We start from the raw sequence: 72,089 nt of genomic DNA on the forward strand, positions 1-72,089 counted from the left end.
AAAAAGGTCAGCATGAGGGACAGCACGAGCAACACCATGAAGACCCACTTCAAAGGCAGCTACATTGGCATAAGGGGCAGCCCTACCCCCTAAAGGCACAGGAGAAGCCAACCCAGACCCAACAGAAATGGCAGCAAAAGGCATATTGGTCTGTCACTGTTACTGTTACTAAGGCGAAGTCTCTATCAGTAAACTCCCAACATACACACACTAGTCACAGGACGGCTAGGGCACCATGGCAGCGGACAACTAAGGCACCACTCCCAAAACTAGCAACCTATGACCCCTACAGTCAGCAACTAGAAGTAACCCACTTCGGATGAGTCATTACAAAATGATTGTTAAGCCAACTCTATTAAGAGATTTCTTCATAGCTACAATTGTTAGAGAGTAACAATGTTTGACCTGATTATTGAAGAAATTGTCTTTCCATATTCGGATCATTATTCTAGTTTATCTTCTTGATCCTTCTTGATCAGAATATTCTTTGTAGCTCCTCAAATGATCTGTCTATAATCAGATATCCTTCTTATTTCACATCTTTCTCATTCTTCTCATTGTTCCAATTTTTCCGTTGCTTATTCAATCCTTCACCTTTCATATATATGAAACTCAATGTCAAGTTGGCTTGAATACCCTTTCAAACAAATATTTAACATTCATTTAGTCATCTTGAATGAACCATTTAATCAACAAAAGTAATCTGCTAATAATCGGCTAACAATGGGCTGATCACTCGGTTAACATAGAACTTTCTTTGATAACCAACCAAACTCGGTAAATACTAACTCTCTTCATTGACTGACGTAACTGGGTTTATACTAACTTCCTTTGATGACCAACTAACCTATTGAAACAAATAAAATAGGTCCCTAGGGGTCCATTTGTTATCATGAAATCTGTTAAAAATGGTCATAGGTTATATTATGACTCCTTTCAACCCATATGAACAATTAAAATATGTCCCTAGCGGTCATAGGTTATCCTATGACCCCTTTTGATCCATTTGAACAAATTTAATAGATCCCTAGGGGGCCTAAGACCCCTAGGGACATATATTAGAATGAAATGCATCAAAATGTAGTGCCTGCCCCTAAGTCGCATTTCAGTCATCCTTGCCAAACTCTTTTAGGCCAATTTTATGTTTGATGATTAGTATTATTATTTTAGAGATTATCAGATGTTGTTTTACACTCAGTTTATTATATGATGAGATTACTTGGTACTCTATATTTCATGCATGTATGATGATTATTTAATGTTTTCAGTTATCAATGATGATTAGTTAGATGGTTTGTTATCACATGTGCTTTCTTATGGATACTTACCCCATACTGCATGTGTATGGTGTGCGTGTTTATTTTCTTTATGTATGGTATTTCTGATGTGGTTAAGGAAGGGAGTCGTAGTCACCTGCTGGTCGGGATCTATACGATACGCCACTTCCTGCCATTGTTTGTTTAGCTTAGAATATTGTGTATGTACATGCGTGGATTTTATGCAGATTGCAGGTACCAAGCATCGACTTCCCTGAATTGCCAGGATGAGCATACCCTATCACATTATCTCAATGGTAAGAGAGGGGAGATAAACTCTTAAGGCCAAATCTTAAACCCTTTAGCCAATTCTCCTAATTGATAATTAGGACAAGTATCTGAGTTAAGTACCCTCTGAATGCATCAAATGATGTAATTTAGTGATTATAACCCTTTTGTTTGATTTAGTATGTGTTCTTCTATGATGGGTTTCTGTATGTTGCTTTATGAGTCCTTGATGTGTTTTCTATTAATTAAGTCTAATTAAAAAGATTAATTAATGATTTAATTTAATGGAGAATTAATATGATATCTTTAATATTTAATTAATTGAGAAATTAATTAAATAAAAGAATTAAAATTGGAGATAAAAGTTTAAGGATAATTTAGAACATGATAATATTTATTTAATTTAATAATAATATGTTTAGAGTTCATTTTTAAATAAATACTAAATATTATTGTTATTTAAATTAATTAAATATTTTATCAATTAAGTTTCTTAAATAAATTAAAAGTTGAAAGATATTAAATTATTAAAATTTCTAGATCGCATGATGTGAGCTTGAGTTGAAAATAAAAGAAATAAATTAAAAGATAAAATAAGTGAAAACAATAATGTTATTTCAATTTCATAAAGTGTGCATGAGTTTAAAAGTAATAAAGATTAAAATAAAAGTTAAGTGGAATATTAAATAAAGTTATTTAATAATTCATTTAAGGTGCATTAAAAGATAAAGCAAAGAATTAATACAAGTTAATTTTAGAGTTAACCCAGTTGAGCAAGGAGTCCTCTCGGGTGAACGCACAATTAGTGCCCCGATTTGAGGAGAAAACTCCTTAGCACAACTTTGGGGGTTCATTTTTGAGGGACACGAATTTGGACGATGAATTTTGGGGAGACAGAAATTTTGGGAGACAACTTTTGGAAGCGAATTTTAGAAGGCGAATTTTAAGAAAGATTTTCAAAAGAAGGTTATTGAAGAGGAGCGGATTCTCTTATAGTTTTTTTTTGGGAATTGCATAATAGCATCAGGCTCAGGTAGGGTCTTGTGTTTTGATCATCGATTAATTATGCAATTTTCCTACTTCTTGTTTTTTTCGTGCTTGTAGATTCTCTGTGATGAAAGTTTAAACATTCCAATATTAAAAATTAACAGATGCTTTTCAATTAATCTTCTGTACACGTAGGGATTAGAAAAGAGATCAGAAAATCCCTAGTTTCTAAATCAAAAGAACATAGAATTTAATCGGGAAAGGGTTGAATCTAAGAATGAAATTCTAAATTTGAATGGGTGATAATATTTTCTCCATCAGAGTATAGATGAAACCAATTTTTTTAAAAAATATAAATAAATAAATTATATATTTAAGAAAATAAATTGTTTGATTTAATTATAAATTTTGTAAAATGAATAAATTTTAAAAAGAAGAGTTTGTTTGATATAATTTTACATATTTATAAATGTTATAAAATAAATAACATTATATATATATATATTTTAAAAAGATATGTTTAATATTAATAAATTGTGATTAACATATAATAAATTTTTTTTTTTTAAATATTAATAATAACAATAAATGGGGGGGGGGGGGTGGTCATTGACCCACACCCCTACCAACTACCACCGCGTGTCGCAGTGTGTACTGTTGCGGCAGCAGTACCGTTGCGACAGCATGTACTGCTGACGTAGCAATACCCTGCGTAGCAATTCCTGCGTTGCAAGAAGCTGCAGGCAACGATTATTAAATTGCTTTATTATTTTTGTTTTATAAAAAAAAAAAACTTAAACATCTGACGCCGATCCATATTTTATTTTTTTGGCATTCGATTTTTATTAAATTGAAAGTAGTTTTTAATAAGTTTTAAATTAATTTCATATTAATGTTATTGATAGATTTAAATGTTAAATTTTATTAATATTTATATAATGATTATAAATGTAATTTTATTTAAATAAAACATTAGGTAATTTAATTAAGAATGATGTTTAATAATAATAGAAGTTATTATTATTAAAGGTTAAATAATGGATTTTAATAAAATAATAGTTATTTTATTTAAATCATTATTGATTATTATTATTATTATTATTATTGACTTTTAATCTTGAGATTAATCTTATATTTATAAATAAATAATTGGGTTTAAGCATAAGGTAATAATGAGAAACTTCTACACTAGAAACGTACATTGAAACGTGAATTGAACTTTAACTTAAACCCTTGTGTGTTTTCTGAAAATATATCCAACTATGAACTGTACTGTACTGTTCTGTTTTCTTTATGCTATTATGGTTGGGGTTTTGGGGCTGATTAAGTTGACCAGTTTAGGTTGTTACCAGAGGCTCGGTGATTATGTGATTGTGGTATTATGATAATTTGTTCTTAATCATTTAAACCCAACTATGATGATGTGATTAGAGTGCTCTTTGATGGATGTTTTTACTATCTGTTATTGTTTTCCAGCTTCCTTGTGTGAAGCTGAGGTGTTTTAAAGTGATTTTTTTTTATGATGTCATGATGTGACATGTTTTGACTTGACCATTTTGGAGTCTTCGATCAGTATTGTGTTTTATTTTGAGATAGTTTTTCTGGTTGCTTGCTAAGAACCGATGGATATTGTGACTTATCATTGATGCCTTCAGTTGTTGATAGAGAACTGTTGTGATCATTATGATTATTATTTGATGCTTTCCAGTTTCTCGTGGAGAACTGATGTGACTATTGTGGTTTATCTTTTGATGCTATCCAGTCACTTGTATAGGACTGAGGTGATTTTGTGTTTTGTGATTTCATGAGCCTAGGGTAGGTTATCTATGTGTAGTGTCGGGAAGTGGGCTTGCAATGAGGGAGGGGAGACCTGAAGTGGCTCTGGGGATGAGTCATTGTAAGTTGTTTGTTTTAATAAGTGAAAACATCTCACCTAAATACTGACTTAAATGAACCTAATAAGATAACTGTATGTTCTCTCCCATGCCTTGAGTGCTAGTATAGACTAGGATGGGGTAGAGAGAATGCTTGGTTGCGACCTTGCATTCCATAGTATGCCTCGTCAGTACGAGAGGATACTAATGGCCGCAAGATTACTGGAGACCCGAGATTCCTGAGGGATTGCTCGGGTAACTTCCAATGTGATTCATGTGATGACAATTTCCCGCTTGCATAAGTAGGTTCCCTACGTGTCTTGTGGTGCCTCTGGGTCTAGATGTCTATCTATGTTGGAACCTTTGAGTTAGTGTACTTTTAGGATTTCCCAGACTTAGAGAGTACTTGTGTTTTGTGTTTTGATATCCTGTTTGGGACTTGAGAATATCTCCTCAGCGTGGTGGGAGTGGACCATTTAGGTTCCACGTGGTCGGGTGGTAGTGCTTTTACTCTTACCATTGAGATCCGTCTGTGGTCACCGTGGCTGGAGCTTTCTTGAGTGGCATTTACCTTCATTCTATTCATGGATTATTATGATGGATGGTTAGATTTTATGATAGATGTTTTATCATTATGGATGTATGGATGTATCATGTATGGTGAATGGTTTCATTTATTTTTACTGTACTTTGTATCATGGATTCGTGGAGGTTGATGCATTTCTATTTTTACATATGTATATTCTTTTAAGCCTTTCATACCCTGTGACATGTACAGTGGATGATTGAGCATTCCGAATTAATTTTGCCAAGAGGCATTCGGAACAAATGTATATTATATGGAAATTGGACTTTCTTATTATTCTTTCATGCGGATGTGGTAGTTCTTAGACTTAGAATTAATTAAAATTTAAAAAGTGACTCAACGTCTTGGGATCCAAGGAATGTAACCTGTTATGTATATGTGTTGATGATTACATGTTATTGCTTCCGCTACTATGTGTTTGATGTGTATGTTACACATTCTTACTTTTTTTTAAAAAATGTTTAGCAAACTTAGTAATACTTTAGGTTAATTCTTTTGGATCCCTTGGCGGGATGTTACACAAAATTTTGACCCATTCAAACAAATGAAATAAGTCCCTAGGGGTCCTAGGTTCCCTAAGGACAGATATTGTCATGAAATGCGTTGAAAGGGGTCATAGGTTATCCTATCACCCCTTTCGACCCATTCAAACAAATAAAATAGGTTCCTAGGGGTCATGGGACCCCTAAAGACATATTGTCATGAAATATGTCGAAAGGGGTAATAGGGTAACCTATGATCCCTTTCAACTCATTCAAATACATGATATAGGTTCCTTGGGGTCCTAGGACCTTTAGGAACATATGCTATCATTTAATGGGTCAAAAGGGGTCATAGTGTATCAACCCATTTAAACACATGATTTATATCCCTGGGGGTCCTAAGACCCCTACGAACATATGTTGTCATATAATGCATTGAAAAGGGTCATGGGGTACTCTATGACCCCTTTCAACTCATATGAACACATGATATATTTTCCTACGGGTCCTAGGGACATGCATGTCGTGTTTGAATTGGTAGAAAGGGGTCATAGGGCAGGCCATGACACATTCTGACCCATTACATAACAAAATGTGTTCATAGGGTTCCTAGAACCCCTAGGAACATACATGTTGTGTTCCACTAGGTCGAATGGGGTTAATGGATATCTTATTACCCCTTTCGACCCATTACATGACAAAATATGTTCTTGTGGGTCCTAAGACACCTAGGGACAAACATGTTGTGTTGAAATGGGTTGAAAGGGGTCACAGGATAACCTATGACTTATTTCAATCAAATACGTGACAACTTATGTTCCTATGGGTCCTAAGGCCCCTAGGGACATACATGTCGTGTTCCAATAGGTAAAAAGGGGTAATAGGGTATCCTATGACCTCTTTGGACCCATTACATAGAAACATATGATCCTAGGGTTCTTAAGACCCCTAGGGACATACCTCTTATATTCTAATGGGTAAAAATGGGTCATAAGGTATCCTATGACCTCTTTCGATACATTACACGATAACATATGTTCCTAGGGGTCTTAGGACCCTTATCATCATGTGTGTTGTATTCTAATGGGTCAAAATCTTATGACCCCTTTCAACCCATTATATGATAACATATGTTCCCAGGGGTCCTAAGACCCTAGGGACATACATGTTGTGTTCCAATGGGTCAAAAGGGGTCATTAGATACCTTATGACCCCTTTCGGCCCATTACATGACAACATACATTCCTAGGGGTCAGGAACATATGTTGTCATGTAATGGTTCGAAAATATCATAGGATACTCTATGACCCCTTCAACCCATTGGAACACATGTATGTCTATAAGGGTCTTAAGACCCCTAAGAACATATGTTGTCATACAATAGGTCGAAAGGGGTCATAGGATACTCTATAACCCCTTTTCACCAATTGAAACACAAAATGTATGTCCCTAGGCATCCTATGACCCCTACATAGATATATTGTTGTATAATGGGTCAAAAGGGGTCATCAGGTATCCCATGACCCCTTTGGACTCATTGGAACACATGTATGTCCCTAGGGGGACCCCTAGGAACATACATCATCATATAGTTTATTAACTTAGGTTACTAATATATATAATATATAATAATAATATATATCACATATAATTATATAAAAATATATAATAAGTACTAACTATATATAAAATAATTATATAATAAATTTTAGTAACTATATATAATAATTGGTCTTGCCCCCCAAATTATGCTATAATTATATTATACTAGGACAATATAACTTAAAAATTGGTTCCCCTTTGGGTTTGGTAAATAAAAATCAATATTTATCTTAAAAAATTGTCCCCACTCCCTTTACATTTGAATTGGTGCCATGATTTGGGCGCATAGATCGGCTACCCATTTTGAATCTAATACACGTTCTCAAATCGGATACTCATTCTCAAATCGAGTACCCGATAAAGCAAGGTATTGCATTTTTTGTCTAGTATTAGGATGGATGGGAAAAAAGTCAAAGTGGATTTTGAAACACTTTTAGACGTTTCAAAACTACATATTTTTCACATCGCCACTTTTTGGCAAACTCTGATCCTACACATATCATGTGTGTGTGTGTGTGTGTGCACTCATGCGTGCACATGCTTTTTGAAAAGCTAGAGAGGAGATAGTTCTAAAAAGGAAAATTTGGGATGTGGCCATTTTTTCTAATGATATGTATCTAACTTTATGTCATTTTGTCTTAAGCATCTTTTAAATATATATCGAAATTGTGTATTTGTTATATTTTCTTTGTATGTGAACTAAACTTTAAGTTATGACAATTTTCTCATGGTGCTTAACTATTTAAATTGGTTACAAATGCTCTCACTTTGAAAACTTTGCATTCTAGAGTACTTATCTATTTGTGTTGAAATTGTCCAATCCCTTTTCTTTTCTATATGTTATGTAATAGAATTAACTTTGTGTCATTTTATCTTTCCTTTATCCTATCCATAAATCACATTTGTATCATAGTCATATGCAAATGTTAGTTTTCGTTTGTCTTTTTGGTTAAAAAGATACCCAAAAAAGTATGAAATATATCACAACAGGGAGATGTAGCTTTAATATTCAAAGAAATATTAATCATTCAATGTAGATCTCTCTAATCATGCGTTGCTAGTTTGCCATCCATTTTGAACACAATGAATAATTTTTAGGGTTATTTTGGACGTACACAATTTGCAACTAACACAGAAAAAGGACGGCTTTAGATTGATTTTGATGGTGCATTCAAAGGAGAAGTCAGGGTTGTCGAGAGGTGTTTGTGGCCAAAGATTGGAAAGGGAACACATTAGCATGAAGCATGCAAAAACTTGTATCATGCACTGCTACTTAAGAAAAAGCTAATGCACCTCTCCTTGCATTATGGTTAGCATGAAGTTAGCCAAGAGAATGTTAAGCCTTGAGTTGCAAGTACTAGGGGACTCACAAATAAGATTATAAAGATTCAAGAATCAAAAGCTTTGAAAAAATAGTGTATGATTACGTACCTTTTGTCAAAGTTCACAAATTTCCAAATTTCCAAATTTCATGTCAAAAGAGAGGGAGATAGGGAAGGATATAGTTATTCTAATCTAGCAAATGGAAGCATATAATTATTATAATTTCCAATACGCTTATCAGGAAAGGAGATAGTTACATTAGCTAAAGATAGTGATGGCCCGTGTGGAGAGAAGGTGATCCTTGAGGATGGTACGAAGACTAGGTTAGAAGTAGGGGAATGATAGGTCATTAATTCCCCATCCCAAGTATGTGTGGTGGCATGCATGTAAAGAGTTGACTTCTGTCACCAAGAGGGCATCATTTACTCCCCTTTTGAACTTTGTCCCTTAAGATAATTATGCCACGTTCGCATCTCAATGGCTCTAAGCACAAAAGGTTTGAGTGTTTTTCAACAAAGGTGTAAATGCAAGCAAATTTTTCCCTTCACTTGGTGGTGAAATTGTGTGTGGCATTTTGGGGAGAATTGCAAAGGATAGTTATGATAACATTTTCCTTTTCAATGATAATGAGTTTCTACTACACAAAGTAATAACACTCGTTCTAGGTGAAGAATTTGTGCACAATATCGATACTAAACTAAGGTAGGCATAGCCTCTTTGTTCATGATGCGGTGCCCAGAACTCGATACCAAGGCTGAAACTTTCTGTCTCATGCAACAATGTGTTTGGGAATAGTAGAGCAAGTGGTCGGAGATCAAGTCATTCATTGTCGTTGCGAGATCAAGTGATGGATTTGTGGTTCCCAATGGAGTATAGCTTCATGTTAGTGAATTCATTCCTCCTCTCAAACCCTTTTTCCTCTAATATGTCAATGAGGGAAAAGAAGATACGACGAGTCGTGATCCAAATTGGTTTTAGTGGCATCAAAGATTTTCTTCAAATAGCTTGATGAGAAGTCATCACCTCTACCCAGTTAAATCTAGATGGGAGGTAGGAGGAATTGCAACAAAGGCAAGGACAATTTTCTGGATCCAAGAATGTCAAAAAGCAACTGGTCATGACGAAACCTATCAATGGCACTAATTAGCTCTTGTGGAGGAAACTGACAACTAGTTTTTTTGAGCTCAAACCCTTGTTTCATCACAATTTTGTCAGGTCTTTAGTTGAGAATGGTGTTGTGGGTTTGTAATAATTTATCAACATAGAAAGCCACAAGCTTTTTTGTTGAGCATTTGTAATATATATGAGCATTCATGCGCACAGTTGCGGGGTGGGGGATGTTGACTATATTGTTTATCATGAACCCTACATAGTAGATTGTCAAAGGGCTTTCTATTTTATACAAGTATTTTGGGATTGGATAGAAGGGTTGGCATGGAACATTCTTTTTGAAAGCTATAAAATAGAAAAAAAGTATTGGCCAAGGATGAAAGATAGAGGGCTAACTCAAGGCTCAACTCTTTCTGTAGATAACCCAAAAATTATTTAGTCAACAAAATAAATGGTTAGAGTGAGTGAGGTAATTCAAAAGCTAGACACTTAACTATAGCGAGAATATTTATGTAACAGAACCCCTAATGGTTAACAGTCACAAAGCTCACTATCATTGAAACCCTTCAACTTAAAATCCTAATTGATCACTAAGTGCAATGTTATTTGTTCCTAAATTAAACTTGTTAAACAATAGGGATATGCTAGCAATGGCTTTAAGAATATATGGACAATGGAAATTCTAGATTAAGGAAGGTAAGGAATTCAATGGGATTTTTCTTTGTTAGGGTTTGTGTCTCTGTACGGCTTTCCTTCTAAGTCTTTTTGGTTTTGTCATACCACACTTACTACAAAATTTTTGTGGCCTTTATTATGGCTTCGGCCAACTTCATCCCAATAGTTGATGCCGGTGTTGGAGTTGTTGATGTGGATGCCAATGGATCCTCTGAGAAAATGACCTTGCAAGTTCATTCTGAAGGTGTTTTGCGAGGTGATTGCTCCCTTGACATTATTCTTAATTTTCAAGATTTTGATAAAACATGTGTGGCTAGAACAACATGGCCTAATAGGATATCTTGTGGGTTGTACTCCTTTTGAAAGCATGCTCAAAGAGTGGGTCGCCAAGGCCTAGACTCCGCATGGAGTACGGTTGGAAAGCATTCAAAGCCTTACCAAGGGCATTTTTCTGTTTTTTTCCCATGGTCCTTGGTTGGTTAGGCCTTCCCTCTTAATTTTCTAGACGTGGTCTAAAGATTTTGTAGTCTCGAATGATAAGAAACTTTCAAGTCACTGTTTGGGTTGAGTTTGCAGGTCTCATTGTGCCTTGTTGGACCTTCATGCAAGCTATTGCTCAAACCCTTGGCAAGGTGGTTTGCATGGAGTCACCTAAGTTTTATAATGCTCGTCCTTAAAGGAGGATTCATGTAGAAGTCAACCTTTCATGAGATCTCAAGGAAACTATTGAAATCCAAGTTGGTAGCACCACATTCTCTCATAAGGTGGTGTATTTAAATTTACCCCAACACCTGCTACATGTGCCAATATGTTGAGCACAAAATCAAGGATTGCATGTTGGTTGAGCGCAACAAATAGCCTCCCAAGGAGGTTTGGTTAGTTGCAGCTCAATAAAAAAATGGACAGTGGTTACCCACAAGGGTAAAACCTTAACGACTCCCAAGCAAACTCCGATTGTTGCAGCCCAAGCATCTTTTGACTTCGATTTGGCGATGTCCAGTGTGGTTCCCATTTTTATAACTGCTCCTTTGCCAATTCAAACCCTGCTCCATAAGGGAATGTCGAAGCTTCTACAAGTTCTCCTCGACCCGCTTGGGTCTGCACGCTGCAGGATGCTTCCATGATTGCGACTTGGTTTCTTTGTCGCAATTGTAGTCTAGATGGACAGTCCGAGGATACCAATGGTGGCGAGAAACGAAGATTCATCTCACCCTTACAAATCCACGATGACTTTCTTGCATAATAGTTTCTCCTCCCTTGGGGACGTGGATGACATGCAAGAGTTTTTGTCATGAATTTTCTTTCATGGAATGTTCGGGGTCTCACGAACCTCCCCAGGAAATACCTTGTTCATGACTCTAGATAATGGTTGGGTCACCTTGATATTCTATCTTCAAGAAGTTAAAATTTGTGGGTTTCTTCTTAATTCAGCATGTCATTTCTTCCCAACATAAAGTTGGTTGAGGTGGTGTAGTTACTCTTCTTTCCCCTCATTTCATTTCTTCTGTTATTTCGCATGGTTATGATCCCATGTAGAGAATAGTTTGGCTTTTTCTGTGGAAAGATCTTACCTTTGGCATTGGATGGCAAATCAACTGCCACCCGCCACTTGGGTCATGTGTGGGGATTTTAATGTGGTTGAGTCAGCTTCTGACAAAGATGGGATTTTTCCTTTTCACTAGAGAGTTGGGGAAAGAGAAGCTTGGTTCTATGTGTAATAAGTTGGGCCCTTTTTATCCCAATGCTTACCGCCATCATCCTGGTGGGGTTTGGCATACCTGGTCCAACTTTCACGCTGACTCTGACCAAATTCATAAGCGGCTTGATCGAGCCATGTTGTCAGCTCAATCTTTTTTCACTTTTTCTTGATATTGTGCATTGCATGTCATTCCCCTTTCGGATGTGACTTTGTCAAACTACTATCCCATTTTCTTTTCCATTATCTGGCAAATTGTTTAATTGCACCCTTCCAAAACGCAATTATTTTCTGAACAATCACTCCATCATGACCCCACAAAGCTCATATTATGTTTGGAATTTGAAGCCTCGACCCCACACTCAAGTTGGGTGGATTTAATGGTGGAATGATGTCATCACCTGTATGGTGAGGTTTCTTTGGATTTACGGCAAGCAACTTGCCATGTACTATCAAAGATCTTATGAAGCCACTACCAAAGAGCTTTGTACTACTTCTGAAGCCCTGGCCATGAATTTGTTTGATACTAGCCTTTAGCTTTGGCTTGCCAATGTTCGGCATCAGAAACAAATTGCTAAGAGTTATGTAGCACAGGGAGCTCAGATCAAGGCTTACCTGAACTGGCTCAAGGTGGGGGACCAGGTCTCCAAAGAGTTCTTTCTAGCTCTTTAGGTCTGTCATACCATTGTCTGACTCAAGACAATCAAGGAAGGTCAACAAACTCTATGAGCTTCCTGATATTCTCCAGGATTTTGTTCACCATTATGTCGGTGTTCACTATTCAGGACCCTTCCAAGGCTAGGGATCGACCTTTGCAAACTTGCATCTCTGTGGTGCCCAACAAGCTTCAAGAGGAATAGCATGCCTTTTGCGAGAGAATGCTCACCATCAATGAAATCAAGGAATTCATCTTTTCCATGGTGGATGGCAAAGCCCCTAGGTGTGATGGGTTCCACTATGTATTTTATAAGACCTTTTGGGAATCCATTGGTCTTGAACTGCATAAAGTATACCTTGAAGCTTTATATTCTAAAACATTGGGCAATCTTATCAACAAAAGGAAACATCAAATTCATACCTAAGGCTGGAGACCTTGAAAATATATGTTCCAATCTAGGTACAATTTGGATAACATGATTGCAGTTTGGGAAGGAATAGAATGGGCTCATCAAATTAAACAACAAGCTCTCTTCCTCAAAATTGATTTTGTCAAGGCCTACAATAGGATTGAATGGTCTTTCATCCTCGTCCTGCTTAAAGCCCTTGGGTTTGGTCATGTTTTCCTCCAAACAATTCAAATGCTTTTTGGGGATGCCTCAACTTCATCGCCATTAATAATAAAGAATCCTTTGTTTTTGGTTTGTTCAGATCCATTTGCCAAGGTTTTCCTCTTGCTCTAGCACTTTATGTTCTTGCATATGAAGGTTTTGGATGTTTGCTTGCCAATGTTATCTCCATTGGTTTGGTTCGTGGTATTTCTTTGTCAGATTCTTCATCCCAATTGATCAATGGGCACTTTGTCGATGATTCCTTCCTCACACTCATTGAGGAGGAAGAAAATGTTGCCAATGCCTTACAGTGTTTGGACACCTTTTTCCTGGCCTCTAGCTCGGTTATTCAAGAGCATAAAACTCTCTTCTACAGGCAATCTTTTTTTCCAGATCGTCCTTGGTTTGACCAATATAAGTGGAAGATCCAGCATGGAAAGATTTTCTACTTCTTTGGCATTCCTTTTGCTTTCCAAGCTTCCCTAGTTGAGCTTTTGAATTTTGTGATTACAAAAATTGAGAAGAAGTTGGAATACTAGATTACCAAGCCTCTTTCCCTGGCTGGTAAATTCCATATTTACTCCAAAGTGTTGGCAACTACCCATATCTATTACTCCTCTTGCTAGGTTCCCTCTAAGGTTTCTTACTTGAAGTTGGAATGTCTTCTAAAGGATTTTCTTTGGGCTTCGGATTTCAAGCACCAGGGCTTTCACAAAGTAGCATGGGAATATTGTTGTCTTTCCAAAGAGTCAGGAGGCCTCGGTCTCCTATCCAACCAAAAGCAGGGCATTGCCCTTTGTGCCAAATGTGTCATATGTGCCCTCACTAGCAATGAGGCTTGGAAGATTCTCCTCAGACATTGTATTTCTTTGGGGTATCTAGTCAATAGACTGGCTTGGAAGGGGATTGGCTTTCAAAACCCTCTTATTACTCCTAAACCTATGCAAATTATAGGCACTTTTGTGGTGAATAGTATTTGGAAATCCTAGGAAGCCCGTACACCTTGGCTTCACTGGGTAAGATATGGCTTCAGAGATGGTCTTTCTATGAACCAACACAACATTTGGTGGTCCCCCTTGTTTACTATTGAAGGAATCTCACTGGCTAAAGTTCAAGGGGCCAATGCTCTATGTTTTTTCAAATGTGCAATCTGGACTCCTAAAGATCTTTTTTTCCAGAGCCACCATGAGTATTCACTCATGGGAGGACATACAAGTCCAATTTTGGCTTGGTCGTGCAAATCGGTAGACATTTGATCTTCTATACGTTTTTGTGCCAGTTTGTCCTCATATGCTTCACATGCTAGAGATTCAAACAGTCAAACCATGGTGGAAGGATTGGAAGTGGTACCCTACCACTCTTATGACTAGCTACAAACTCAAATTGGGTTATTAGTGGCTAGTTCCTCAATTGCCTATGGTTGGTGTGCTTAATCAACAATGGCATTTGTAGTCTTCTCACAAGAACTAGAGCCTTAAATTTTGCACCGTTTGAAATTCTATCACTGAGTCAAAGATTGCACACTTTGCCTAGTGTGTTCTTTTCCAGAATTTGTCTTTGGGTCCCTAGCTCAAGCATTTGGGAGTTCCATACCCTAGGTGCCCATTCTGTAGGCAACCTGAAACTTTTCTTCACATTTTCTAATTTTGTACAAGGGCCTAGCAATATTGGTTTTGGATTCATGATTTTTTTAAACCCTTTCGGACAGAACCATTTTCTTGGCATATGATCTTGTTGGGAGATTCTCATAGAATGCCCTTCAAGTTTTCTCAAATTTGGCATGCCTTCAAACTAGAGATCCTATTTACTTTGTGGAAAGATAGAAATGTTGTAATCTTCACTCACAATTTTCTAGACATCAATGTCTCTATATACTAAGGCTTGTATATTTAATAATGTCATGTTGCAGATTCAAGTACACACTGACAAGGTCGCGCTGGAGGTGGCCCAGCTTTAGGAATTGCTTAATCACTAGGGTAACACACCATGCATAGTTGCCAAAGTGTCATCAGATTCTACATCTACAGAACACGCTCTGCCCCGTGGTCATCAGAGGGGTCGCAACTCTTCTGCTCACTATCTGCAGATGCCTCGCTCTCATGTTCCTCAATGCTCACCCAATGGTGGGATTGTTGATCAGCGTCGTCACTCAATTTCTCCACAACACAGCCCTGGTTGGTCCCCAGTTGCTCCTGCTGATTTTGGTTGGCCTTCCTCCAGTAGAGACCCAAAGTGGTCATTCCCCCACCTGGACCTAGCAATTTCACCTCCTAGGGTGGAGGGCGAAGAAAAAGAAAAAATTGTTGCTGGTGATGATATGTGGGCTCCTCTTGAGCCACCAACCCCGCTGATGCATGGAGTTTTGATGATAGACATGGATTCTCCTCCCTCAATTGGCACTGCTTTGGCCGCATGGGGGCAATTTACAAGTCCTTTTTGATGAATAGTTGATTTGCTTTCTGCCCTAGGCCGTGTGAACTCTTGTAGCGTGATCTTGTATCCCTCAGCCCTTTTTTTGTGAATATGTAACTTTAATATTTATATTAATAGAGAAGGGACTATTCATCAAAAAAAAAATCTGGATTACAAAAGCTTATCAATAATTTTATCATAAAACATAAACCATTGCATAAACATGATTTGCATATTGATAAATATATTCAAAAACTACAAATATTTCATGAACCTTACAAAAATGTATTTCACAATATCTAATATCCACAATAATCTTTACTTGAAAAAAGTTGTCAACTTAACATGGCTTTTCATGAAATCTAGAATTAGAATATCCTAACAAAATGGTTACTTCTATAAAATTATTTAGGTGTCAAGCCAATTGTAATCTACATTGGTCTTGTCTTGACTTCCAGACGGCGTAGATTAATACCAAAGATTTCATCTCCATCCTCAAGCGGGATCCGTTTTGGAAATTGTAATAAAGCTGCCATGCGAACTGTTGTATATTTCCCAATTTTCATCACATGTTCATCAAACTCTATGGCTGTAATTCCAACAAAATCAAAAGGATTGTGTTGTTTTTTTAGTAATTAAATGGAGGACCCTAAGATAAATGAAAATATAAATACCAGGACTGACATTTCCACATAGTTGACATTTCATTCCATCATTCGTTCACAAGGCTACTTTTAAATAATTTGAAACTAGGAATTCAAAAAATGAATTGCAAATTCATACAAACCTCCGGGTATAATATGATATCCTGTCCCAAGTTGACTGTAAAAATTCACCATCAATTGTCCTGGTGACTTCCAGGTTTCTTCTAGACTTCTTAGGGGAATCCTGTAAGGAAAAAGAATCAGTAATATCCTGAGAATGGATCACAAAGGGTGAGCTGAAACATTGACAATGTAAACAATCAGATGCATCTTTTCAACCTCAAATTAAGGTAGTGGCATTTAGTGGGGTGCAGGAATAGCTCTTAAAACAATAAGAATAAGGAAGGTGAGATCATTACAATTTGAGTTATAATGTTACATGAAAAACTGTTTAAATAATCCAAGACTTAGGCATCAGTTGATTAAAACACTAGCATGTCACATTAATCAGTGTTGACTTTGACTTTGTTAAGGAACCCAAGTGATTAATTCTTATAGTAAAATGTTTTTATGTACTGTAAGAAAAAAAAACTGTTACAGAATAATTCATGGTGTGACTTAACAGAAATCAGATTACTGTTCGCTCAGGATATATTTTATGCGAAATTGCAGAGAATAAATCTTATGATAGCCATGGTTGCAGAAATGGGTAAAAAATGCAACCAATCAGCACTCAGCTCCAACATTGATTTTCATTTAGCACATTTCTTCATCTTAAATGATCAAACCAATTTTGTGACCGAATCTTATCATTTTTTCTAATGTTTGTAAGTTATTTTCCTACTTTCTGCAGCAATATTTTATTTTTCCCCCTAAATGCAACCCTATCTCAATTTTCTCCTTTATTTTAATTTTAATTTTAATTTTCCCTATTAAATTGAAAATAAAAAATATTTTGGTTTGTCAATTTATTCCTGAGAAATTAAAAAATTTGCTAATATGAATTATTCTATTTTGATGATGATAAGCTCTATGTTTTGCAGTTATAATTTTCATTTTCTAGTACTGTTGTTAACCTTCCCTCCAAATGCAAAATAACTTTTATATAAATAAAGTTTTTACTTGCAAATAGCACTTTGAAGATTCACTATAAGAATAGAAGTCTTCAACTAGTTTTTACAACAAAGACATAATGAGATTACAACCGGATTCCACTTTTCCTAAACTCTGGTGGTGGTCTTTTAACTAAAAATAGCCCTCAAGCATGCTCACGACAGCTAGAAGGGGAAATTTTTGAAGGGTGCAAGTGAACCAAGTTTTCCAAACAAATCCGGCCTTCAAAATAGGGTTAGAGGAGTCATCAAATACTTGACTCCTATGTGATCCTAGACTGCCGAGACCTGAGGACTTGTCGCTAATGCTAGGAAATTTGTCCAAAATGGCTGAGGCTAGCAAATTCAGCTGGTAAAGTCACTTGAGAAAGTCTTTCTTTTAAAAGGAGGAAACATCTTTTAAGAAAGCAAGCAAATTGTGCAGTCATTATTGTGTAGATTTGGAGCATCCCATAGTGCATCTAAAGGTAGAGGAGCCTAACATCCATTTCAAGAATCAAGTATGAAGTGGTTAATTTCTTTAAATCTTCTAGTTTTTCATTGGCATATCTTTCACCGTTTTTTCCATTTTCAATTAATGGAACATGAAGAAAAATTATACTTTTCCTTTCTCCCTCTTCTTTCTTGTTCCATTATCATTTTTTTCTGATTTAATTTTTTATTTTTAATCTACAAACCAAAATGTAAAAATATTTTCCTTCGATTTTTCAAATGGAAAAAAGTGCTCCATATAAAATTTATAAGCAACAAAATGTATATCATTTGTGCATAATGTATAACAAGACTCTCAACCTATACAGGCAAGGAAAGAAAGCATTTAAGAGCGTGCCCAAATGGGCAAAGAGTTCACATCTTTTTTTAAAACGACTCATACTTAGCTTGTACAATAAAAGCTAGCGTTGTTTATAACACCTCAACTTCCCCAGAATAGAGAGGCAAGGTATCCTCTTGAAAGATGGCACAGTAACTTGCCTCCAAAGAAAACTAACAGTTTCCAGCTGAGTTGTATGCCGTGAATCCTTGTAGCTGTCCTAGATCATTCAAGAATCCCTTGAAAGAGGCTCTTCTCAAAAAAGAGGAGTAACATTAAGAGTGCAAGTGTTTATATTTCCTCTTGGGGTGTACAAAAACTGTAATTTCACATTATGAGTTTCCTTACAGTTTCATACTATTTTGAAGATGTCATGGACCTATAACAACACCTGCACTGGTGATAAAGGATCTACAGCATCTAAAGGAAAGAGAGACAGACTTCTAACACCGACTCTAGAAAGGGATTTGCTACTCCATATTTGCAACAAGCAGAGAAATGGTTGAGTTAACCCCACTAATTCAATATGAAACCTGCAATGTGCAATGACATCGAAAAGGTGAGTTTTATAACTTAAATATGCTATTGCATCTAAAATGTGAGCTTTCACTTAAAATATGGAGTCAACCCAAAAAGGTGAGTTTTCAAACCAAATGCATATTTTAAAACATGCCATGCCTCCCAAAAAGTGCATTTTGCACTATGGAGGGATTTTAAACATGTAATGGACACCAAAAGGTGCGATTTTCACCATGTGCATATTTTGAAACATGTTATGGACACCAAAAAGTGCATTTTGCACTAAAGTTCATGTTTCATCTCTTGAAGAACACATTTTGGAAGAACAAATGCAAATAGCCTCCAAGAACCCGATTTTGAAGATTGTGGGAGATTTCCTTCATTTTTTTTCATGAAATTTTCTCTAATAGGGTCATTTTTGCCTATCAATGGATTGTCCAACATCGAAAATAGATTTATCTTACTAAAAAATGTTATTTCAAGTTCCTTCTAAAAGGGCGCATTTTTGGAAAAATCTTCAAATAAATCCATTTTTGGCCCACATTGTTGCCCCAAGAGGAATTGTTTTGGCCTTTTTTGGTGTTTACATTGCATATTGATACACGTTTTGGCTTTTGGAAGCCAAAACGTTTTGATCTCACACCTTGAGAAAAACATTTTTGGCAAAAAACGTCCCATGTGCATGCAACCAAAAACGTTGCATTTTAGAGCAATGATAGGGTACATTTTGGCATCTACCATTAAAAATGCCTTATTTGCTGCCTTTTCCATTTAGAATTTGCAAGGTTTAAAAGAGTCCGAGTGTTTTTGAAGAAATTTTCAACTTTGGAGCATCTTTTTCCATCATTATTTGGCATCTAATCTTCATGTAAGTGGACTTATTCTTTCTTGTTATTTAATTTGTGCTGATCTTGCTGATTTTATGCACATTATTGCTTGATGATTGCCACTTGTTGAAAATGATACCATGGAAAGTGCATTTTTCCTTTAAAAATGAAGAAATTGTTCATTTTCATATTTTTGGTTTTTCCCCAAACTCCAAATTCGAATTTGCATATTGAAGTGTTTTGCTTGTTGACATGTTTGAGTCATTTGCCAAAGGTACGTTTCTTTTGAAGTTTTTGTGTTTTGTGTGCTTGCTTTCCAGTTTTTTCCACTTTGGAGAAGTTATAAGTTCTTTCCAAGAACTTGTTCTTGTTTCATTTCATGTTAAAGCATCATCACATTCCACTTCCATCTTCCATGCCACAACACTTCACATCTCATCCAACAAATGCAATTACATGTTTTCCATCTCATTCACCATCCGCACATGTATGTAATCTCATTTTTCGCTTCCATTTTCATTCATCTCACTTTCTATATTCACTTGCACGACACGATTACACGAAAAGTCTTAGTGTAATTGCATCTCAAAACCCATTTTTGACTAAAAGTCATTTTTTAAAAGGTCAAAAATGTCATGTGCCTGTTTTCCCATGTACTTTGACTTTTCCTCAGAGGCATCTATAAAGTTCACTTTGTGTTAAGGCACATTGCAATTTGTTCCTTCCATATGTACTTACACTTTATGAGCAAAATACATGTCATTCCACTTCCCTTGTCATAACACATTTCATATGCACTTACATGTAAGCTCATTCTCCATCCACATTTGCATGTCATCTCACTTTTCATTCTTCATTACATGTTGCATATACATGTAATCCACTTTCTGTCATAGTAACACGGGGACGCGTCCCCCCCCTTTTTGCCCGATGTCTCGGAGACTTCAACGCACCGGAGACTTGGGGACTCCGTCTCCCCGTCCCCAGCGGTGCCACTAGATTCCACCACCTCCACCGAGGATGGGGGACATCCTGCTATTCACTATTTGCAAATTCAACTATTTATGTTTAATGTTCGATGTTCCAATTCAATGCAATGTTTCAAGTATTCACTCTTTTACATCTTTACATCCTATATTGCAATACATATTTTCATAACTAACATTTTTAAATACCATATGCATAGATATATACACCCCTCTTGTCCCCTGCCGCCGTCCCCCCACCGTCCCCCCGCCGTCCCCAAATTAAGGCCCCTCTGTCCCCCCGTCCCGAAAACTTGTCCCCCCGTTTCGCCGTCCCCCCGTCCCCCAGGGTGGTGTAACTATGCTTTCTGTGCAATGACATATTGAAAGCCCAAATCACTTTTTAAAAGTCAAAAATTTTCATTTGCACGCATTCCCATGCATTCCACTTTCATGTTTCAAAGCACATCCATCCTTCCAACTCTGACTTTGGTCCTTTCCATCCAAATACATATGCTTTCCAATTCATTTCCAGCTATCATATGTGTTCCATAAGTATCTAGTCCATACTTCAAATACCCACTCCTCATCAATTCGTCATTGTAATTCAAATCTCAAAGCTTTCGTGAATTCAATCCCATTGAAACTTTCATGTTGCAGCAAGTCAAGATATGTCAGAATTTCTATAAAGAACGAAGACATTAGGAAAGAAGGCGTGCTTCGAATCAAAAAAAGCAATAATTCATTTGATATTCATTTTCCTAATGGTTGTTTGAGATCATGAGTTGGTGTGGAAATGCGCCGAGCACTTTGTTTCAAAAAAAAAAACTCCAAAAAGAAGTAAAAAAAGTAAAAGGTGCTAATGGAAAGTTATTCCGAGTATACATCTGGACATCGTCAAGAAGGTTTTCAAAGTGTCAAAGAATCTAGAATGTGTCAATCTACAAAGGAGAGTTCACAACAACTTGAACAAGAAAAGCTTGATCACATCAAGATTTTAAATGACAACGAACAATTCATCAAAGAGAGTTTGAGGTTATCAAAAGACACAAGACCAAGGTTATCAAGGCGAATGTAGTGACACAAAATACATGAACTCCCGATCCTGTGATCATCTAGGATAGCATCGCCAAGTGCAAGGCCTTTCAGGACAATCCTTAGGATTGTTTCAATTCTCTTCCATCTTTCTTCTTCTTCTTTCATGTTTGTAATTGAAGAAGATGCATTGCATGAAAAGATGTTATTACATGTAATGCAAGTTACATGTGCATGTAAAGATGTAATGCGAGTTGCATGTGTAGTTGCATGTAACCCTATAATTTCTCTTCTAGTTAGACCAGGTCAAAGTTGGTTGAGTTGCTCCCACTTTTTCCTCCCTCTTTTTCTCAACTCCTATGCCTATATAAAGGAGTGCCCCCCTCATTGTAAAATAATCTTTTATCTTTTATTGTATGCAAGAGACATCTAGAGAAATTGTGCTAGCAAAACTTTGTTTCTGTAGCACTATTTTGAGAGAAAAGTGAATACAAAGGAGCAATTTAGACTTAGCTTTGATTGAGTTAGATTGTTATTTGTGTGAATTAGAAGCTTTGTCTGTAATTCACATATGTTATCTTTGATTCGTATTATCTTGCATTCTTGGTAATTGGATATAAAAGAGTTAAGAAGCAACTAGAGCCGAAGCTTTTAATATGAACAATCGTAGAAGTATATAGCTAGAAGCTTTGTCTATAGCTTATATTTCTTTCTTAATTCGCAAAATAATTAAGATATCTTTACCTTTGGAAGTCTTTGTGCCCCATTAGTAAAGCTTTTTCCATATAGAAGTACGACCAAACTTAGAGCCAAACTGGTACACTTTCAGTTAGCCTTTGAGTTAGTGTTAATATATTGGTATCACCATTTCCAGCTTTAGATAGAAGTGTAGTTAGAGATTCACTCTACCCATTACTCGCTCCACGAGTAAGTGGATTCTTTCTTAAAAGTTAAGAAGAAAGAATATTGGTAACACCCTTTTTACAAAATCTCTTGACTTCTTGCTTACCTTGAGTTGATCCAAGGAACGGTGAGAAAGGGGAGCCTTCCCTTTAAGGTAGGAGAGATTCTGTCTCACACACTGTGGCTAGTCATCCTATTTTGTGACTGGATTTTTACTCAAAACTATCGGTTGCAAAATATCCACCCAACACTATCAACAAGAGGCTAGTGGCCCAGATTTGTTTGAATCAAACAAGTAAATAGCTACAACAACTTCCATTTAGCTAGAATAATTCAACATGAAAATAAATCTACTCCAAGTGAAAGATTGAGGAAACCATGTAGCAATCGAAAGCAATAACAAGTAATTCACCATGAAGAACCAACAATGAACTATCTAATAGTTTGAAAGTATCATAGCAACAAGTTGATCAAGTCTCTGCCTTAGCTATCCTACTATACTCTAGCTCTCTAATCTCACCTCCTAAAACTGATTAATTACAAATGAGGTGGTCTTGGCCTTTTATATTAGTTCTATTACAATGAAGGGCCAAGACTGATTCCAGATCAAGGACCGAGATTTCTTCCCATAAACCCTAATTAGGGTTGCCAAATTTACAACCAATTACACAAAGGCACCAATTCATGGGCCAATAAGAAAATTGCAATGATTTTCCCAACCAATGTGAAAATGGGACACTTGGCACGATTTGATCGATTATGCCTAAAACTGAAATCTTCTAATTGGAGGAGACAAATGATTGCCACCGCACCATCCTTATCATGTGCTTAGAGTCTTGGCTTGTAGAAGATGTTTGTTATACTTGTAATAGTATCTCTCAACATTTCTGATTTTCTCCATGCTTTGAAATCTCCTCATGGAATTGATTTGAATCATTTGCATCTTCGTGAACTTGTGAACTTGATCTTTCTTGATTCTCCTTGAATATGTCCTCATGTAGTCGGATTTTTTGTGCTATTGTGAATTTCCTTTTGATTTCAATTTGGATTCGCGAGTTGATAGCTTAAACATGAATCCTTTCGTCTCACTTGAGTCCTCGAGCTTGAGCCATTTTCTTGTAGCATCTACTTGAAGTTTTGAGGCCTTGATCACCACCTTGCCCTCTAGCTTCTCCTTCTTGAATTCACCTTGCAAAACGAAGGAGAAAATCATTAAGTTTGTGGAAAAATTCTTAAAATAAAATCACATCAATGATAACAAAATCCATCCCACTTAGCGTTAAAATTCATCTCTCACACAACTCTCCAATCTGCCCTTTTGATTTGTCTTTCATTTTTCATGAGGAAAATAAGGCTAAAGGGAAATGGGGAAATTCCATGTTGGGAGGATTATTGTAGTGGAAATCCTTGACTTTAAGGATTTCCACCAAATTCACTTGGCACTTCATTTCCTTCCATTCTTCCATCCCTCCAAAACTTCATCGTTTCTCATCAATTCCGCTTTTGCTCACCTTCCTTTACCTCTAACAATGGAAATCCTTAGCTCTAGAGGAAACCTTAAACTTTAAGGATTTCCACCAAATTCACTTTTGCCACTTAGACTCCCAAAGCTTGCCATTTCGCACCTTTATGCTACTTCTTTCACTAATTTTTGATTTGCTATGCCTTAGCATGTTCTTGCATCAATTTTGAGTTGATTAGGAGAAGGTAAGGATTTCTACTAAGCATGACTACGACAGTTATCTTGAAGAAAATTATTGCTTTTCCTTATCTTCATCATTCTAGCATTGCATTGACTAGTTTGCCACCATAATAAGAATCCTTCACAACGCTTGTACATCACCTCATCCCAAGGGGAAATCTTGAGATTTTGGGGAGAAATGATAGCTGGTGGGAATCCTAAGCTTTAAGGATTTCCACTAATGGAAATCCTCAACTTTAAGGATTTCTACCAAATACACTTTGCTCATGATCCTTCTTCCATCTCCCAAGCATGTAAACCTTTGTCACTTGAACTAAAATTCTACCTTCCACTTGAACTTAGGTTAAGAAAACACCACAAAAGGACACCAAAACCTCAGACAGACATAACTTCCCAATGAGCCAAAATTACTCAAAATCACCCCCAAACTCGAAAATTGAGAATGTTGCCAACTCAAGCCACGTAAGACAACGAATCCTACTTGCTAGAGAAAAAAGGAGGTCCTCATATGCAATGGGGCGATGATGTGAAAACCACACGAGAAGGTTGTGTTGGGAGCACATGAAGGATAAAGATCACGAGTTAATGATTTGATCAATTTGAGATCAAGGCAACAACTTCTAACCTTTAAATTGCCCAACAAGGTGGAAATGAAATACAAGAAAGTAGGAAAGGTTGAAGCAAGTATTGGTTTGTAGAAATAAAGGAGGATGATCATTCAAAAGATAGCGCATAAGAACATTACTTTGTGGAGGGCAGATTATGCCCTCTTGCAAGGATAAAATCCTCATCAACCCAAGGTTTATGTCCCTTAAGAATTCACTCCATTCAACCTCTCTTGACTATCCTCTCTTGACTATCAATTAAAAATAAGCTATCTACATAATCACGTGCAAGGGAAATAATGGTCATAACAATTTAATTGTATTCACATTAAATGCCCTAACGACTAACTGAATATTTACTTCCTTTATTTAATTACAAATAAACAAAATAAATTACACGGGAAGAGTGATCATTAAAAAACTGAAACATTTGACCATCCCTTCATATAACTAAAAGTAAAGGAACTACATATATATATGAAATACCAGCTAACTTTGAATCACATCAGGCTAAGAGATGCAAACCCCTTTTCTATCTTGAGCAAGTCTTGGCATTGGAGGAGAGCAGAAGCATTGTCAGAGGCTTAACCACCCAACCATGGACCTAGTGTATCCCCCACTCATTCTCGACTAAGTATGGCCCTACCCTGCAAGGGATAAGGCATGTGTACACCATCTCATCCTGCCACTAGAGCATTTTGATGTTTGTCAACTACAGAGTCGGTTAGACTGTGGAACCCTCCTAACAAACTATCTATCTGACAGCAAGTTATCCTAACCTCTAGTGATCATAGCAGCATCATTTGCCACTAAACCTACCATGACCAAGGATTTACATGGAAACTGTGTGTCCGATCACCCACTACTCGACTTGACGAACAAGACATCACCCAAACTCCCCACCATGAGCTCACTAGATTACCATTTTCAATTCACAAATTTTCAATCTGATTCGGATCTAAATTTCTGTTTTATGTTGAGATTTTTTCTACCCATCTTACATAGATTTCACCACACATCTCTACCTATGGCCATCCTTGATGATTCTTGGTGTAATTTTCCAGCGTTCATTAGGCTGGTTGAATGATGCAAGAGAATATTAACAATTCTTTCAAGAACTTTCTTAAGTAATGCAAGTGAACAAATTTCAAGCCTTTCTTAGCCGCTAAATACCCAACGGGTATACTTCCATGCTCTCAGCAGCATGTGGGAGGATGTCACTATAACATGAAGTGTGTGTGATTCCACACGATTGTCCACTCATTATCATACTAAAGAAACGAATGGAAGAAAGGGATTGCAAAACAATTTGAGCCACATCCCATGATTGTTATGTCTGTACACAATAAGTTCCAATCTCTACTATATGATCTTATATGTCCGATCAAACAATTTAGAAATGAAAGAAAGGAAAGATGCATACATTCAGACTAGTATTGAATAGTAGTAATGGCATGGAAAGATTAAAATTTATGAACTCACAGAGCTATGATGCAATATGAATGAGATGTTTCTACTGGTCCAAGCCGCAAGCTTCAATGTCTAAATTTGAAGGCCACTGTTCGGCACAACTAGTAGGATTTAACCTCCGTATGAACTATAGCAAAAAGGCAAGAATTGCAAGCAAGAGTGGAAAGCAAGCCCCTGAGTGGCTGCGACTTTCCTCTTTATAGAATAGTGCTTAGTTACACAAGTCTTGAACCTGATCAAGGAGTTACATGCATCAAAGATATGCAAGGTGGCAAGCATGAGCTTGAAGTTCTTGACAAAATATAAATAGCAAAGGTGATTGAATTATTAAAAAATTACAAAAGGCCGCTTGAATATGAGATAAATTAATTCTTTAGCACTTGGCCTACACCCAACCTATTTAGATAATAATCATTATATCTAAGTATAGTTGTGTGTGGTGTTACACATGCACACATATATATATACATTTGCGTTATATAAAAAAAATTCGTACACATGTATGTACAAGCGTATTAAAGTATGTGTATGCAAATACATGTTACTCTAAGATATCCACATGTATAATGAAATACAAACAATTATACCTAGGTACCATGGACATTATCTATAACAGGGCATAATTCACCATCAGATGGAGTGGACTTTCCAAGTGGTATACAAAGGTAACAATTTACTTCTCTTTTATTTACTTAAGTGTAATATAAATATGTATATGCATTTGCTGACCTGGTTAGCTCATGGTCGACACTTGGCTTTGTCTAGTTTGTCCCAACCTGCTTTCCCCTGACCATGGTGGTTTAGACTAATACTAGATAGTTTGGTGGTAGGTTAGTGTGCATGTGCCCTATTCCATCTCTATTGATACCCCCCGCCCCCCCCCCTGTTGCGCTCCTATAAGAGGAAAATAACATGGTGAAAACATATTTTCATATCATTCAAATACAATTTAGTTGACATAGCTAATAACCATATTAACTAACCATTTCTAATTCATGTATTAGCACAACAATTAACCAATATCTTCAATTTCACATGAAATATAATGAATAACCAATATTTCCATTTCACATGAAATCAAAATGAGTAACTAATTTAACCAACCATTTTTTACTTGCTTGAAGTCTCAATGGCTAAATAGAATATTTAAAAATTAACAAAATAGGGGATGTAACACTCAACACCCATTGCACTTCACCAATTTCCAACCAGTTCACCTTCTATCCAATGTATCCAAGTGCCCAAACCTGTTGCAAAGGTGAATTGACAGCCATCTAGATTCGATTTGTGTGGATTTGAATCGCGTTCCATATTATGATTCTTTTGTTTTCCACTCTAATCCCATCCCCATTCTTCAGCACTATTTCCCTTCAAGGCTATCAAAGTCATATTTAAACATCTGAGGAGCTAACCCATGAGCCAAAACGGGGAGAAGAACAAGATGGTAATATCCTCACACTCCAGTTTACCACTTGTTAAGGCTTGAAGATTTGAAATTGCTTAGCAAAGAATCCTAAAACCATCTACAGCCAAAGCGAAAAAATAGGGGGTACCCATCTGCAATGGAGCGATGATGTGAAAACCTCAAGAGACTACCCAAGGCAATTGGTTTTGTCCTCCCATTGCACTTGCAATTCCTAGTTCAAGCACTTGCAATTCATAGTTCAAGCATTATTTGGGTGAAATGTTGCAACAAGAAAATTATGAGCTTTGAACTTGATACTTGAATGTGCTAGCTTTGCATTGTGACGAATTACAATGCCATTATATGTACCACTTGAATTCACTGACTACTACATTCGTTGCCTTGAAGAAGTGTTATTGTGATCATAGCTGATGTAGTCTTAACTGAAGATATCTTTTACAGTACACATCTCAATGGATAAGACCAACTATTTACAAGCTGGAGCTTCCAAGTCTAATCAATCCAGATGTCGATTTCAGAATTTTTGCTATTTATAACTAATTGGTCATAATTTGCTAATGTGTTGAGTTTTATACAGCTAGCAACAGAGTTGTATAGGTCTGTGTAGAGGAACCTCTAGAAACTAATATCCCACCTAATCTCTTTTTGTGGGGAACAAGAAAATGTGGATACACCTAAAGAACCCCCTAACATCCTAGATTAAAGGGGACTAGCAAGTGAACAGGTATATAAGAAAAACCAGAGATAACAAAGTGAGTTAAAAATGCAAATAAATTAAAATTAAAATAAAGGCATGCTTGATGTAATCATGATTTTCTTGTTAATTGTCATGCACTCACCAAGCTGGGGATATTCATACCTTATTATAACAATCAGTAAACACTATTCAAGAACTGTGGCTGAGCGATAATATAACAGTGATTGGATTAATAAAAGAGAGCAGTTAGAATGTAGCAATGGAGCGATCTTTGACTAAGCAGTCATCTTAACTAAGCAGCTATCTCAACTAAGCAGAGCACTAATTGTTTGGTTAAAGACATGAAATCCTTCAAGAGGTGCGATAGCAAGAAATCCATTATGATAACTCGCAATTAACAAAAGGGCATCAATGAAGAGACTCAAGTCTTCATAGAAGGGCAGCCACTCCAAAAGTCACATATCTTGAGAAGGATGATAAGAGATGAAGCCAAAATGGATAAGGAAGCAAAGGGCATCAAAGGAAAGAAATAAGAGATTCCATCAAGGAAGAAACTTGAGTTTCATAATTAATAAAGCTACTGCAGACTTATAACTGTTCAATTCATTGGTATCCGTATGATGCATAGTGTATTCTCATCTGGCTCATTATTATCTTGTCTTCCTTTTGATAGGTAGAAGGAATCGTAGCAAATAACATATTCCAACTGATATATATTTGTATGTTGCTATTCTTGTCACTATGATGTCTATGCATAACTGAATGGATGTGTAAGATTCTTTCATACTTTAATCTACACGCCATCTCATTATGGAGGATAGGATGGAACACATAATAAGGGATGTAAATAGCACATAAGTTCCATTCAAGTAAGGCAACCACTAGTGAGGCCAAAAGCCGAATGGCCGGTGTCATTCCATGCTCTTGGCATTGATGGAAAGGAGTAAGCTCAAGGCGGCTTATATGTAATTCCAAGGGACTCACAATGAGGATAGGTTGTTAAGGAAAGTATTATTGAATCTCACCTGCATATTATTTAATTACAATGATGATTACAACTCTCTTTATAACACTGCAGGTTATACGTTTCTTAATTTCACATAATGATAACTAACTTGGTTGCAAGTTCTAAATCAAGATATAAATCTGGCAATTTACATTCCTAAATATACTTCAGACCTTATTTGGTAATTCTAGGGCAAAATAGAGTAAAGTCCCTCTTGACGTTGATGAAAGATCAACCCCACAGCACCCAAAAATCACTTGCATGCAAACACCTATCATAGAAAGAAAGAAGCAAAAGCTATGGAGGCTGGAATTCCCAGATCCATAGACATTTTTTATGAGCAACAAGAGATATTGCTGTTAACAAAAATGAATGAATCTATTACAAAGAGATCAATCCTTATAAAAGGAGATCAAAACCCCAACAGGTAACTAACCTAGATTGCATAATAATAATTAATAAAAAAATTAATTATTATATGCCTAAAGTTTAGCTTGAGTAAACTAGAGATAATAAGTGACTTAAAAAATAATTTAATTAATAAGACAATATCTTATTACTCTAACACCCCCTCATAAGATAATCTTAGGAAGTAACTAAAAACCTAGAAACTACTACTGAAATTAAATTTGGGTCTCAGCAACAAAGGCCTGATGAGGTGCCCAAGCACAATCAAATCTCTGAAAAGAGGAGAAATAGAGAAAACCACATGGGAAAAACCCTACTCCAAAAAGAGATGGAAATAATGTTGAAAAGAACTAGTGAAGGACTGAAGAAGCCTCCAAACTAGGGAATGTCCCAGAAGATAAGAACAAAAGATGATCATGAAGAACACCATTCAAGCATGAAGCTGCAAACATTGTCAAACTGGTGATCTGAAGAATCTCCACTGTATAGAATATGACCAAGCAGAGAAGACTAAGTCTGAACAATTGATCAACCGAAGATGAAAGATATCTTCATGGCCTCCAAAAAAAAGAATGAAAGAATGTCTATATGGTAAATTATCCACCTCACCGAAATGTTAGAGTAATTATTTGTTTACACTTATTAATTAAATCACTTTGATTTAATTAAATAAGTTTCCTATTACTCTAGTTTTCTTAAGCTATCTCTTACGTGCATATAATTAATATTTTATTTTAATTATAATGTGCAACCTAGCTTTTTTAGGCTTTAGGTTACCCTTTTTGGGTTTTGATCTTCTTTTATAAGGATTGATCTCTTTGTTATTAATTAAATCCGTTGAATAATCTTTTCTTCATCTGAATACAATTTGCATGTTTTTCAAATCAAACCCTTGCCTCTTCTTGTCTTTTTCTTCTCTGTGACAGGTTTGGTACATGCAGGTATTCTTGGGCATCATGGATTTGATTGGCATATTTGTTCAAATCTTACATGGTATCAAAGCTAGATCCTGCTGTAGCTTGTTTGGTATTTGGAGAAAAACGGAGAACAAGGGTTTGGCGGATCAAATCTGATTTTTTTCGGATATTTTCTGAGAAAACAGGAGGGTTACTAATTTTCGAAGCTGCTTGAGGCCAAACAGATATCACAGATGGATTCAAAAAGCTTCAAAACCCCCATTTCTATACAAAGTTTGTCCGTTTTGGACAACATTGACCCGGGAGGCAAAAAAAAATTGCCCAACAGAGCTGTACGGCCTCTAGCACACAGTTCGAGGCGAAAAAATTTAAAAAAAAGCAAAAAAAATTTATTTTCAACGTTTTTATGCCTCTGCGGTTAGAAAACTACTAGCAACTTCGCCGCGGTTATCGCAGCAGTCACTGCTAGCGGCTCCGCCTACGATTCCGCAGTGGCACCACGACGGCTCCACTGCAGCAGACCGCCTCCCTCTGCCACCACGGCCGCCTCCTGCCACCCGATCGCTACTCAGCCAGTGGTGGTTTTTAAGTTTTTTATTTATTTTTTATTTAAAAAATAATTTTTTGGCATTCTAGGGGCCCTGTAGATTTTTTCTGTAACTTGAACATACGGACGTATTTTTTCGATCAGAAAAATGCATTGGAAAGTTGGTTCTAAGAAAAAGACATTGGTGCAGATGTTTTTGGGTTTTGATGCAATTTGGTTGCCCGTTTTGGCAATCAAAGCTGGATGTTCTATTTTGCACTCTTGGAGGCATATCTTGAGCATCCGATCTCTGATTTGGGACTTCTTTATATCGTTGGAAAGCTATTTCCGTGCTCTTTCCAGTAATGCTGATTGTTTTTCCAGATTCTGCTCCAGGCACATTCTATTCAGTCTTCTGTGTCTTTGCATTTTGGTGGATATCTTGGTTGTTTCAAGTTCGGGGATCGATTTTGTTGCTTCAGATGATTCGTTTTGGGCTGTATTATCTTTTGTATCAGCTTTTTTCCCTTTCTGAACATTGTTGATATCATTTGTAAGCATCTTTATGCAAATGCACTGAGATAAAGTGTCACTCTTGCATTTCGGGTTCATGAACGTTGTTTTGAGACAATTGTACTCGCACTATTTCATAGTGTCATTGGGGGGGGGATAGTTGTTTGCTGCTTTTGTGCCCTCGCCCTTTTTTGCCCCATGATGTGTCAATGACACGTGCCTTTATAGGTGTTTGTACTTCTTATTCTCTCTTGTTGTTCTTGGTTCTTTCTATAGAGGATTTTTGCCCACCTTTTCAGTTGCATGTCACCTCACCCCGTCTGCATTAAGGGGGGTTATTTTGTTGTTTATAATGCTTCCTTGGTTCGATGGTTCATTGGATAAGCTATGTATTTAGTTTTTGATCCTATACACTAGGCGATTGCAGTAGCTGGCTACCTATGCATTTTGGTGAGATGGATCATCTACCATATAGACACTCTCGGTTCGTGCCTTCTATTTCCGTGGAGGTTCTTCAGATCAGCACTTTCTTTTTGACAAAGTTTGCAGCTTCTTCATGCTTCAATGGTTCTCTTCATGATCACTCTTTGTTCCTATCTTCTGGAACATTCTTTGCTATCTTTTTTTGGAATAGGGTTTTTCCCATGTGGTTTTCTATATTTATCCGTTTCATAGAGATTTTGTTGTGATTGAGTACTTCATCAGGCCTTGTCGTCGGGACCCATTTTTCTGCTTTCATAGTTGGGCTAGGTTAGCTTACCTCCTGAGCTTCACTTAAGGGGAGTGTTAGAGTAATTATTTGTTTACACTTATTAATTAAATCACTTTGATTTAATTAAGTTGCCTATTACTCTAGTCTTCTTTAGCTATCTCTTAGGTGCATATAATTAATATTTTATATTAATTATAATGTGCAACCTAGCGTTTTTTGGCTTTAGGTTACCCTTTTTGGGTTTCAATCTCCTTTTATAAGGATTGATCTCTTTGTAATTAATTAAATCCGTTAAATAATTTTTTCTTCATCTGAATACAATTTGCATGTTTTTGAGATCAAACCCTTGCCTCTTCTTGTCTTTTTCTTCTCCGTGACAAGTTTGGTACATGCAGGTATTCTTGGGCTTCGTGGATTTGATTTGCATATTTGCTCAAATCCTACACGAAATGCATAAGTATTCAGCCGCTGCAATCGCCTAATACATAAGATCAAATACTAAATACATAGCTCACTCCATCAAACCAAGAAAGCAATAGAACCAACATACCCCCCTTATAATACTGAGAGGTAAGACATGAACAGTAAAACTGAATGCAATAACTCCTATAGAAAGAAGAACCAAAAACATCTAGAGTGCAAAAGAAGTACAAACACCTATAATGACACGTGTCATCGACACATCATGAGGCTAATGTCATGGAAGAAACACTCACTTGACAAAAGAAGATCGTGAATATGGCCAACATGAAACCCCCCAAGGCACTTTATAATGTAGTGCGAGTACAACAAAACAAAAAGATGTGCAAGATCCTAAAATGCAATAGAGTGGCACTTTATCTCAGTGCATTTGCAAAAATACTACAAAAGGATATCAACAAAGATCAAAAGAGACATAAGGCTAATATAAGAGATTGTACAACCCATGACAAATCATCTAAAGCAACAAAATTGATCCCCGGACTTGAAACAACCAAGATATCCACCATAATGCAAAAAAACAAAAAACTGAATGGAATGTGCCTAGAGCAAAATCTGGAAAATGGAATGTCTCGAGATATTTCTCTTAAAGTGCAAAATAGAACCTCTGACTTTGACTGCATAAACTGGCAACCAAACAACATCAAAAGTCCAAATAAACTACACCATCACGACAGGCTCAAAATCAACTTTCTAACGATATCTCGTTTGCGAACAACGAAGTCCAAATGAACAAGTTATGGCCAACTAACCACAGGTAGGTCAAAAAAAGCTGGAAGGGCAAAATAAAAAATCACTGCCTCGAGACCTGTGCCAAAATGACTCGGGAAGTGTGTCCACCAGTACCAGAAATTACCTCAAGAAGTGTGCCAATTCATACCGGAAAATGTTTTGGGAAATGTGCAAAATCGGTACCAAAATCGCATCGGGAAGTGTGCTAGTTATGTACCAAAATTACATTGGGAAGCGTGTCAATTCTATACCAAAATTGCCTTGAGAAGCATGGCAGTTTCGTACTAGAAACCATCTTGATTTAGTGCCAAAAATTCTTGATTTTTGTATCAGAAAACCTTGATTTCCATACCGAAAAATCTCGATTTCTATGCCAAAAAACCACAATTTTCATGCCAAAACTTTTGATTTTTCGTGTCAAAAAATCATAAAATTGCTACCTCAGGATACCTGCCCATTTTGGGAGCAAATCTTTTTGCCTCAGTTTCCAACTATGTCCAAATTGGACAAATTTTATATGAAAATAGGGGTTTTTGGGTGCTTTGACAGATCCAATACAAGAAACTCTAAAAAATGAAACCCTCTGAAAGAAAAAACACAAATCTAAAAGCCAAGCCAAACCTCTCATAAATAGAACAGGGGCATAAAAATTTAAAGCTCTGATACCATGTTGAAGTTGATCAAAGATCAACCCCACAGCTCCCAAGAATCACCTGCATGCAAACACCTGTCATAGAAAGAGAGAAGCAAAAGCTATGGAGATTGGAATTCCAAGATCCATAGATGAGACATTCTTGATGAGCAAAAAGAGAAATTGCTATTAACAAAAGTGAATGAATGTATTACAAAGAGATCAATCCTTATATAAGGAGATCAAAACCCTAACAGATAACTAACCTTTTATATGCCTAAAGTTTAGCTTAAATAAACTAGAGATAATAAGTGACTTAATAATTAAATCAAAATGATTTAATTAATAAGACAATATCTTATTACTCTAACAATCCCAATAGGGAGCATTACATTAATGGAGCATTAACAAAAACTATCAAATTGAAAATACAGTGATATTACATTCAAGGGAACCCTTATTACAATTATTTTCATCATCTTCAATTTATCTTTCCAAATACGACAAAACATCTTTAAAACACTCACTGTTCCATGATAAATGCATGCAAGTCTGCTGCAAATCTTATCTATCAGAACGGTTTAGCTTCATCATTTAGCTACATATGTCAGCAGTTGTAATAGAGCTTTCTTCATGATCATGAGTAACCACAGCTCCTCCAAATACAAAATAAATATAATTGAGTATGTTTGCAACTTTAAAAGGTTTCAATGATATCTACATTCTGCTGAACTAATGCAGTTCTTCAGGTGTCAAACATGAGAAATTGGGCTTTAGGAAGTGCCCATCTCATCCCCCATTCTCATACCATCAAATATAAGAAATTGGGCGTCAGGATGTGAATGAATTTAAAGACTAACTATGAAGAGGGGTCCACATTTATTAGGAACCTCATGATGTGAGCTTCACGTACTCATAAAACCCTCCCTCCTTTTGAAAGAAATAATATAGCTCTTGAAATATTCATAAATACACATAAAAATCCCATAGAATAAACTTGTTTGGAGACACATCAGACATGAAGTGTATACATTAGAAAGGCACTAGTAAAGTAACCATGCTGAAAACACAATAGACATGAATCAAATACATAAAGCATGAAGTAATCACCTAAAGGCATGAGTCTTATACATACTTGAAGGCATGAGTCTTATACATGAATATTGTTACATCCCAAATTTTGCCTAATTTTAAAATGTTCATATAGCCATTGGGATTTCATGTGAAGTCAATTGACTAGTAAAATTAGTTAATCAATATGATCATGTGAAATGGTAATATGGTTGCTCATTATAATTTCATGTGAAGATGACATGTTAGTTAATCGTTATGATGTTATCATAGTTATTGTTATTTTGAAATCATGGGAAAGTCGGTTACTTGTTCTAAGTTCATGGAACGTGAAATGGTGGTTAGCCATATGATGTTTTATTAAAAAAAGATAACTTGTTATAGTAATTTTGATTTATTTTGAGGAACATATTATCGTGGAAAATTCCGTTTTGCAGGAGCACATCGAAGGGGTCGAGCATTGCAAAGAGGAATTGGGTGAGGGACCTATGGGTCAACAGCTATGAATTGTAACAACCAAGGCAAAGGGGTAAACAGTTAGGCAAGCAAGAGTATATTATGGATTACCATGAGCTACCCAGTCAATAAATATGCATAATTAAAGAGAAGATCACTAAGGATTAAATTAAAATGTGTTACCTTATAAAATTGGATGATCTCGGAGCTTCCTGTGATGTTATGTCTTAATAATAACTACAGATGCTTGCATATGTATATACACATATATGTATGTATACATAAAATCCGAATGAGACGTACATATACGCCCACTTAATATATGATGTATATCTTTGACTTTGATATGGCATTGAATTATCACCCATATGTATATACGCATGTACGTACATACACAAGTATAGGTGGGTATACTATGATAACATTATATTGAGACATTAATTGAGTTATTTTTACTCCTTGGCTTGGCATAGTTTCATTATTTTATCTTGGGCAGCCAAATTTCTATAATATTTTTCATCAACCCTTATGATGATCGGTGGCCAATTTAATTATATTACCACATACTTGTGCCGATGGCTTTTAGTATTGTAAATCCTCGCCACCTTCACATTTCCTGCTTGTAACTGAGCATGTGGCCGAGAGGAATTCCGAATCAGGCATTCTACATTTTCTGATCTGTAACAGCAACAGGTGTTTGTAAACAGCAATACATTTCTATATCACAAGAATACCCATTGGCTAACTTTGAATCTCTGTATTTCATCAAATTACTTTCCTTGAAAATCTATATTGTTTATTTTAAATGTTCAATGTGCATGCTTGCTTGTTGCAATAATACATTATGATGAAGCAAAACATAAACAAAAATCACATTAAAATTAGATTCGATGAATTTCAGAGTCTGGGATATCTCAGACTAAAAACACTAGTTCAGTTTTCCAATAATTCTGAAACAGATATCTGCTACTGAAATTTAAAAAACTTTTGTCGCAATTTGTACCCCCTCTTTTAGTTAGAGATCTTAGAAGGGTGTATATATGAGTTATCAACAATAAAACTCATTTTCAAACAGATTTGGATGAAAAGATGCATTGGGCCCCTTCAAGGGACGGTTCACCTTTTCTTGGACTCTACACCCTAACTATAATCAAACTAAAACAAAAGAAAATTGAAGTAAAAAAATGCTTTGATAAAATGCCGTGCTTAGACTAGAACTGAGAGAACCTTTTCCTAAAGCTGCATCCTAAGTTTAGGCTTGAGCCTAGTCATAGTTAACTGCAGCTTCCGAAGAAGAATGACTGTTGTGCTTTAAGAAGACTGTTATGCTACGTATTCTGACACTCCCACTTACAATCTCCATCACTGCATAGTGTTCCTTAGATCTTGAGAGAGACATAGTCAAGATATTAGCTACTCATTGATCTGCGGTAATGTATTCCAAAAGCAAAGATTTATGGTGCAATGGCTCATATTGAACAACATTCTTATCATCGGCAAAGAGTGAATACAATATCTTATGGCCTGCAATACTTTCTTTTCATTTTGCTTCACATTCTTTTCTCTGTGAATCCTACATATATTTCAGCAGACACATACTAGCTGCTATCTCCACATTGCAGTAGATAGTTCTCTAATCGTAATCAGGCGTCATTTTGTTCATATCTGCTATTCGGTGCCGAGCTTCCTGCACCAGGCGTCAGTAATTGATTGCAACTTTTTCTGCATTGCGTATAGCAACCATAGACCTGAGTACCAGCGTTGCTCAAGAACCAATCAAGCATTTCAAGAGGTGACTCACAGTCAGGTTATGAAAATACCTCTGCTGAATTATATTCTTTTAATTTGATACAGTGAGGCTGTAGTTGGATTTGGAAAGTAATATTAATGCCCCAGCTCGCCTCTTCTGGGCCCCAACTTGGCAGTTTGTAAGACCAATGTTAAAGCCGGTTGGGCGCTGAGCTGGGTCGTGGGGATACCTCTGTAGTTTTAAAAAATATATATATATATATGTTATTAGAACCTTGATCGGCTATGATCGAATGTTTCTTTCATTATATAAGAATAGTAAATTTACTCCAGATCGAGCAAGACTGTGGCATTTTACATATATACAATTTCTTTTCAGAATGATAGTTAACTGAAGTAATGTCCAAAGTGCGAGCTTATACAGACTTGTCTGCAATATATTCTCTAAGATAAGAGACCGCACCATTATGAAATCAAGAATAAATTTCAAGATTTATTTATCTTTTGTGATGTCATAGCCCAGGTCGGGCAGATGCAATGGCAGTGATTGAAAGTGTGCCATGATAACAATTGGTAATATTGATGCATAAAGTATAAATATACTTTAGGAAGTATACATGTACATGCACATAAAGCATGCATTCCTTTTACTCATGAAGCATACATGTGAATGCATGTAGCACATAAAGCATACATGAATACGCTTAAGTGATAGAGCACACATGTGAACATGCATATCATATAAAGCATGAATCCATTTAAGTCATTAAGCATACATGTGAACAAACATAGCACATGAAGCAAACACATGAATTCACTTAAGTCAGGAAGCACATATGTGAATACACATAGCACATGAAGCATGAAGCATATGCATAGGCCATGAAGCCATATAAATGCACAGAAGTCATGAAGATTACATATTAGACATAAAGCAATAAATACACGTCAAACACTTGGTGCATGAAACAATACACTTAATTACATACCAAATATGTAAGACATGAAGCAGTACATAAATACTCATCAGACAGTAAGGCATGAAGCAAGTAATAAATCATGCATGAAGCAATACATAAAGCATACATGAGTTATGTTTTCATAGAATAAGCATGCACGAAACAAACGCGGTATTAACATGTAGAGTACGTATATAAAATAGACTTAGAGTAAGCACTTTTTCAAGGCACATACATGTAGAAACATATTGCTGACCTAATTGATTATATTCTTAGCTTATTCAAGAAAATGGCTGAATAGTTAGTCCCTATTTAGATTGCACTTATGGTAGGTTGTCCCTCAAGATGGCAGGATTATGCTTTGATACCATCTTTGGTGTCCCCTATTGGAACCCTCTTGGTTTACGGGTTACCCTAAAATTCCCAATCATGGTTTGGATCGCACTTGGAAATGGCAATTTACATACTCCTTGTAATGTTCCCTACTACGAGGCTGCCAGTTGCCAATGATTAACACACATTACTATGCATTTATTCAGATTAATTTAAGAAACAATTGATGATCATAATACATTTGACAGATACCACGCTTAAGCCCCAATCCTTACTTCTCTCATAAACATCAACCCCAACCCTAAGGAGGGTGGGGAGTTACTTGTCATAGGTCGCCTGAAAACCAATCTACAGGCAGGCTCCTGTAAGGCCTCAGGACCTTGTCCCTATCCCATCTTGGGATTCACCTGCATCGTGAGGAATTACTCTGCCTCTCCCTAACAAAACCAACCTATCCTCAATAGTGAGTGATTAAGCAATAGGCTATAAATATACTAATATCACATGAATTATGAATATGTGTGTGTATACATTAGATATAAGCTATAACCAATATATAATTCTGAATTTCACTATTATTAACAGATATAACTGCTACAGCATATATTTAGGACCATATATTGGCCCCTTATGCCTAATAGAATTCAGATATAACATTCTGTAAATTAGTGTTTAATTCACAGATAAGTTACAGCATAACCAGATCACCGGTCTGAGCTATAGTCTGCTCTTTCTTATTATTGTCTTGTTCTCTATTTCTGAAGATGCTGAGGGAATAGGTTTGTCCTTCCTTTATATCTTGCAAAGCTAAGAATTTTCATATATGATGGGAAACCTTCTTCATAACAACCGTACCATGTAATTTACTTGTGCAACCACTGCCACTTATTAATAACTATCGTTTAAACAATCTACTTGTGCTTGATGCAGAGGTATGTCCACTCCAAGACTAAAACCCAAAATACAGTTGGTCTTCTCAATCAAAGGTTTCAAACTACCAAAGTTATCACACCTAACCCTCTACAAGGCTTCTCCCAGATGCACAAACTCAAACACCAACCTCAAATGTCTGATCCAACACCCCCACAGGTCTCCTACAAACACATTCAAAATGTCCTAAGGACATTCATTCGTTGATTTGATATCAAACCCCTACAAGGGCTTAAACTAGGCTTTCCTTGTAGCCTTTCCAAACCTGTTTTTCAAGGTCATCTCCAGAACTTGCCAAAATACCTGACAAACAAACTATAGTTTTAGATACCCTTTACTGAGATACTAAACATATCTAAAAACCAAATATTACTCATTTGGATGAACTGTGTGAACAATACCCTGCCAACATCACAATATGCCTAATTAGCCCTATTTTCCACAGCAACTACTAGCAAAACACTTCATAAAGACTCCGACCCAAGTGGCAGTCTCCTATTTTGATCCCAAACTAAGGACTCTTGCACTCATTTGCATATTAAAAAGCCTCACCAATAGGCTTTAAATCTAGGATAGGACTGATTTTCTAGACAAACTAGTCAATCCAAAAAGTCAATAAAGAAAAATCATAAAAGTATAAAAAATGGAAGGCGCCCAATATACCGTGAAGCATACCCCAAAAAATCTGGATGCAGTTTACAGCACCCAGTCCGCACTCCCAGAACTAGTACTGGACAATGTACAAAGTAGACCTGAATCCAAGCTTACAACCCAGCAAACTGGTAACATGATTTTTTTGCACCAGCAAGATTTAAGAGTATAACATCAAGTCATGTTACCTCTTTGTTTTGTTGGATCCATTTTTTGAATTCTTATGTAAGTTTTATTTTATACTGGATCTGGACCCTTACATGATCTACATTAATCCATCAAAAGAAGTGTCAGACCTTAAACATCTTCTACTCTTACTGATTGCTAAAATAAAAATTAAGGATCACAAATTGAAATTAGATAACTAAAAAAACAAGAAGAAATAAAGGGATTATACTAATACTCACCAACAAACAAAGTAAATCAATGAGACTCAAAAGCGCGACAAGTTTCAATAACTAATCAGGAGCAAAAGTAAACATCAACTACTCAGAAGTAGAAAGAGTTCTAGTGCACAAAATGACTCAAATTGAAGTTCATTGACTACCTGTATCTGATGTCAACAAGAAACAATGTTGGGCCTAAAAGTAATCATAGGTAACAGAAAATATCAGAGCACAAAATGAACTCCGACTGCAATTCATTTACTACCTGTATCTGATATCAACCAGAAATGATGTTGAGCCTAACGGCACCTTGCTTCGCAGTTCAAAACATGGTGAGGGCAGAATATGAAGAACTGCGTGCTTGGTCTGCAACCTTGCCTTAGGAATAACACGCCCACCTCTATCAATTTCCGCACTAGCTCCCAACCCAATGTTCAAACCCCATGGAAGACTCGGTTCCCCAGTTTCCTCATGAGGAAAATCCCATATCTGAAATCAAATGTCAACATGCAAACATTTCAGTGATGCTATGTACTCATTGACACTTAATAAACTTCTCAGTTTCTTAAGTATAATCCCTCATTTATTTTATATTTGATCACTTTTTACATAAACCAGGAAAAAAAACTAACAATAGCAAAATGGTGTTATCTTCTTTCTCTTTAATATATCAAAAAATAATCCTCAAAAATGTGTTATTTTCCAAAAATATGTTTAGTTTGTCTGTAGAATCATAAACTATTTCCGTAAGCTATATAAAATTGATAATTCTTATTAGAAAACATTTGTCAGTGTTACAAAACTTCTGGGAATAAATGATTCCAAAACCATATCGCTTGAAAGAGGTAAAAAAATTCAACGGTTCTAAAATACATGGTGCTTTAACCTTCTCCATAGAAAACAAAAACCATATAAAGATAATTTTGGTCACAGAAACATTCCCCCCGAACCAATTTGAAAACCACGAGAGGATTTCTTTCTACTTACCTTATATATTGTTTAAATTTTGCATATTTAGGTTCGGAACTCATGCCCAGCTTGAAAGAAAACCAATCTTTAACAATCCACATCCACCAGAGTCAAGCTAAAAACAAATTCCATTTTTCTATTGATAAAGCATTCTCTACCTGCTTTCCTTATTATATTATCATACTTTAAGCGTGTATAGCTCTTGAAAAACTACTGGCCACAGTTTGCAAGGAAAAACAATGCACATAAAATTAGAGACTGCATCTAACAAACCCAGTTAAATCTTACAGCTTTGTTAGCTATGAATTCTACATCTAAAAATACTGACCTGCATGAATTTTATCCGAGCACCAACGTCCTGAATTCCCTGGACCCATTTACCGGAAGACTTTGCTGATTCTGGTTCCACCCTCGCAGTTTTAATTGGATTACTATCTGTCCCAGAGGAAGTGAGAAACTGATTTTCTAATTCTTTTTGTTTAACACCCCAAGTTGGACCTTTCAATAAAATTGGCCCACTGATATCAAAACGAAGAACAGAATGGGAATATCTAGTGATTGCCTGGCCCACTCGATTCAGCAAGTAACTTCCTAAACTTTCGCTCTGTGGAGCATTGTCAGCTGACCTCCACGGCTCGCTTCCTGAATGAAAATCTTCATCAGCAGGAATGTTGTAATGAGGAGGAATACCACCATTACTGCTCTGTCCCCACCCGGATGTTGCTTCCGAGTGTAGATGGCTGCCTGGTTGAGAACTGCCAATGGATGCAGTGGAGGTGTTTGTATCTGTCGATTGGTAAGTTTCAGTTCCACCGTCTCCCCTAAGAGTTCTAAGCATCCTGTCCTCCAAACTCATACTGAGTGAATAGCACGGATTTTGTATTCAGGAGAGGTTTTTGTGGCATGAATTCTGCAATTAATTTAAGGATGATTGGGTTCATATTATGGGGACTAATTTGAAAGAATATAAAACCTCTGTCCTCCAAAAAAAATTAAAAATTAAAATGGGATCTACGTGGTCTCAATATACATGGAAGAAGATAATATTTATTGGTTACATCTACCCAACTTAGTGGCACAATAATGTGAGGGGTGATTCGTCTAATTAATTTTTTAAGAAGATAATATTTGTTGGTTGCATCAATCCAATTCAGTGGCACAATAATGTGAGGGGTGAGTCGTCTAATTAATTTTCGAATAACATAGTAGAAAGTTTATGATATAAAGTAATGGGGGTATACTAAGTTTTTCAAAACTAGCACTTGTACCTATGAGAGGTTCAAAGGAAAAGTCGATAGTATAATTTTAGAAAATTATCATTGTATGAAATTGCATAGTAAAGGGTTAAACATAATTTTCATGATGATATATTATATTAATTATCAAAAAAGTATGATGTTTAGTGCGGTCCAATAGTGCATAACAACAATGGTATTTTAGAAGGAGAAGAGTAGTATACAATAAAATTGAAAATTGTTATTTGAAGCATGCATAATGATTGATACAAATATATATCAAGAAATGTATGTGTGGACCTAAATAGTAGTTAATAAAATATTTGTAAACTGACATTTGAAACATGCATGATATTTGATAGAAGCATTGTTTGTAAGTAAAAGTAAGTTTGCCAAATTTGACAGTACAATGTATTTGTATGGGTATTACTTGTACGATATCCCTTGAATTTGTGCAATGCATTTATTTGGATTACATTTATATCATCAATATGACAAGTCAATCTGAGTTTTCTCATGTCTTTCCTGCATATAGTGAACCTGTAAAAAAGTAGTAGACAAAAATGTCAACAAATAAATGGAATACTTAGATAAGGTATTTGAAAAAAAAGAAATGTGTATAGAAGGGAGGGAGTGTATACAAATAAGTACCTTATCAAAGTGAGAGAAAGGACAATCGAGCTTCTTTTTTCTTTCTAATAATATTGTAGGGGTTTTTGTTCATTTTGGAAAAGCGCTCAAATGAGAAGGTAGGTTCAATTCGAAGGCCTTGTAGGGATTTGACCCTTGATATGGATGTAAAGGTGAGGCCTTGTCTTTCAGTTTCACCTATATCAATTGTGGCCCATTCTAAAGTTAGGCCTTGTGATTTGTGTATAGTGATAACCCAGGTAGTGGTTAGTGGTAGTTAGGTAGAGTTGCCTTGGGTAATTGGATGGATTGGTATGGTTTTTGGTTTGATGGCATCCCATGGAGACCCATTGTAGCTATCAAATGTGACAGTAACATATGTTGGCAACTGAGGAGGCTTAGAGGATGGGGCATATACAATGTCCTTAACTTCACCAAGGGATCCATTGACAAGACCACCTTGTGTCCATAAGTTTGCAGTAAGCATGACACGTTGGAATTTACATGAGTACTTCTTGTGAGAGTTGGTCATCTGTATATGTTTCAGCATTATTATGTTGAGTATTTACAGCTACACAGAGTGCAATAGGTGCATTTAGTTGTTTGACTTTTTGTTTATTATATATAGCAACTAGTTCATATGTGGCAAACAAATGTATTGCTTGGTTGAAGTTTGCTTGCTCAGTTGGTGGAAGGTGTGTGTTCGTGCGTGTCATTAGTAATTTCTAGCCATCCTCGGATGGTTCAGCATTGCGCATGTTTTGTAGTGCATGACAAAACTTTATTTGTGTTGGATCACCACCGTCTTGTCTAAATATTGTTTGTAATGTTACAATGATATTAAACTTGAGCCAAAGATTTTCAACTATTGTCTATGCTACATAAATAGATTTTTCCATAACAGGAGGATGTTATGCAAAATCACCACTTAGAATTATAGATAGACCCCCAAAAGGAATGTGTTGTCGATGGGCGAATGCCTCACGTAACCTCAAGTCAATTTTAAGTAACAATTTTGGACCTATGAAACTCATCTCATCGATCAAAATATATTTGATGTTTTTCATTTCTTCCTGGTAAATTGTTAGTGTCTGTCCTTGTAGTGGTTTCATTTCTCTAATTGGTATCTTAAGGGTTGCATGTATATTAAATGTGGCTATTCCAGTTGGTGCAAGAACAAAGATAGGAGAGAAGCCATGCGGGGATTTATTTTGAAGAGATGTGCATATGCAATTGATTAGATATGACTTTCATGTTCCTATTGTTCCTTGCAAGAGCATGTACAAAGGTTCAGTATGATTATTCGCAATGGAATGGTCTAAAATTAGTTGAAGGGCCAATTTTTGTTTAGGTGACAACTCATAGTGGCAATTGTACTCATGTTTTGGTGGTTGATTAGCTTGTTCAGATATCTTAGTTCTATGAATAAATTGGTTTGCATCTTCGTGCAATTGTGAAGGAACATCGTGACCATCCCAATTGTGATTCTTCTCAAAATCACATTTACCCAACAAGTTAAGTTCATTAAAGTTGAAATTATTGGAATGAGACATATTTGAAATAAGTTCCCACTGATGCAACTGGGGTGGGTCTTGTAGAGATGGCTCATCCTCACTTTCGATATCTTCTCCCAAGTCATTTTCAATTTGTTCTTTGCGATCAATATGCCAAACATTGTATTGTTGCAATGACATGGCCTTCCAATGAGAAATGATTTCTTCTTTCGAATGACCTATATCTATTGTGAGTGAATGAAAATGTTTGTACAAAAGAAGCTTACTCCAACAAAATAGTTCAAAATTGTCAAATTCTTCAGGTGGAACCATATAAAATTTTGGGTAGACTTGAACAATTGCTATGTCATCTCTATGATGCCATTTGTACCCTTTATGATTGGTTGAATATGTATATGATCTAGCAAACTCAATGAGTGAAATTTTCTCTAAGTGTGTTGGGCGTTGCATCTAGGTAGATTGTATCTCATGTCCATCTATAGTTGGTTTAATGTGATGAAATATTTTTTTTCCAACATTAAGTGATATGAAATGTCAATTGTAGATGACAAGAGGAAGTTTTTGTAGCATGTGGCATGTTTCTTGTGCACTGATATCGCTCTCTGAAACAATTTCGGCCATGAATTTTTGGTATGCTTTGACAACATTATCTTGTTCATTATAATTTAAACATATCCTTGACAACATATTTACACAACTCTCAGATTTCTTCTATGCTTTAGAAGCATATTTGGTGATGTATTTGAGAACAAGAAGTCGCGACGTGACTAGTTGGCAATCAATGTTTGCCCTCCAAATAGAGAGCATTTGTGGATTATGTATGTTAACCCTATCATCATTGTGTGTGGGCACATATGACTTGTGACCTAAATCATCACATATCAATTCTAACTCATCACATTCTTTCCAAGGCGCTTTATACCTACACTCTAGTTTGTGGCCTTTTTTTCGTAGGCAAGTCCATTCAATGCATTTGGTGTGTCGTTGTACACAATTAACCAATTCCTCATAGTCAATGTGTGAATTAGTCACTTTTATTGCATGTGTGTTGCGCAAGCACGGATCATCAATTGGGACCCTATGAATAACATTTTCAAGATCACATTTGCCTCAAGGGTTCCAAGCAGTGACATATTGGTCAAAAAAATCTTTGGCCTTTTTTACTTTATTTGGATTACCCCAATCCAATGTATCCATATTGGGTGCATTTTTTGGCCAAATGAACCCATGAATGTGGGCAGACCGACGATTTTGCCACTCATATCAATACCAATAATTGACTGCCCTCATTAGTTTCTCGATGACCTCTTCACGAAAGATTGCAAATCATTGATGTAGGTATAATGTTGTTGAATGGGGGTTCCTAATGACATTATGTATGCGATGTTTGTTGTTTAGGTTGGTAAATTCTATGTCTAGAGATAAGACTGCATGTAGATCAAGCCATTTGGTGTCAGTTGCACTTAAAGTGAAGAACAATGTGGGAGTACTTATTTGGGTAATAAGATCTGCTAGATTTGTGTAGTGTTTATTCCGGTATGAGCGTGTACCTCGCAAGGTGGATCCAAAATGCATTAATGCTTCAGCTAATTGACAATCGAGAAGGTTTGTTAAGTGGGACCAAAGATTTTCTATAGTGGTAGGTATATTAACATTGATTTTGTGTTTAATAAACATCGATGCTAGAGCTTGGCTACGATGGCACATCATAAGGTTAAGGAGGAAGTATGTAAACCGTGGGTGTTGACCAAACCTGTTGTCATGATATCACATAAGGGGGTCAGTGCAAGAAGTTGGGTCTCACTTTTGGCCAAAAAGTGGAAGTGTTTTTCCTGTTTTTGAAATATTTTGTCAATTGATGCCAAAATTTGAGCCATTTAGAGATTAAATATAAAAAAACTTCACAAATAAAAATTGTAGTGCTTGGAATCTTTTTTTTGAATATGTAATTTATTTGTATACCCATATGATGGATTTTTTTTTGATATGGATCTTCAAAAACCACTTTTTCAAAATGTTTGTTTCAGGACCATACCACGCTCGTGTACAGATACCATAATTTGACACAAATGAATGATTTTTTATGAATCCTTTTAAATGGAGTTACCTGACACACCAAAGATTGATGAGAATATTTTTCTTGAATTTTTTAATGAATTTTTTTTATTATTAATTTTTAATTGGTTATAAAGGAAAATTTTTTAACCTCTCGTGTACGGACACCATAATTTGATCAAAATTTCACTTTTTTCAAATTTTTTTTTTATAACTTCAAAAGAATTGAATGTAGATTGATACATATAAATTAATTTAAGAAAAATTATAAAATAAAAAAGTTATTAAAGTTTTAGTGAACGTTGCTATTTTACATTTAAGTACCACCTTTGATTAAAAAAATAATACAAAAATAGTAAATAAAATCATAACACTATAAAATTTATATTTCTAAAATCAGGACAGTAAGAGCTTTAATGAGTTTTTGTTTTGTAAAAAAATTTGATCGGGAAGACCCTCTAAAAATTATGGCAAGGCATGAATTTGTGAATTCAATGCCTTAACCAAATCTTGAGAGGCCAAGGCATAGGCTTGGCCTCACCAAGCCTGTCCCAAACCAAAATCCGAGGTAAGAAAAAAAATCCTACCTCGTGTTGTAAGAAATGGGCACCCGTTATTTGAATTTCAAAAAATGGGTACCCGTTTTGAAAAGCTAAAAGCGTCATGCAAAATCTACCGAAAACTTAAAAATTTGAATTTTTAAGAAACGGGTACCTATTTTTTATTTTTTTTAAATGGGTACTAGTTTCTTAAAAATTGAAATTTTTAATTTTTTAGAAACGGGTACCCTTTTTTTGAAAATAAAAAACAGGTACCCAATTTTTAAAAATAACGGGTGCCCATTTTTTAAATTTAGGGTCGGGCACACGAGCCAAAAACAAGTGCCCATTTTTTAAAATCGGGTACCCATTTCTAAGAGGTCTCATTCTGCAAATTTGACTTCCATGGAATTGCGACCCAACTTTGTGTATTCACCCAAGGTGTAGAGCATATTCATGCAATTAAACATCTCTTGTTCATGGTTGCATGGGTTGTGTTGTTCCATTTGGGAATAGAGTTGGAAATTCCATGTCAAACAATCCCTCAATGGTATACTCATTAATTGGCATTGAACTAAAGTGGGGCCAATCGAGTTTGGTGTTATGTTCAGGGTCGAGGTGTAATGATTTATTAATGATTTGCAGCTCGCGTTGTTTGTTTGGTAGACTGACCATAAATGAAGTAGAATTTAGTATGTTTTGTTCATGGTCAATTGGTACACTTTCAAGGTCATTGTTGGTTGAATGTGGCTCTTCATGTTCACTATGTAATGAGCGAAGCATTTCAGAGACATCAGTAGTAGTATCTAGTAGTAGCAATAGTGCACTCTCATTGATTATCACATCATTGTAATAAGGGTCATATTTAATTTTGTATTGGAGTGCATTGTGGACATGACTTTTATTGACATAACAATCATAAGATGTCCCATGTGAATTCAACTTACGTACTATTAAAACATCCAATTTATGAAGCCTATGTGGCAATGATTTTGCAATGAATTTTATATAGTGGGGGAAGCTAATTGTATGACCACTATATTTGTATTGTCTTCCATGGGCATGTGTTACTTGTAAGATTGGATTAACACATGAAATGAGCATTTCTTCTACTTGTGTGAGAACTTTAAGAACATTTGGTTGTTCAAGCGGGTCCATATTGTTTGCAAGCAAGAAGCAATAAAGACCTTTCTCAGCAATGTATCTTCTACAAGCTATGTCTTTGTGTCAGGAGCGCACAAGCATACCCGAGTAGTGCTCATTACATATATGACACAAATGTAAGTTGGACAATGCATCTAGCCTAGTTCTAAATGACTTGGTCATGTCTAAGAAGGAAGATGACACATTGTAATCCATATTGTTAAGTGGGAGTGGATGGGGAGGCCTATGTTGTGAAGGGTTTGTCTGAAAGGGGGTACACAAAGAGATGGCATGGTTGGTTGGAAGAGCTTTTGTAGACAAATAAAGTGGCTAATTTGATGTATGGTGGAGTCATTGTATGAGTTGGAGTTTTCGGCAAGCACTAATTTCCTCTCTATGACGAGCATAATACAAATGGCTTCTCTTACGTGTATGTAGTTGAATGGGGCTATTGAAGTGTGAAAGGCTTATAGAAGTTTGCATATTTGAAAGTGAAGGTGTCAAGGTTTGTGATGGAAGTAGTGTTGGAATGGCTAATTGATGTGGTGTGGTAGTAGAAGGATGGGAGTAGGATTGGAGTGTATGAACAATTGAGGCAATGAAGGAAGATGCATGATGGATCCTACGTTGTGCACTAATCTCAGCTCTATGGCTAGCATAATACAACCGACTTCTTTCACATGATCGAAGATCAATAGGGCTAGTTAAGTTTGGAAATCCATTGAATCATGTACATTTGAGTCCATTTTCTGCACTCCATAAAAGATATAATACATGTAATCAGTAACTCTGATCCTCAATACAATATACATGTGTAGGGGCATGTATGGTAGAAATAAAATTAGTTGTAAATCTCATTGCGAGGTATAATGTGTTACAATTAATCATGTGTAGTTATCCATCAAAATGATAAAATATTCTACTAAGAATTGTAAAATAAAGGTTGTAGTAGTAATCTATTTGTTTGTAAATTGAATTGGTTTGTATACAACATTTATAATTGTAGCAGCCAAAAAAAAAAAATCATAAAGTTAAACATAACAAGTATGAATATTAAGTATTTCAAAGTGTGTGGATAAGAAAGATGATATAATTTATAAATAGGGCTCACACATATGTATACAAAGTAAGTAGTAGCTACATTTAATGCTTTAATATAACCATAAATAAAGTGTTATCTCTATATCAAGTGTATGTAACAAGTTTTGAAGGGGCCTTGAAACCTTGTACATAGATAGTCTAGAAAGAAGTAAACAAAATAAAGAGAATATGGAAGAAGAAATAAGTAAAGAGGTACATATATAGGTATGTAAGATTGAGGTGTTAGGCATCACTCGAAAGACAAAATGAAGAAATACTTTGTAACGAAAAGTTGATTTCATTAGTGAAACCAAATTTTTTCACATCATCAAAAAATTTGTCACATCATCAATAGTTGATTTCAAACGTGTTTCATTATTGTACATTTCCATGTGGTTTGATAGGGTAAAATAGTATTGGCGATACTATAGATTTTTAATGACCAACTCAATAGAATGTTCATTGTTGTGATCAAATTGTAGCATATATAGTTCCTTTGCAGGCATACCAACGAGTTTAGTTGCAATGTCATCAAATGTTGTTGCCCAAAGACCACTTGTGGGGTCTTCAATCTTGACTTGAAGAATATACCTATAGTTACATTCTAGAAAAGTAAGTAGGCACTTTGAACAAGACCAATGTCCATCAACATTTTGTTCTACTCTTTTTTTGCATTGTTTACCCCCAATCTCATTGGGACAAGTTGGATAGCAAGTAGTTTTGGTCTTAATAAAAACCAAGGTTTCTCTAACAATGAAATGTAGAGGTTGTAATGTGCATGACAAATCTTTTGTGATAGATGAGATAGTACTTTGTTTTCCTATAAAGTCACTTTGGGGAGGGAGGATATCTAGGCCATTTGATGTGAACCAAGATTGTTGTTGCTTTGTCTCTTTGATATTAGGATTGATAAACAGTTGCGATGTTACTAATGTATTCACCATCTTACCATTGTATTTAGTGATGCATCCATTTTTTATGGCAAGCACAGTAACCTTTTGTAGATGATACATTTCTTGCAGTTGACTACCTTCAATTTGGGTTGTTTTACCCCACAAAGTAATAGTTATTGTGGATGAAGACATATTTATAAGTTTGACACTTCGCCTAAGGACGTCAGTTGTATCATTTTTTTATTTTATTGGAGCAAAATGATCAACACATATAACTATTCCAATAATATCTAGAGAAGTATTAACATTATGAGATAGGATATCTATAATGTTTGTAAATGAGAAAAGTAGTGTTGGAAGTAAGTGGTCATCTTCACAATGGTTGACCCTGAAATCATCATTCAATGTGATTTCTATATCACTATTAAGCTTATTATAAATTTTTTTTGCTGACTTGATAGTACCACGAGACAAGGTATACACACTTCTATGTTAAAATTGTTGGAAATGGAGGTTTGCTAGCTCATTGAAGCAAGTGACACAAACTTTAAAATTCTTTCTTTATCTATCATATCAAAACTAAACATGTGGCCATTTCCTTTGCTGTTTTTGAAGTGGTGGATCTCCTTCTTTGCAGTAACACAACCATGCATCATCCATTGTGGTTGGAATGGATACAAGCTTCAGATAGGCGAAATAGTAGTGAGGGAGATTTTTTAATTAGGGATGCATGCAATCCAAACATCACTTTTGGAGGAGTACATGGAATAGATGCTAGAAATTATTTTGCATTTGTGAATTTAACTGAAGAAGGTTGTTCATTTTCTACAAGTTTCTTAGGTTCTTTGAAGTAAAAGGTGGGTTCACCAATTATTGCATGTGTTGTCGAGGATACCAATAATGTTGTAACTACAATCCACCTATAGCAAGGAGAAGAAATGTATATTAAGAATAGATTGTGCTTGGATGGAACAACAAAAAATGGGTTATTGTAAGAATATTTAGACAATAGGTGGTTTACCTTGATGAACAAATGGTAGGAATAGTATATGCAGTAAGTTGGATAATAGTGCCCTTTTGAATTTTTCCTATTGTGATAAGGCTAGTATATTTGCTTGGCAAGGTTACTTTTTGTAAGTGGATCCCATCAAAGAGCTCCAACTTGTATCTAGTTGTTGATTGAGTTGTATGACCAATTGGTGCAAGCAAAAACACTTGAAGAAATGGATGCGCATCTAAATTGCCACTATTGACAAGTTTAATAACATCTTTTGTGAGAGATGTAGCCATAACTAAATGGTTTCATAAATAACATAGTATTAGTTGAGAGGTGTTAAGCATTGTTTATAATAGATAGTTAAAAAAAATCTATACTAAAGAGCATGGAAGAAAAAATGTAAAGCAAGGAATAGATGTTTGTTTGAACATAGAAACACAAGTAATACTATTGTATAAGTAGAAGACTATGAAGGGAAAGACAATAGAAAAATTGTAGGGTGTAATATATTTAATAACATGTTTGAAAATTGTTGGAAAATTATTCCTAATGTAGACATGTATAACAAAAATAAGTAATAAGTTGAGCTAACATAATTTGTAAGGAAAAACATAGCAAAAGATATAAAGAGGCACCTTCAAGCAACAAGTAGATTAAAGTATGATGTAGAGCTTGTAAATGAAAGGCACGGAAAATCCTACAATACAACAAGAGTGAAAACAAAGTTAGATAATAATAATAAATGGAAAAACATTTGCGAAACATGGGCTATGATAGTATAGCTTAATAGAATTTGTTTGTAAAAAAATATTTTAAAAGCAAACAAATTGTCATACCATCAATAAAAATGTTTAATAAATATCAAAGTTTGTCGTGGAATAAATTAACTTAAACTTATAACTAATGTAGCAATGTAATTAATTTTTAAAAAAAAGTGAACACTTCAATTAAACAAATTATAAAACAACCACAACGAACAAAGAATTAAGACAAAATAAAAGGATAGACCAATTAATTTGATTAGTCCAAAGAAATTAGGTGTACATAGTATTATTTTGAAAGATCTAGTAAGTAATAGTAATGCTTGTATTTTTTTGAGTAGACCAAATTTATTATGGAGTATATACAATGAGGGATAGAGATAAATTTAACTACATGCAAATATGACAATGCTATTTAAAAAATAAATAAAAATTAGCAAATATAATTTTGTAATAGATTATAACTATAGTATTAAATGAAGAGTTTCATTTACTTTATAGTTTTCAAAATTTAGAAATGCAAAATAATAAAATATATTTTACAATCTATTTAAATACAATAAGTAGCAACCACTGGCCATATTAATCTATATTGATAGGGCATACTCATGTAGGTTATTTAGGTAATGAAAATGTGCTAAAATTATCGTAATGTTAGAAAAACAATGTATAAATATAAAGAAAGCATTTGACAGAGTAGGTTTTTTTTTTAATATATTGAAAATAAATTATTTATGTCACACTTGACGAAGAGTCTCTAATAATAAAAATACATTTTTATGTAGTGCGTACATATTGATTGTATAGAAGATGTAAGAAGAGAAATAGGACCATATAGTAGGCCAACAAAATTACAACATTTAAGTGAATATCCAAAATATGTCTTGAGTTCTACAATGCCCAACATCTATTTCAAAGTTGCAAAGGGTATAAAATCCATAACAAATAACTAAGAGTGGTTGAGGTAGCCCTGGAATGCACGACGAATGAATGGAGCATTGCCTTGTTGATACAATTCATCAGCGTGCATTTCTCTCATGAAATTATAGAACCCAGTAAATATATCATAATGGGCACGAATTTTTTCTAGCATCTCGTTTATAGCCCAAATTTCACTTTCTTTTACATCACATGTATGTCGACATATAACTTTCAGTTGTTGAATATTGATTTCAGAAGACAAATTAATTGAACTTGCGTAGTGCTCAATCTCTATTTCTGGAGACCCTTCATAGTTGATGGATGAGTTTGAAGCAGATGATGATTGTGGTATACTTATATCAGACATGCTACTTGATATATCAATAATCTGGTCTTGAAATGGATTATTTGCCATGACCTATAAAATAGTTGATATGTTAAATATATGATGGAAAACATATTGTACAATATTTCAAGTTAATGGAGTGCCTTATATACATAATTATAATTTTAAAAAATATTTAAACTATATATATATATATATGTATGTATGTATGTATGTATGTATGTATGTATGTATGTATGTATGTATGTGAAAAAAATTGAACAATGAAATAATAGCATTTTTGAGATACCTAAATTTAATCCACATAATCAAATGTTGTAATTTAAAAAACTTAGTGAACTTAGGATATGAAGATAAACATGCCTAACAAACCTTGCTTCCTATAAAAACATCATTTACCCATATCTAAATTATATATATTTCTAAGCACACCCCAACAATGCCAAGAATGTGTGTGTGTGTGTGTGTGTTTTTACCAAATGTAAGTATTGAATTAAAATGTGTACTTTTAGATAAGTGTCCCATTAGCTATAAATTTTTAAAAATATAAGTTAAAAATTTAGTGTTTATAATTATAATCCATTTAATTTACAAGGAAAAAATAATCTTATATTTGATAAAAGAAAAACAATTCTACTAATAATAAAGTTAATTTATATTTGATAAAATAAAAACAATTATACCTATCAAAAATAAAAATAAATGTATAAATAAATACAACTATGAATTGTGTGTTTGAGGACATAATTACAATTAAACATAGCATACAAAAAATAATTAATAATCTAGAATTCAAACCCATTAAGCATTAAATAAATAAATATAGAAACATTGTATTATATTTAATGTCATAATTATAATTATTTAGTAAATACCAATTGTTTAAAAACATATTATAATATAAATGTATTCCAAAGACAATAAATAATGTGGTGGTCACACTGATTTTCTCCATGTCCTCATTTCCAAAGCTAAATTCTGGCACATTTAATTCAAAAACATCAACATCATTTTTCAAGCTTCCATAGTGATCCGCTTCTTTCTTTTCATTGTAGTACCAGGAAAGTGATGCATTAGATTTCAGAGAAAGTAATCTCTTCGTAGGTGACTTTCTAGACCATGGCTTGTTTAACAAAGTGAGATTAAACTCATCAGACATTTCAGTGGAACCCTTTGCCGAAATAGGGGATTCTCGATTAACTGTAATGTCCCCTTTTTAGCATTCATAGCATGATGTTGTCGTTAGCCTATTTCCCCACGGTCCCGTAGGCTAACCAGGACATCAAAAGGGCTTAGAGGCCATTTGGCCTAGATAGTTTCAGTTGCAGGTCTTTCTGAGGGGTTTTGAGGCAACTTTGGGCATACTTACTATTTATAGTAAGTCATCTTGGGCATGGGTGGACATCCAGTGGCAGCGGTATGTCGATGGTAATTGTTTAAAATCGGCAAGAAGACTTGTTTATTATTGATAAGATTTGTTTTGCATTGATAAAGCTATTTTATAAAGTTAAATTTAAATATTTAACTTTATTAATACATAGACTATAGTTTGTGGAAAATATTTAAATTAAAAGAGTCCCTTTTATTTTATAACACATTGGAGACATAAGTTACATAAAGGGAGTTATGTTTTATCCCACATTGAGAAAATGAAGGATGAAGCTCTTGTGAGAACACTATAAAAGAAATGGAAGAGCTTCTTTTAAGCATGGTTGGAAATATCAAAGAAATTGGAGAATTTTCTGGAGGTTATGTCTTAATAGTTTGAAAGACGAAATACCTTCAAGCTGAAAATCTTGATGCCATTGAAAGATATGGTCTTGAGATTCAACAGGGTAGCAATCTGAAAAAGTAGAAACGAAAAAGCAGTCCGAAAAAGCAGAATCGAAAAAGCAGGCAGAAAAAGCGAAATCGAAAAAGCAAGCGAAAAAACTGAAACTAAAAAGAAGGTGGAAAAAGCGGAATCGAAAAAGCAAGCGGAAAAAGCGAAATCGAAAAAGCAAGCCGAAAAAGCAGTTCGAAAAAGTAAAGCAGAAGGGGTAGCATTGAAGGAAAATTATTATAGCCATCTACAACTAGGTTCCCTTGTTAGTATTGTTTTTTTTAGGGTATTACAAGTTTCAGCTATAAGTGTGCATTATACCAGCATTGTCATTTTGGTAATCCATGTAAATGCCAAAGTCTTGGCCATATTTCATGAGCATTGTATTAGAAATTTGATTGCAATCAAAAAGATAATAGTTGCTGGTGTCATTTAAGCAATTCAATCTCATTATTTATCAGCTAGATAGTTTGCATACCAACTGTTTGCAAAAATGCCAGTTGGCTGTAGGTGTTCTTTTCTCATGCTTAGATCATAATATATACACTGAATATTGTCAAAATTAGGAGCACGCTCATGTTAGGTCATTGTGTAGTTCATTGTAATCTTCTATCACTAGATTCTGATTGATGCAAATTGGAAAAAAGTCATTTAAAGCAAGCTGAAATACTATATCAGTCACATGTCTCTTGCATGTGAATTGTTTGACAAAATTCTTTGAGCCTTCAATCAACATCTTTGAGAGAAGATTTGAGGAGGGTTATTATAGTGGTATCAGAGCTTACTTGCAAAGTGTTTGATGAAATGTCAAACAATTGAAGTATAAAGATTTTTGGTGTTTAAAGAAGTTATAACCTATTGGGGTTATTACAGTGGTATCAGAGCTATAAGTCCTGCCATCTTGTGGAGGTCTTATTTGGAATAGCCAAATAGAGAGAAAAAAATGTTTGACAACATGTATATCAGTTTGGATCAGGGAAAGGAAAGATTCTTACAGATATTAGACACCTTGGCACAGGGACAGCGATTAGCAGAGTAGAAAGCACAGGAACAGAGTCAGAGATTGGAGCTTATGATGCAGATGATGGCTTGTCAAATGGGGTTGAATGCTAACATGGGTGGAGGAAATAATCAGAATGGTAATAATCAAAATGGTAACAATCAGAATGGGAATAATCAGGATGGGACACATAATGGAGGTGAACAAGTTGGGAACAATTTCGGTCATGCACCCCAACAAACTAGGACAGTGAGTTCACGGCCCATGATTCCCATATTTCCTCCTAGAGCTCCAAAGCAACCCGTACCAGAGCCCCAGATCACTGATATACAGGACCAGCTGAGGAGAGATTGGGAAGCCGAAGGTCCAAATTTTATTGCTGCAATTACCTTTAGGGAGTATATAGATGTGCGGATGAAGCATATGCCACGTGGACATGATAGGAACCAGAGCTATGAGCTACAGAAAAAAGTAGAGAAACTTCAGTTACCATATTATGATGGCTCGGGGAAGTCTACAGCAAGAGCTTGGGTTCAAAAACTTGACACATACTTTCAAATGAACCCTATGCCTAAGAAAGAAGCTATTAAGTATGCAGCAATTCACCTGGATGGGTTAGCGCACAAGTGGTGGCATCATGGTATGGTCACTATGGGTCATGCACACATTACCTCATATGTGGAGTTTTTGGAGAGACTAATTGAACGCTTTGATAGGCCTAAGGATCATACCTTCCCTATGATAGGCGAAAACTTGTATGAGGAGTTTAACAGACATGCAAATTCGATACACGGAGACTTCATCACATCTTCAGGTAATGGTTTATCTACATCATCTTCATAGGCAGAAGGGGTTTCAGAAATTGTGCAGGTTGAGCCAGTTGCATCAGAAGGTGATATCATAGGCACACCGGATTACATGATTGACACAGATAGTGATTCCAGTATAGTTGGGCTGGATGAAGTTACAACAGTTGAGGATATTGTCATGTTTGAGGATAGTATAGTTGATCAGAAAGTGAGCATTCAGGACTTTGCAAAAAATGAGTATCAAGCACAGTTGGATGCTTCTTCACATGAGATAGAGGCTAGTAGCTCTTCACTTGGTTTGGCAAGCCAGCTGAAGACAAGGGACAAGGATATTGTCACGGCTTTATGTCATCATGACAGGATACATGGATTGATTGAGAATCACATTTGGATGATTCAACTGCAAGAGAGATAGAAAGGAGTCACAATAGGGTCTTCTTGTGACAGCTTACAACAGATCAAGGAAGATGCAGTGAAGAAGGAGGAGAAGGAGGTTGACCAGCTTTTTCATGAGCTAGAGGATACTCAAAATTCCTTGGTGTGTACTTGGTTGGCTCTCCAGGATTCTGAGAGACACGTGGACGAGCTTTGTCTTGAGGTGAGTTCAGTTTGAAAGTTAGCGCGTATAGCAGGGACTCAGTTTTCTTTTATAGTCGGGTCACATGATGATGATATGAGTATGTCTAGCATTCACACTCTGGATTCAAAGATTGTAGACAAGTGCGTGAAGTCAGTTGGTATTGTTCACATTACTCAGGTGAGAAATTTACTTGAATTGCCAGCTGGTTTCCGTTCATGGATTAGATGTTGGGATCCTTATCTTAGTACTTGGGATCGTTTTGACCAGAGATATCTATCATTCCTTGGTAGTAGTATCTATTGCACCATCATGGACTTGATTAGTAGTTTGCCAGGTGTAGTTCTCATCCATGCGAGTAACTTGTTTGACGTTGGAATTAGTTTTTACACACCTGTGTTAGGCATTGTTCATATATCCAATCGACCATTCTTGTTGGAATGGGTTGATGATCTCTTAGATATGACATAGTTTACAAAAGAGTCCCAGGATCCGAGTATTATAGATGATAGATATTTTGAGGTTACTCCTTTGGACAGTGTACCAGGAAAATGAGTATAGGAGTTCAACTAGTCGGCACAATCATGTGTCTAGTCAGCTAAGAGTTGGCGAGCGAGACATTTCTATCACTTGCGAGCATTTCGATGCTGCTCGTCAGTTGTTAGCAGTTTATGGATGGGGTTCTCCTACTAGTGATGAGTAGGGAGGTAATTATCTTTCCTTGACAGAGATCCACTCTTTATGGGAGGCTATCCAGATTCTGAGACAAAATTATGTGCAGTTGGTAGCCGACAAAGATTATCTTATGGAGTGGGGGAGTACAGCATACGATGCATTATTGGCCAAGGAAGATGAGGTGAGTGAGCTTACTTAGCAGCTCGAGGTGACTTCTGAGATTCTTGAGAGTACACAGTTGGCTTTCGAGGAGTCACAGTTTCATTTGGCTAAGGTGACCATGGAGTTAGAGCGACTTTAGTCTTTACCAGATTCTGTACAGTCACAGACCGTGGTGTCTGGTGATCCGCAGATGTCCATGGTCGAGGTAGATAGAGGTAGTGGAGATGAGGATATATCTGTCCACGACACTACTATTGGCATATTTGGTCCATTTCCACTGGAGGTAGGTTCAACTGAGTTGGGCACTGCAGCTGAGCATTATGATATGTTTGACTTGGAGGGCACAAAGACTAGTGATGTTGTTGTTGATTCTACACTCTTGGCTATATCATCCTCTGACTTAGCTGATGATCAATCACAGTTGGTCATATCACATCTGCAAGATGAGTCTTTGACTGAGATTGGTTCTTTTTACTGGCATTATACTAAAGGATATGTTCATTGATTTGCTTTTGATCCATGTGTTGAGGAGTTGATGGCAGACAGGTTTGGACTGGGCTCTCATTTTTGCTATCTACCGTATAATGACTATTCACCATCAACAGTGCATGGGTGTTATGGTTATGAGATAGTGGCCGGTAATCTACAAAGTTGTGTTAACTGTAGCAGATGTACAGTGTGTGGATTCTCTGTATTTGGTGCAGTTTCATGTGGGAGTGGTCACTATTGTAGCAGAGTTGGAGTGTGCATTCCACATAACATAATGGGTTGTGTGGATGGTGTTTATTATGTTGACAGTTTGGGTGATCTACTCTACTTGGGGTCTAATATTTTGAGAGTTTGTGCCTCATGGGTTCCTGACTGTGGCAGTAGTGGATTTGGAGTTCAGTTGCACCATGATTCACGATTCATTTATGGATTCCTCTTGGTTAATTTTCACAGGTTGTTGCAGGAGCCTATGTTGACTGACAACACTATAGTTCATGACTACATTTGGGATCTAGGTGGATTGATTGGGTTGTTGTTCGACCATTGCTTGGGGACAAGCAATTTTGGGAAGGGCGGACTGTAATGTCCCCTTTTTAGCATTCATAGCATGATGTTGTCGTTAGCCTATTTCCCCACGGTCCCGTAGGCTAACCAGGACATCAAAAGGGCTTAGAGGCCATTTGGCCTAGATAGTTTCAGTTGCAGGTCTTTCTGAGGGGTTTTGAGGCAACTTTGGGCATACTTACTATTTATAGTAAGTCATCTTGGGCATGGGTGGACATCCAGTGGCAGCGGTATGTCGATGGTAATTGTTTAAAATCAGCAAGAAGACTTGTTTATCATTGATAAGATTTGTTTTGCATTGATAAAGCTATTTTATAAAGTTAAATTTAAATATTTAACTTTATTAATACATAGACTATAGTTTGTGGAAAATATTTAAATTAAAAGAGTCCCTTTTATTTTATAACACATTGGAGACATAAGTTACATAAAGGGAGTTATGTTTTATCCCACATTGAGAAAATGAAGGATGAAGCTCTTGTGAGAACACTATAAAAGAAATGGAAGAGCTTCTTTTAAGCATGGTTGGAAATATCAAAGAAATTGGAGAATTTTCTAGAGGTTATGTCTCAATAGTTTGAAGGACGAAATCCCTTCAAGCTGAAAATCTTGACGGCATTGAAAGATATGCTCTTGAGATTCAACAGGGTAGCAATCTAAAAAAGCAGGAACAAAAAAGCAGTCTGAAAAAGTGGAACCGAAAAAGCAGGCGAAAAAAGCGGAATCGAAAAAGCAGAATTGAAAAAGCAGGTGGAAAAAGCAGAATTGAAAAAGCAAGCGAAAAAAGCGGAACTGAAAAAGTAGGCCGAAAAAGTAGTTCGAAAAAGTAAAGCAGAAGGGGCAGCATTGAAGGAAAATTATTATAGTCATCTACAACCAGGTTCCCTTGTTAGTATTGTTTTTTTTAGGGTATTACAAGTTTCAACTATAAGTGTGCATTATACCAGCATTGTCATTTTGGTAATCCATGTAAATGCCAAAGTCTTGGCCATATTTCATGAGCATTGCATTAGAAATTTGATTGCAATCAAAAAGATAATAGTTGCTGGTGTCATTTAAGCAATTCAATCTCATTATTTATCAGCTAGATAGTTTGCATACCAACTGTTTGCAAAAATGCCAGTTGGCTGTAGGTGTTCTTTTCTCATGCTTAGATCATAATATATACACTAAATATTGTCAAAATTAAGAGCACACTCATGTTAGGTCATTGTGTAGTTCATTGTAATCTTCTATCACTAGATTCTCATTGATGCAAATTGGGAAAAAGTCATTTAAAGCAAGCTGAAATACTATATCAGTCATATGTCTCTTGCATGTGAATTGTTTGACAAAATTCTTTGAGCCTTCAATCAACATCTTTGAGAGAAGATTTGAGGAGGGTTATTACAGTGGTATCAGAGCTTGCTTGCAAAGTGTTTGATGAAATGTCAAACAACTGAAGTATAAAGATTTTTGGTGTTTGAAGAAGTTATAACCTATTGGGGTTATTAAATTAACCAAACTCTCTAGGTTGCCTTCTGAATGAACTCATTTGATATTGGAAAATGAGTTCACTTCTTTCTCATTGTCAGCAAAACAAGTGTTATAGCTAGAATGCAAGCAAGAGTGAGTAGTGTGGTAACAAAATCGAATTTAGGAGTTGATAAAAAATGGTGAAAATCAGAGGATAGTGTATAACCCTATAAAGATCTAGATTTATGGGAGAATTTTCCTAGCTAGAGAAAGGAAATGAAGGTTTTTAGGTCACTATATGATTAACTTAGCTAAACAAACGAGCATTACTACCACTTTCTTACAATAAAACACAATCAAAGCCAAACAAAAAAGGCCTACGAGTACCTGAATCCACCGCCACTGATAGTGAGTCCACTATCGTTGATAGTACCGAAATGGTGCCTATTGGAGGGACCATTATTATTAGCTGCTATTAAAATAAATGGCAAAGAAAATGATGAAATAAAGTAAAGTATTAGATCTGAGTGCAATACCTACAAAGCATAAGTTTTTGGGAATGACTATAAGCAAGTATTGAGTTATACTGCTATACTAAGTAAAATAGGTCACTTCTTTTTGTATTTATACTATTTAGCTTAAGATGACAGATCAAACATTCTAGCTTATGTGCATGAAGACTGCAATCGGAAAGCCTAACGTGGGCTAGTTATCTATAGTTACAGCATGTTTAATATTGAATAGCGCTATAATAACACATGATAATTGGACCATATTCAAATTGAACTCCTTGGCCACAGTGGCAATAGAAATTGAGTTCAATTTGAATACTAAAGACTTCGGTTGTGAGGGATGGATATAGCGACTACGTATCCATTTGATTGTAATAGTGGCAGTTGAAACAGGCTGTTGGTAGCACGGTTTTTGCTTATGCATAAGGAACAGATACAATGCCCTCAAAGAAATATCACTGAACTTCTACCCATAAACATATCTATTCAAGATTTGGTTATAGATAAGGTGACACAAGAAATAGGTAGTATGCTTCTAGAAAACATGGAATTTGTACCTAAAAATTTGAGCTTTGCTAAGATTGTGACGAACTCAATGAAAAGTAAAGAAGGAAAAGAAGAAAAAATTATTAACTACACATTCTTTGCTTTAATAATGTTAAAGACTTGGTCTTGCAAGCTACAAAATAGACTGACTGAATAATTCAAGGCATGTAATCTTAACTACAGTTAAGTGTCATGCATGCAAGAGATAATTGCAGCTAGACATAATTATTAAGTACTATTGATATTTGTAGTGGAGATATCCTTCGGGCATGTTCATGTCCTTACAGGGCTCTTGTTGCTTGATTTTTTTTTTCCCTTAGTTTTCTTGGGTATTTGTTTGGTGTTTCTCTTCTGTTATTTGGGGTTACTCATTACCTTGTTTTCCTTGTTTCAAGTTGAGGTTGGCTTTCCCGTGTGTGCCTAGTCTTTCAATTATATTGTGTCATTAGTATTGCATGTTAGGACTTCTATGAGATTCTTGACTGGCCAAGATTAATAATGGAAAAGATAGTTCTTGTAATGGAGATATTAATACTACTCATAAGGAAGTTGGAGTCATCTTGGATGAATCTCTGAATAAGGGCTCGCAGACGATTAAAGTATCTTACGAAGTTGTGGAGGAAGCAAAGTTTGGAGTGGAATACCTATCTGCTATTGTATTCAGTAGGGAGTTCTGTTGGGACTCAAAATCCAAGCCCTGATTTTGACTACCATTGAGAAAATTAAGCCCAATAAACACTTTTAAATGCATATGTACCCAGTTGTACTTTTGAGCCCCAAGAGGTGTTTAATGCTTCTAGCACCTTGAATTTAGTATGCCTACGTGTTCCATGAAGATAAATTGTCATTCTGAGTCATTTTGTGAAGTCTCGTTTTGAGCAATTGTCAAATCTGCATTTTCACCTAAGTGTCAAATAGTGACAGGAGGCCATGTTTGCATATGAATATCTCGCACCCAGTTATGTTTCATGACTCAGCACTTTGGGAGTGTTTAGTGTCCATACTAGAGAGCCTATGTTTCAGATTTTGAGTTGTTCTGAATCTATTTGACTAGGTTTTGAATCCCTCAAAGTTGGTCTTTAATGTTGTCATACTAATGCAATTAATTCTGAATTCTATGAAGCCCTGTTTGACTTTTTATAACTTTGACCTAGTTGACTAGAATAAGAAAATTCCTTTTGCATCATGTTCTAAGGGTCAGATAATTTCTATGTTCCTAATTTGAGCTTATGAAGAATTCGTTTAATCAGTTTTCAAACATGATTTCAAATGTAATTTCTAACTTTTCACTGGTGTCAAGAAGTGCAAATTTGTTAGTACCCCTGTTCGTGATGTCATAAATTTGTTCCTGTGATTGATAAGACTGAATGGATTGTACCACTATGTTGTACTTTGAAAATACTTTAAGTTTGTCAATTTTCAGATCATGACGAATCCATCTGCACACTTTCCCAGGGCAATTCCATTTGCAAAAATCACCTTTTTGTTAGTACTTCCAATCTGCAAATTCTGAGTAGCCCACTTTGATTGCTTGCCAAATGCGTCCTATTATTTTTCATGAGCCCAAATATTAGATTTATAGTCTTCTCATGACAATGAACCAATGCCCTAGTTTTTGTTCTCCCAAGTGTCAGTTTGCTTTATTTTCAGAGCCAAATTTGAATGCAATTTGTTGTTTTCTGACATGTTTATTTGTAGGCAATTTAGAGAGGGCAACTTTAGCAGTCAATATCTTTTGACTGAGAATTCTTCATGAGATGAGATTCAATAGGGTGCAAGTTTGCATAACAAAGAATCAGTGTGCAAGTTTTCAGAGCCCGGTCAGGTATTTGGGTCAGTTTTTAAGGCTAGTCAAAGGACCTCCTGATGCAAAAGTGACAATTTGCAGATCAATGGTAAAATGAGTTTCAATTGATTGATTAGTGGTCAAAATTGGTTCTAATCAGTATTGGAGGTTCATTGGATCAGTTTGAGAACTCAGTTGTTTGGAAACACATTTTTTTTAGTCAAACCCACTTTGGGGGTTCAGGCTAATCCGTATTAGATTGATAGAATTTGAGGGCATTAAAAATGTTTTAAAAAAAGGGTATTATTATAATGTTTTAAGTCATTGTAAATTTCAAAATATAGATATAGCATTGTGAATTCCCTCAAAGTAAAGGATTGTTCATGCATTGGGATGCAAAGAAGAAGAGCACAAGTAAATGTGGCATAGACAAATCCAAGGTTGGGAGTCGTCTTGGAGAATGTAGGCAAGGGAAGCCATAGTTGAAGTGGGAACTGATAGAAAAGGGGTTGGAAATCCAGAGTCTTTTGGAGAAATTGGGAAAGATTTGGGGAAATATCAACAAATGGAAGTTGAGATTGAATTTGCAAAAGGGCTTCTGAGGGATAAAGAAAAAGAACTCCTGGGCACTTAGAGAGCTCTGGTTGTGAAAGATGAGGAACTCAAATCTTTCATCAATAGATGGGAATGCAGAAAAAAGGAAATTATGAAAATGAAGGAGGATGTGATTCAAGAGGCAAATGATCTAAAAAGGGTTGTATGCAAGTGTCCGGAATAAAATTGGGGATAAAACAATGGGTGAATTGGCATTGGAGAAGCTTGAGCTTGATGTTGTTAAGTTAGAAGCTGAGGCTACCATGATTGCATTGGAAAATCTTGTGGATCTTAGTAGTAAATTTCTTAAAGAAACTAATGGATTGTCTCTAATTGAAAAATAAATATTTGAGAATACTAATCAGTTGGAAAACACTTTGCCAAAATCATCAATGGCAGACATTGTTGATATAAATCATAGAACTGTTGAAAGGAATATTCCATTTAACAATACAAAGGAAGCTATTACAGATGTCATTGAGAAGGCAAACCAGTTATTTGAGGGAGCCTGGGAAATAAGTTCCAAAGACAACCAAAATGCAACCAAGATGAACATGAGGAAAAGGCAATAGATATCACTGTAATGGATCCAAGCAAGTTGTCACCTACACTAATTAGTTAAAAAACTATCTGCTAATGGACAGAGTAGAAGAAATACATGCCAAACTTGAAGCCACTGCATAAATGCAGAGTACCCCATGTAGAAAGAAAAAACACTCACAATGCTAAAGTGAATAAGTTTGAAGGGATGTGAGATTATATTTAACAATTAGATCATCCCAAGCGGCTTTGATTCAGGAATAAGCTTCAAGAATGGGGACTAATTCTGAAATACAATAGTTAGATGAAAGAAAGGGGCATCAAATGGAGCTACTCGTAATAGAGAAGTACCAAACACTTATAGTAAAGTGCCCCTAGCTTGGAGACAATCGTTCAGAGCTAAAGAGAAGAGCTCCACTCCATCACTCACAATGTAGAAGCTGTTGGGTGAGATAAGAGGAAGACCATTATGACAAAGGAAATATGAAGAAAACAAAAGCAACTAGCATCCACACCTAAGAGGAAAATGGAACGCCCACAACCATTGTAGCAAAAGGGGGAGTTTGAAATGAATATCCCACAGTCTTCTAGGGTTAACTTTTCTTGATGTTTAAAATCGTGATCACACATATTATAAGGTGTCTAAAAGACACACATCTTTGGAGGATGAAAGATCATATAGGCGGGCCTAATGCCGGGGATAGTTGGCAGAAGACAGAACGTGAATTTTGATAGTCAATGCAACAAGGATTTCACATGTCGGAGGGTGGAATTGCAAAGTATTACGATGCTCCCAAAATTGAAGATCAACGTATGATCGGAAGCAAGTTTCAAAGCCCATATTTTAAAGGCTCTTGGTGGTACACCAATGTGCATAAGGGCATAAAGAAAATTTCAAAGAGCTCACAGTGGTACATGAGAGTAGGAGTGGGAAGCAAAAATCAAAGCTCTATGCTGCTACGGGAAGCCAAAAATGATAGAATTAAAAGGATTAATTAATGTATTAATTAACAAATTAAAAATATTTCAAATGCTACTCAACAAATGGGAATCTACCATGTGGCATCAGTAGATTAGAGAGAATTGAAAATGAATATAAAATTCAAAAATTTCAAATGCAAAGATTTGAATAGATTTAAAAGTTTTTATATAGTTCAAACTATATAAATTTTTAAATTTTTCTAATTTTAAGCTCTGTTCATGGCTTGGGAGCCAGATTTTTAAATTGATCATAGGGGCACATTTTTTATCCAAAATATGCAATGCAACATACCATTGGAACTAGGAGGAGATAAATTTTCCAGATATGGGGTCAAATTTTGAGCATGTCTTCAACGGTTCACTCTATAAGAAGATTTGTGTTTTCTACGACATTCTCAGCAGAACGAGCAAAGTTCATCATGCAGCATCAGAATTAGTTAGAAGGAAAACTTTGGAGTTTGCTGAAGCCTAAAACAAATTCTGAAAAAGTTTTCATGTCTTTAGAGGTCATTGCAACTGATTTTTGTTGTTGCTTGAGTTCAAATCAGGTATTAAAATTAGTTATTTGTTCAATCAAATATCTGAGATATTTTGTGCTTTTGAGAGCCAAAATGATGGGGATTTGCTATGCAATTTTAGAGAGAGATTAGAGAGATTTTTTTAACTTGTTGAGGATGTTTTCCAAGTGGACACATGTCAAATGCAAAATAGATATGAGAATTCATTTCTCCTATATCATTTTCTTTCTTTCTTATTGTTGTTGTTGGTAGTTTTCTTTGTGATACCAGTAGGGTTCCAGTTTTCACCGTGAAACCAAGGTTGTTGATGGTTTTACTTCCTATCTATTGAGCTGAGCTATAGTAGTGAAGGTCACACATCTACTCTTGTGCAGATTTTCATTTCATTTTCATGTATTGTTATTTTGAGATGATGGAAATTAATGTTAGATTATGTGACATATCTAGAGTTTCATTTAGTTTTACCAATTTATGTATTCAGTCTTTCCAAGGATGAATATAAAAGGGATTTACAATGAATTATTTGGGTTTTTTAATTTTTTCTCCTAATTCTTCATATGATATTGACTTTTAGATTAAATGAACAAAGTTCATTTGATTTAAGGCAGCTTGGATGAGTTGTACATTAGATCTGTTGTTGCTTTTGACTCAAGGAGTTAAGTAAATGTTTTAATGTTCTTTCTGATAGGGTTTTTGGGTGTATGGAGGGGATATTTCATAAGAATGGAATTTGGGGATTTCAGTCAATAAACTTAATTGTAATGCAATCAAGTTAGGTCATCCTACTGGTAATGACTTTATATCCCAATAGATAAGGCATTGATCACTAAGTCAGATGCAAGCTGATATGAATGTCATTTGTACAAATCATTTTAGTCAAATAAATTTAGTTCTTCATGTTTTGTAGTGGGCTAAAAGGAATTAACCCTTACTTAGCTTATGGATTCATAGGTTATGATCTATAACTATTTCATTCTTATGTTATTGCATACGTATTAGAAGACAAAAGGGTTTCATCTGTTGTTAATAGGTTTAGATTTATGTTTAATTGCACTAGTACCATATATCAAACCTCAAGGTTAACCTGCCTAGGTCTTGCAAAGCCTGAAGTGAAGAAGGAGTTATGCCTTATAGTTGGCCCAAGATTGCAGTCGAGTGTATCCATCATAGGAATTTGCTAGCCTTAGATGCATTGGTCTAGTTTCTTGGTTATTTTCAAAATTGTTAAATCAAGAGCCAACAAGTTCTATAGAAGATAGGATTTGGGGCCAAGCTAACTTGTGTAAACTAGAGTTGATGGACATCAAGTAGAAAATAGTGGCATCCTCAAAGTTGTAGACCCCAAAGGACAAGAAGGAGGTAGGATCTCCCCTATTGGCTAGAAAGCTTTTTCTCTTTCTATAAATGAAGATATGGTGAGAGCTACCAAATCTGAGCAATCTCCTCTTTAAAATTTTTCTATTTTTCATTTGTTTAGACGTTAAATTTCTCCTTGTAGGGAAGTTTCTAGATAATTGGTTTAATAATGTATGGGAAAGAAATGGGGAATTGTTGTGAATTTTAATACAGATTCAAAGAGGGATCTGTGTTGTGTGTTTTTCTCAAAATATACAATATGAAAGATATGGTTTTAGCAAAATGCTTATGGAATGTGGGCAATCTTGATGTAGAGACCTAGGTGGACTTTCAATTACTCATATCAAGAGGGACTTCCATAGAGTTCTCATAACACAAATATACCACCTTCTTAGGATTATTCTCCTTGATCCAAGCCATCTCCAAACCTTATCAGAGTGCACATATAATTTCTTGTGCCACCATAGGCTCTACATCTTAGAAATCATCCCCAATGTCCCTTAATCCATCCAATGGATTCATCCAAGCAATTTGTTCAATAACTATCAAATGCCCACAATGGCTCAATAGGCTCCAAACTTGACTTCACCTTAAATAGGTGTTTCCTCTAGCTTCACACACTTCAAAAAAATTAAACTAATAGGTTCCCAAATTTTCAAAACTCTCAACTCACCATCTAATACAAAAACTCACTTCTAGCCCTTCACCGGGCCTATTTCCCAATTAGCCCTGCCTTATTTAGTTTTCCAAAGTTTTCTTCCACTTTTCCCAAAACACTCAGAAATATAAGACCATATCTAAATACCCTTTTCCAAGTTACACAACATACTTCAAAGGTTTATACTATTCCTTTGGACCAAATACCCAAACTATTACTGCTGCTCCACAATTAGTCTTCCTATTAGCCCTCCATTTACAAAGCATCTACTAATAGATCACATCCCCAAAACTTCTAACCCAAAAAAGAGTTGTAACACCATCAAAAATAAAGGATTTTCACATTTATAGGAGATTCCACCAAGTTTCACTTGCCCAATCATCAACCCTCCTTCCTAGGTGCCTAAGCCTAGGGTTTTCTCAAACTCACCTTTCCAAGTGTTTCCAGATCCTTCCAATGGATCTAACACCTTCACATAGCCTTAACATGATCTTATATGCCATAAAATATAGTCCTCATGTTGGTAGAATCTCCAGACCTTGACTGGTCCAATCACCATGTGACCCCAAACAACATTCTGTCACAATCAGAGATCTCTTTCTTCACCTCCTTGCATAACCCTGCTTGAAAGACTTTGCATTCAAGGAATAATTTACATGTTTAGCCCTTCTCCCACAAGAAACAACCATCTACATAAAGTGGGAGGGGCTTTCCTTCATTGAGACAACAAAATAGTGGTAAACCTATCACGTGACAGTCTGATTGCTGCAGACAAAATCTCTTCTTTCTTATAAACTTTCACAAACCAAACATTAATAAATCATAACCAAAGCCTTCTAAGCAATTAAGATTCAAATACAAAGCTTTTGATGTCAATAGAACTTACAAACTATAAAACAATCAAGAATGCATTGATCATTGTCTATGACAATCTTTAATGGCGGAGAGACACTATATTTTATTGATTTTTCAAAGCTTTTCTTGAATCCTCGATACATACTCCTACTTTTACATTCATTTACTTCATGTTTTATAATCTCTTTTCCCTTTCCAAACTAACCAACCCTCTAAAGAACTGACTGGAATAGCCTAACTATTTCATAATAGTCACATTACAGTTTTGACAACCTTTTATTAGCAAAACCTTACTAATTGCTAAAACTTTGTACTAAAGACTTTTAACATAATCCTAAAATGACTTCAATTTGCCTGTAGACACCTAAATTTGTCGAAAACCCATTTCCTAACCAATTAAATAAATATTTATTATTTATTTAATTCCCCTACCTTTAATTAAATAAATTTGCATTTATTTAATTACATTTACCTTACCTTGATTTAAATAAACTAAGGTTTATTTAAATCCTAGCCCATTCACTTTAATTAAGTACTTCGTTTACTTAATTAATTCCTTGCCTTATCCCCCTTGGAATTAAATATTACATTTAATCCTATTTGAGCACATGGCTCCTACTTTTAACCCTCACCTAACCTCACTATCTTAACTAACCCACCTTTCTAAACCTACCCACTTCCTTAATCATGCTTGCTTTGCATAATCACCTAGCTAATCACCTTTTAATCCTAAGTGTGTGCTCACACATGTGTGAGGAATCCTCACATATGTGTGAGGGATGTTCACACTTTCCTCATCCCTCATGTCTTACATGCCTCTTGTACACTTGTCCTCTTGCATGAGAATCAAGTTGTCTCACACATGTGTGAGAAGCCATGCCTTCTCACACCTCTTGCACACTTGTCCTCTTGCATGAGAATCAAGGTGTCTCACACATGTGTGAGAAGCCATGCTTCTCACACCTCATTGATCATGTCACCATCAGAGGTTTCTCACACATGTGTGAGCATATTGCCCCCTTTGAATGGTTAAAACCCTAATCCATGTGGAGACTCCTTGGTCTCCACCTCATAGACACCTCATCGATCTTGAGAGATCCTAGCCCTTCATCTTGCATTGAATCTCAGTCGTCTGTTGCATCTCTTTTCCTATAAAAGGAGAGCCCTCTTCTCATTTTGTTATGCTATAGGAATTGTGAGCAACTAGATCCCATGAGCAAGGAAATCATCTACACTTGATGGTTTCATGAGGTTTGCATAGTGATATTTTGAATGGTTTTATGCTCTTTTTTGTTTCATGTTGCTTATTTACATGTTTAGCTTCCATATTTTAAGGTTTGCATGATCATGTAGGAGTATGCATTAGTTGCTTAATGCTTATTCTCTTATTACATTTTTATGCAATACATTTTGTTATGTCCGGTGGGACCCACTTCACGGGTTTGAACTAATGATCTAATGTGTTTTTGAGTGTTTTGTGAGTGTTCAAGCTTGTAGGTTGAAGGCCTGCATTTGGAGATCAAGTTTCACGAAAAAGCCTCTAATCGAGCCATAAAGCCCTTCATCACGCTTGAAGCACATAAGGGAAGTTTTTTTGACATACATCACTTTATATTTCTTGTTTCCCTATTTCTAACTTGTAGGAGTGTATATACATTACGTATACTTCATTCATTGGAAAACTTAAAAAATACTCCTTTGTTAATAGATAAATAAGTTTTTTATAAAAAAGTGTGTTTCATCTTTATTTATGCTTTTTTTTAAAATCATTTATATATGTGTGTTAGCAATATATATATATATAAATTGTTTAAAATAAAAAAAATGACCTTAGTTTAGTTTAACAAGGAGGAAAGTTTTAAATATATATTAAAAAAAAAATTAAAAATTTTGAAAAAAAAAAATATATATATATATATATAAATATATATAAATATAGATATATATAAATATATATATATATATATATATATATAAATATAGATATATATAAATATATATATATATATAAATATAAATATATAAATATATATATATAAATATATATATATCTATATAAATATATATATATATATATATAATAATAATAAAAAAATCATTTTCATTGTGCAAGCTTGGCACCTGCAGGTGCCACCAGTGGCAGTGCCAATGAGCGTCGCCCCCACGCAGCTGAAGATTCCTGTCGTCGATGCTGCAACAACTCCCACATTTCCATCTCCTCCGTGGTGTCACCATTCACAGCACCTGCAACCTACTTCCCCGGTGGCTCTATCTTGTCCACCGCCGTCGAAACCCCCCTCCCTGCTACGCTGCTCAGCTCACTGAGCACCTTGCAACCCTACAGCTTACCCTAGCCACCTCTGCCAAGTGCC

The 72,089-nt window shown here is 35.6% G+C and overlaps 1 protein-coding gene across 1 annotated transcript; it reads right to left on the minus strand.

Moving 5' to 3' along the window:
• Positions 1-15,772: 15,772 nt before the first annotated feature.
• Positions 15,773-42,762, minus strand: LOC149550311 (uncharacterized). The gene is made up of 4 exons (XM_089793374.1): positions 42,033-42,762; positions 41,001-41,224; positions 16,347-16,447; positions 15,773-16,148 (listed from the first exon to the last, which is right to left on the minus strand). Exons 1-4 carry the CDS (start codon positions 42,558-42,560, stop codon positions 15,991-15,993), a joined length of 1,011 nt encoding a protein of 336 aa, XP_089649500.1. The 5' UTR covers positions 42,561-42,762; the 3' UTR covers positions 15,773-15,990.
• Between the last annotated feature and the right edge of the window lie 29,327 nt (positions 42,763-72,089).

This window comes from Cupressus sempervirens, chromosome 7 (genome assembly GCF_028749045.1).
Source record: "Cupressus sempervirens isolate cs-2001-9-10 chromosome 7, ASM2874904v1, whole genome shotgun sequence".
NCBI classification, from domain to species: domain Eukaryota; kingdom Viridiplantae; phylum Streptophyta; class Pinopsida; order Cupressales; family Cupressaceae; genus Cupressus; species Cupressus sempervirens.

What these genes read in the sequence shown, in the direction of transcription:
- LOC149550311 (XM_089793374.1), bottom strand. Translation starts at nt 42,560, where the DNA reads ATGAGTTTGGAGGACAGGATGCTTAGAACTCTTAGGGGAGACGGTGGA. An exon ending in CTGGTTGATATCAGATACAG is followed by an intron (nt 16,448 to 41,000) that starts GTAGTAAATGAA and finishes TTTTCCTTACAG; the next exon opens with GATTCCCCTAAGAAGTCTAG. An exon ending in ATATCATATTATACCCGGAG is followed by an intron (nt 16,149 to 16,346) that starts GTTTGTATGAAT and finishes TTGGAATTACAG; the next exon opens with CCATAGAGTTTGATGAACAT.